The sequence below is a fragment of the Morus notabilis genome, unplaced genomic scaffold, assembly GCF_000414095.1.
Source record: "Morus notabilis unplaced genomic scaffold, ASM41409v2 Scaffold124, whole genome shotgun sequence".
Lineage (NCBI taxonomy): Eukaryota > Viridiplantae > Streptophyta > Magnoliopsida > Rosales > Moraceae > Morus > Morus notabilis.
The window spans coordinates 568,175-640,263 of record NW_010361697.1 but is presented as its reverse complement, the minus strand read 5'-3'; the positions used below and the strand labels follow the sequence as shown (position 1 = coordinate 640,263).

The 72,089-nt window shown below is 32.7% G+C and overlaps 5 protein-coding genes across 5 annotated transcripts in view; 4 read left to right on the top strand and 1 right to left on the bottom strand.

Annotated features, from left to right (window-relative positions):
- Positions 1-5,657: 5,657 nt before the first annotated feature.
- Positions 5,658-8,384, bottom strand: LOC21405429 (vacuolar protein-sorting-associated protein 37 homolog 1). Its single transcript, XM_010100550.2, has 7 exons — positions 8,235-8,384; positions 7,290-7,514; positions 6,999-7,086; positions 6,638-6,677; positions 6,487-6,533; positions 6,264-6,384; positions 5,658-5,935 (listed from the first exon to the last, which is right to left on the bottom strand). Exons 1-7 carry the CDS (start codon positions 8,246-8,248, stop codon positions 5,772-5,774), a joined length of 699 nt encoding a protein of 232 aa, XP_010098852.2. The 5' UTR covers positions 8,249-8,384; the 3' UTR covers positions 5,658-5,771.
- A 14,733-nt stretch (positions 8,385-23,117) lies between these two features.
- On the top strand, positions 23,118-24,806 carry LOC21405427. Its single transcript, XM_024167238.1, has 4 exons — positions 23,118-23,249; positions 23,352-23,548; positions 23,640-23,855; positions 24,306-24,806. The coding sequence occupies exons 2-4, from the start codon at positions 23,372-23,374 to the stop codon at positions 24,543-24,545; spliced, it is 633 nt and encodes a 210-aa protein (XP_024023006.1). The 5' UTR covers positions 23,118-23,249; positions 23,352-23,371; the 3' UTR covers positions 24,546-24,806.
- A 7,557-nt stretch (positions 24,807-32,363) lies between these two features.
- Positions 32,364-34,702, top strand: LOC21405425 (purine-uracil permease NCS1). The gene has a single exon (XM_010100546.2). The coding sequence runs from the start codon at positions 32,652-32,654 to the stop codon at positions 34,356-34,358; it is 1,707 nt and encodes a 568-aa protein (XP_010098848.2). The 5' UTR covers positions 32,364-32,651; the 3' UTR covers positions 34,359-34,702.
- Positions 34,703-58,190: 23,488 nt separating this feature from the next.
- Positions 58,191-60,788, top strand: LOC21405424 (protein DMR6-LIKE OXYGENASE 1). The gene is made up of 5 exons (XM_010100545.2): positions 58,191-58,254; positions 58,425-58,744; positions 59,020-59,270; positions 59,944-60,370; positions 60,515-60,788. The coding sequence occupies exons 2-5, from the start codon at positions 58,436-58,438 to the stop codon at positions 60,758-60,760; spliced, it is 1,233 nt and encodes a 410-aa protein (XP_010098847.1). The 5' UTR covers positions 58,191-58,254; positions 58,425-58,435; the 3' UTR covers positions 60,761-60,788.
- A 6,563-nt stretch (positions 60,789-67,351) lies between these two features.
- LOC21405423 (carotene epsilon-monooxygenase, chloroplastic) overlaps positions 67,352-72,089 on the top strand; it is a 4,871-nt gene continuing 133 nt past the window's right edge. The window contains exons 1-9 of the mRNA XM_024167234.1: positions 67,352-67,994; positions 68,794-69,090; positions 69,171-69,368; positions 69,487-69,588; positions 69,886-70,026; positions 70,313-70,420; positions 70,670-70,752; positions 70,861-71,023; positions 71,811-72,089. The exon at positions 71,811-72,089 is cut by the window's right edge and continues 133 nt beyond it. Of these exons, the coding sequence (XP_024023002.1) occupies positions 67,485-67,994; positions 68,794-69,090; positions 69,171-69,368; positions 69,487-69,588; positions 69,886-70,026; positions 70,313-70,420; positions 70,670-70,752; positions 70,861-71,023; positions 71,811-71,912 (1,704 nt within the window). The 5' untranslated portion in view covers positions 67,352-67,484 and the 3' untranslated portion in view covers positions 71,913-72,089. The remainder of the gene's footprint in view (positions 67,995-68,793; positions 69,091-69,170; positions 69,369-69,486; positions 69,589-69,885; positions 70,027-70,312; positions 70,421-70,669; positions 70,753-70,860; positions 71,024-71,810) is intronic.

The window sequence follows — 72,089 nt, the reverse complement described above, 5'->3', positions numbered from 1 at the left end:
TCCTTGAAGAAGATGGTGGATTCAAGCTTAAAAGATCATTCTTCCAACATAGTTCTTCTTTCTCCCTTTATTTCCTTGTTAGTTTTTTTTTAGATTTTATTTTTGGTTATGGATTCCTCTATGTTGAGCTAGAATATTATTGTAGGACTTGATGTAACTTTATTTGAACTATGTTTTAAATATTTTGCCAAATGTTAGTTTGATTTACACTTAATTCATTTGTGTTTCTCTATTTTTATTGCTCTAATTTCTATTTTCATGGATTAGAGATGTAGATATGTGGAATTAAACTCAGGAGAGTTACTTTCACATGTTAGAATTGAGAAAACACAACCTAAAGTTAGTTGAGTTCGGGAGGCCAATTAATTCAGATAATCAAAATTAGGTTGCTTAGTGGATGCTTAATTCAGTTAGGCTAATAAGGATATTGTTTAACTGAGTTTTGCATACTATTTTGCTTAGTACTCGAGAGAAGGAGTGAAATTACCTTTAAAAACCTTAGATTAATGAATTGAGTGGAATTGGTTAGCATTGACTTGATAGAATGAATATAGGAATAATAAGGTAAAGTTAAGTCCCTAGTACATTTGTGCATAGAAGTTTTCATATTTTATCTTGTTTTAGTATTTATATTTGTTCTAATTTTATTTTTATTTCATTAAGATTCAGTTGCCTAGATAAAATTAAGTTACGATAATTGACGTTAATTTAACACGTAATTCTTATAGAGACGGTACTCACTTATCTTAAACTATCAAAACTTGACATCCGGGCGAACATATGCAATTATCGACCTCCGGAGGAACAAGCACCGACTTACCAGTAGTGCAACTCTGATATTGCTGATGCTCCTATGAATGCTGCTGATCCATATAATCAACAATACTTGACGCCATCTGATGACGATTTTGATCAGTTTATACAATCCTTGGAGGCAGAAATTCCAACTCATGATGATCTTCATCGTCATAAGATTAGAAGATTATCATCATGCTGATATTTTGAAAGGTTTCCTCTGTTCCTTCTGAAAAAAGTTAGTTGGCAGCTGTTTTCTACAGAAAGAAACACAGAATGAGAGAGGTTTTGTTTGAGTGGATCTGGATTGTATCATGTACTTCTTTCTCCTGCCAAATTAGTTTCGCGATCTTTTTGTTGTTTGTGTAGGTATTGTTTCACTTAATATCGTCTTTAATGTTTATTGTCGTTTTTGGAGTTAATATATATATATATATATATATTTTTTTTAAAATCTTGTTAATGTCCAATTTTAGGTTAAAGTATTTTTCTGAACTTATTGTTTTCTTTTATTCTCGTTTCTTGGTGGATTTTCATGTTGTTATTTTAGTTCTTTTTGTTTTCTGCACCATTACTTTCCGTTTCCATGTATTTCCTGAATGGTGTCGTTTGTTGATGTTTGTCATTATAACTATGTCATTTTCTTTTTGTTGTCATTCTTCTTTTAATAAGAAAAAGAAGTCTTCCAATTTGTTCGTCCTTCCATGACAAGAAGAGTAAAAGGGGTTCAAACTCAAAGTTTTCTTCTTCTTTTTTTTAAAAAAAAAAAAAAACCACAAGAAGTCTATGCTGAAGAAGTGGTAAATAAAACAAGTAATCTAAGAAAGAAGGCAAACGACAATAAATCACAACTTGTAAAATAGTTGAGTCCTCTGCTTCTTACAATCCAGTATCTATGTAGTAGTGGTACACAAATCAATCCATGCTTTTCATCAACAGTTTTGTTGGATTTTGTTTTTTTGGGCAACAATCATTGTTGATGCCAAATAAGTTGTAAAGAAATCAGCCCAGACATGATTTCAGACATTGTATCTGGTCAATTAACAAATCAGGTCTAATTCATAGAGAACGAACAAGAGAAACACCTAAGATATGCCCGGACCAATCCAATAATAAAAACGGCTACAAATAGCCTTTGTATTTTAAGCCTCCTAATGATCATTTTTGAGCATCAAAGTTTATAACATCAACAAATAGAATGGTCTTCTTTCCATTATTTACTGGTGGTACAGTTTGGAGCCGTTCAAACTGTAGATCAAGCATAGAAATTTCTTGATTTAATTTCGACATACTGTGATATTACTATGAATATAGTTTTCGATGATATACACATATATAAAGGACATAAAGAAAAAAATTACTTATGAGAAAAAAAAATTTTAAAAATGATATGTTTTTTGGATCATATAACTTATTCACATTGTAATTGTTATGCCAGTGAACAAAAACATGATTTCAAATTTTAATGCGTTCTGTATATAAAAACATCAGAGCTAATTATTCATCGAGCTGATGATCACGTAGGAGTCCAGAAGCACCATACTTACATCAACAGATGCAACTTACGATAGTGAAAGAACATAACTTTTAATATGCGTGAAAGAATGAGCACTAGAATTCAATCCATTTTTTCTAGGGCCGGCAATTTTAGACACGACACGATAAAATGATACAAAAATGACACGAGATAAATGGGTTTGGACCGCACGATTATTAATTAGGTCGTTAACGGGCTGGCACGAATAATACGAAAATAAATGGGCTACATTCGTGCTAACCTGTTTAACACGCTTAACCCGTTTAGTTATACGGGCCATTATCGGGCCGATACAGCCTGGCCCAACCCGACCCGTTTATTAAGCCCATATATATGTGTGTGTGTAAATTTTCTAGAAAGAAACTCTCTTCTATTATTTTCAGACTAGTAAAAAATAAGAATAAATAAGCTAAGAAAGAAACCTTATCTTCTTAAAATAAAATATCATAATTAAAGATAAATCTAACTTAAGAAACCCTATCTCTAATGATAAACTATTTGTCCTCTCTCTCTCTCTCTATATATATATATATATTAGACAAAACCTCACTTCTGACTCAGTCTCTTGAAATTAATTTTAGTTTTTAGAGCGTAGTTGGACATTCAACCTTAAGGCTCAAAGAAGACATTTTCCTATATTTATTTTATGTTTTATGCACTTAAGCATTCAAATGTTTGGTTATGTTTTCAAACTTATTTAAATGTACTTGGCTATGTTTTCAAACTTCTTTGGATGATTAGTAATTGTTATGTTTTGAAACATATATACTTGATAATCTAGTAGTATCATATATATATGTGTGTTTGATATTTGAATATTTTAATGTGTGTTGGTTATTATGCATGATTTTATATTAAGTAGTCAATTAATATAGTTTTGAATACAATATAAAATTCCACTATTTTTGCTAGTTGGGTCATAAACGGGTCATAAATGTGTTTTTTTCGTGTTGGCCCGTCACGGCACGTTTAGTAATCGTGTTTGTGTGTTGTGTCGTGTTAACCGTGTTATTAGCGTTTCGTGTTTGTGTTTGCATTTCTGACACGTTTATTAATCGTGTCGTGTTCGTGTTCACTATAATCGTATCGTGTCGTAATCGTGCCGGCCCGAGCACGACACACAAACACGAATTGCCAGTCTTAATTTTTTCCATCCTGATGTCGTCTTTAGAGTTCGATGTCGTTTTATGATGATGTTGCCCTTTTTTTTGTCGTTGTTCTTAAATTTGCCGTCGTTTCTTCAATTTACTGTCATCCTCTTATATGTGGTATTGTTTCTCCTGGCCATTTATCCTACTCTCTCTTCCTTACGATCTCTTTGGCGTTTGGTGGCCTGTGAGAAAGATTTAAAGGCAGCCAACGGTTGAATTGCCAGATGTTTTTTGATTGAATGAACTTTCAGTAGAGAACCAGACCTCTTTTCAATTAAATTAATTAACTTCTGTAACAAATTTTAGCCAAAAAAATAAAAATAAAAAGAAAAGAAAAGAAAGAACACGGTTAATACATTTCATGTAGAAACAATAAAGTAAAAACAACTGAAAAAAATTGTTGAGTATTTTCCTTAATGTAAGTGCCAACACATATTATAGAGGCATCTTTTTGTTGTCAATGTGTGCTGACCAAATTATTTTCATCTTTTTTTGTTTTGTTTTTGTTTTTGTTTTGTTTTTGTAGTTGTTTCACTTAATATTTTCTTTTATGTTTAATGTCGCTTTTCAAGTTAATGATTTCTTCTTGTTAATGTCCAATTTAAGGTTAATGTCGTTTTCTTAACATATTGTCCTCTGTCATGTTTATGCCATTTTCTTTCTATTCTCGCTTCTTCAGTGGATTTTCATGTTTATTTTTTAGTTCTTCTCGTTTTCTGTATCATTACTCCTAATTATTTTCTTGTATTTTTTTTCTTTTTTAAATATTTTTTAGAACTGACCCGGATTGTTCTGCATATTTATTTCTTTAGTATTTGAGAAATTCTTTTGTTTAAAAGTGCTTACAGTGATTAACTTTTGCTTCTTGAAAATTTAGGGATTTCAGCTTTTGGGGCAAATTACACTACACTTACCACCCGGAAACATGTTTACTTGGAACGATGTGGGATTTTTTTAGGATATATCCTTAATATTTATTTTTCAATCGTAAATCTTTGTTCATAATCCTAAAAAAGAAAAAAAAATATTGATAATTGACATAGGTCCCTGGTCTCCTATATTTATCGCTTTAGGTTTTTGTTTATTTTGTTCAAAGATTACAACAAATTAATTGTTATTTTAGTATAATTTACTTTTAGTAGTTGTTCTGTTCCATTAGGACTCTAATTTATTTAGCTAGAGTTAGGTTTGAAATTTGAATAGCATAACACTCGTATATTATTGGATATTTGATGATTGATTCGATTAGCACCTTTTTCCTTAATTAGAGTTTAATTTGAACTACGAATCCTAATGAGGATTTTTTTTAAAGGCTCCGAATCCTAATGCTTTTAGTCTTTGATGATCGGTCTATATAAATAGGATTTTATGTTTCTAAATTCCAAAAAAAAATCAGAAAGTTTTTATTCTTATTTTTTTATTTTTATTCTTTTGTATGAGATGCTGGAGAGAGAGTGGATATCCTCAGCAAACCGAGGATTTTTTTTTTTCTACCAAATAAAAAAAAAAAGTCCTTGGTTTGCTGACGGTCTCCAACTCTCTCTTCCTCCTCTCCGATCTTGTGTTCACTGAAGATGGCTTCGGAGAGAATTACATGACATTGTATATATGTTACATATTTTCTTGTATTTTTTTCTCAGAAGAAAAAATATTTTCTTTGATTTTGGGAAACGTGACTCAGTCCTTTTGTTGTTGTTGTTGTTGTTGTTGTTGTTGTTTTTTTTTTTTTTTTTTTTTTTTTTTTTTTTTTTTTTTTTTTAAGACATTTACCACCCGAAACCAAGTTTTGGGGCAAAGATTGCACTTATTATTATTTTCTCTATGCCTCTCTGTCTTTTATGAAGTTTCAGTACCTTCAGAGCTTGTCTGTTTAAATATTTCTCTCTCATATCTCATATAGATAAGAGTCTGGAGATAATTTTGATATTGATATTGGTGATGTAGAAGCAGCGTAATAAAATTAAGGAAAATAATAACTCTTTCTAAGATCCATTAATTTACTTAAAAATTAATATATGAATTTAATGATTATGGTAATCCACATAAATACTTAACAAGTTCCACCTGATTAGCATAATTTACTTGCATAACGTTATTAGTTATGTTCTTTCCGAAAGCCGTTATATTATTTGTCAAAACTGTGATTATAACACAAAATTTCTATACCGTATTAATTTGACAGAAACAGACCACAAGAAATATAACATATTCATTTCCGTTCAATGTTTCGAAACAAGAAGCAAACCCCAAGATATTCAAAAGCACGAGCTTTTCAATTACAATCAGTTTTAAGTAACCATATTCGTTCTAGCTGCAATATGAATGAGAGCTCTCTTGTGGTAAGTGGTACGTAGCTTTCTGTGTTTCTGCACAAAAGTTCCAAGGTCGATTTCCCTTTCAAGCAGCTGCTCGTGCAGTTTTTCAGATTCTTCGTCGGCCTCGTTCATCGCACCTGCAACAGGAAAACAATGTTTTAGAAATCTTACCAAATCAATCATGATTGAATTATAAGTTCATAACTAATAGCAAGAGTAGCAAACACCAACACCAACACCAACTCCGTAAGATAAGATTATTTTCTTAAGAAAATAATTATTATAGAAGAAAGGAGCAAAAACTTCCATGTCGCAGCTCAGCAACCTTGAAATAGTCAAACATATAGTCTACTTTACAACTACAAAACACCGTAAAGATCAATGTTACTAATTCTTTTTGTTCTCGAATCTTGAATCTTAAGCCTAATCACACATTATAGAGCTTTTAACTATCATGCCGCGTACCGTGAAGCCTTTGGAAAAGGGAAGCGGGGGAACAGAGCTTTAAAGTTTCTTCCTTTTGCCTCTCAAGCTCATTCAATTTCTCCTGAGCGGCGGCCAATTCAGTTGTTCTGATAATTCTGCACTGTGACCACAAAAATGGGAGAAAAGATTTCCACAATCAGTAGTACAAACCACCTGGTTCTCAAGCTCCATAAAAGAAGGCGGGATAGGAATGAAGATTTACCTGGTTTCTGAGCTCCATAATGCGCGGTTCCTTTTCCAAGTTTTCTCCTGTTCAATTTTGAAAATTATTGTCATCTGTTTTCTGTGCATAAAATTGACTGTAGTCGGATAAAAAAAAAACATTTTCACAACAGGTGAAACCAAAAACTCACTTGCTAGCTGCAGAGTTTCCTTTCGGAGTTCATCTCTTAACTGACGACGGTCAATAAGAAAAACAAAGAGAGAGTCAAAACATGTGTAAATCCAAATGACATAAAAGCAAAAGAAAAGAAAATGGGCCACCGTATCATACTCAGGCACCAACTTTCTGGCTACTAGTAATATGGTTTCACAAAGAAATTAATGAAACAAATAATCAAAGCTGACTTTTACTATGTCGGAACTTGGAATTGGCAGAAACAATACTTGCATAACTATTTAAGGTTATAGGTAATGAATCATGGATTGTTGAACAGAAACTAGTAAAGTCTACTTTTAAAGTTTCTAAGAAGTGAAACAGCAAAGAAAACTTACATTGTTTTGAATTTTGACCTGATCAAGGGACAACAAAAACTGATGGTAAGCATCCTTGTCGGACAAGAGCTTTCGCAACTCATCAACACTAGACAAAGAAAACCAAGAGAATGACATATATCAATTAACATTGGGCACTTACATATATCAATTAACATTGGGCACTTCCAGACAACAAAATAAAACCTTTCAAGCATCCAGATTCATCGGTAGTTTTGATTTCCAATTCAAGAGACTAAATAATACAAGTACAATTTAAAAGCATGATCATTTTCATGAAAAGTAACTTACCTTTTATCCTTTAGAACAGCAATAATACCGGCTGCTTCAGTAGGCGAAACATGTGCCGGAGACTGCGGCCTTTCAAAAGGCCTTTGCGAACTGAAGCTGCCAGAAGATGAGGTGGTTCTAGGTGTTTCAGGGCGAGATGAGCTCGGGGAGCTAACAACGGAGGAAGGATACCACGACTGTGAAGCACTATCTTGTTGAGGCTGAGCTTGTTGATCCTGTGAACCCCTGCAAGTAAACATTCTTTTTAGGGATCTCCCGAGACTTGAACCAAAACTCAATATGAAACAACTTACACACCCACTAAACACCAATTGAGCTAGCCTCAATACACAAAAAATAAAATTAATAAAAAAAAAGCCCCAAACCAAAAACAGAAACAAGATTCAGAAACCTAAAGCTTGCAATTTGCAACTCTCAAGCATCTAATGTAGCAACAGAACCATTCGGGAAAAAGAAAATCTAACAAAGAAACGGAATTCGTAAAAAATTTACTCTGTTATTAAGAAACGAAAGAACCATTTCAATTTATCAAATCTTTCGAGGCTCAAAAGAATGATAAAACTGGTCTATGATAAGAGAATTGATATGAAGCAAAACAAGATATCCCATTAACAGAAAGAAATTCAAAAAATTTTCTATCATAAAAAATTCAGTACCAAAAATACCAATCCGTCTCTTGAAAACCGTAATCACCGAGCAATAGAAGAATATCAGACACCGGTTGTAAGAACTCATACTCAAACTTTACAAAAAAATTACCGAAATAATTCAAAATTTCTCCAATTTTATCAGCTCTGTTGATATCAATGAACGAAATGAATCAAATCCCTAACGTGCTTCTTTCGCAACAAAATTCGATAAATTCAATCAGAACATCGAAATGAAAGCAATTTTCCGACGATCGAATCAAACCCTAAGGTAAAAGTAAGAGAAGAAAACAAGTACCAGAATCTGAACATGCTTGAAGAGCTTGTGGACCGTCCGGTGAGTTCACCTGGTCAAAGAACCGAAATCTGGAAATCGAAGGAAATTAACACCGCCAAGCAAAAGGAAGGAAAGGAAAGGGAAGGAAACGAAGGACGAAAGAAATTTTCAAATGCTTTCTCCACGAAGTAATAAATAATTATGTTTTTTTTCTTTTTGTTTCTCTGCGATTAGGTTTGTGCTTTGAGTACGGTTACTGTTTATTTTAGGACACGTGGCGCTTACTATTAGTCACGCATACAGTGCGGTACACGCAAAGAAGGACTAAAGTAAGGTTTCGTGTTTATATCGATTTGTTTATTAATTGTATCGATTTAAATATTAAAAGTATCAAAAATATCAATTTAAAGATAACTCATTTATTGATCGTATTATATAATTCATTTAAATTAATATATTAAATAAATAACTAATATAATAATGACTTATTTAATACAGTCATAATATGTTTAACATATTTATTGATTAATTTGTATTTTTTTTAAATAAATCAATTTGACCTATAAATATTAAAATTCACATTATTTGTATTTAATACGTCATATAACTTGCATATTATATCATATATATTATATTGCAGATGACACATATAGTTAATCGTGTGAGTGTCAATTCGTGTTAGGAGGTCAACCCTAACCCAACCCATTTATTAATCGTGTCAATCCAATTATGACCCAAACACATTTATAACAAACTCAAACCCGCTAATTTCGTGCGAGTTTCGAGTCGTATCGTCGTGTCGCTACCCGGATTGCAAGCCCTAGACTAAAGGAACTCCGCAAATGCAACGAAAAAGGCTAGAGGATGACATTTTCGTCAAGGAATTTATGAACCCGTTTGTTTTGGTTGTGTACGTGAGAGAAAAATTATGTAACAAAAAAATTGAATTTAAATTTATGTGAGAGAAAATATTATAGTAATATAACTTGAGTCATGACTTAAGTGGTGCAAATGAATACATCATTAAACTTAAATCATTAATTTTATAACAATGTTTTCTTTTTCAAAAAAAGAATTATACTTTTGGGTATATCTTTAAAACGGATCTATATTACATTTTTCTTAGGGTTAATGATTTAATAACTTGGACTTTTTTTTAAGGAAAAAAAAATATTTTGGACTTGAGAACTTGGAAGATAGTGGAGAGAATTAGGATGAAGAGCTTCACTTAGAAAAATAATAATCGCTTTTTTACTTTTTATTGGGATTGAAATTCATAGTAATAGAGTAAATTAAGGTCAAATAATTTTTTGAGATTTCGGCATAAATAACCTTTTTTTTAAGAATGTTTTTTTCATAAATGATTGGAGTTTTATAAAATTGTAAAAATGATCGTTTTTAATTAATTTAGTGGTCAATTACTGATAGACTCAATGGTCAATCACTGATAGACTCAGCAGTAAATCACTGATTGACTCGATTATTCTTTATTATTAATCAACATTAGTTAATAATTAACTAAAATTAAGTTTTAATTTATCAATTTTAATCAACAAATTACATGTTTATTAATGATAAACCATTAACAAATTAATAGTGAATCGGCAATCACTGATTAACCGCGGATCAATCATTGATAGACTGTGGTCCATCGGTCAATCACCGATTGACTCATGTAAACATAGCGACCATTTTTGTAAAATAAAAAAAGTTCAGCCATTTATAAAAAAAGGTAGTTAAAAAAAGCCACCCAACCCAATTTTCCTATTTTTTGAGGAGTCCTACTACTCTCATAATTTTCTGACTAATAAATTACCAGAGAGATTTTTGTAATGTTACATACCGTAAAAAATAAAAAATAGTAATTATAGTTACTACCGAGTATGGATGATATTTGGATTATGCTATAATTCAAGTTGAAAAGTAGGGGAAAATGTCAATGTATTGTAAGAATAACAAAAATCACAGAAGTAATGGTAATTACTCTTATTATCAGCCATTATAATGATAGTTTATAGAATAATTAGCACCATTATTCTTCTTACTATAACTATTGTGACACTTTTCGTTTACTGAATTTTTCTTAGTATATTGCTTTTTTAAACTTTGAGTTTTTTAGCATTTATAGTCTTTAAGATTGAAATTAACGAGTGACTTGTGAAATTTTACATAAATAATCACATCATTAATCGCATAACAATATAAATCATTTATGATAATAGTTACATCAAATATAAAATATTATTTTAGTGTTCCTTTGTTCCAACATATATATAATCAATTTTCCCTAAAACGAATATACAATTAATTTACACAAAAATAATTACTTGTTTACTCTGTTGTTTATTTATTTATTTTTATTAGTCTTACACTCCTCTTTAATTATTCTCCACTTTGGCACTCTCATCTTGCTTTCTAGTTCCCCATTACAATATTGAGCAATATTATTAGGCACCAATAGTATTTAACACCACTCACTAATAGAATGTGGCTCCTGTAGCATGGTGGTTGTTCGCCTGCAAGTGTACGGTATCAAGTTTTAATAATATATGGTGAGTGAGTATCGTTTCCACAGAGATTGGGTATTTAATTACCGCTAAGTACCGTTATTATCGTAACTCAACTTTATCTAGGCAATCAAACAATAAAATAAATGAAAAAACTAGAACAAATATAAGTACAAAACAAAATAAAATATGTGAACTTTTATGCACATATGTACTAGGGACTTGACTTCAGCTTATCATTCCTATGTTCATTCTATTAAGCCAATACTAGCCAATTCCACTCAATTCATTAATCAAGGGACCTAATCTAAAATCGCTACCTCTCCCAAGTGTCAAACGAAGTCATATGCATGAATACCTGAATCAATATTCCTATCTAACTCGTTTACTCATTCACTCTTCACAACAATCGAAATCCTAGTTGATAATCAAGATCTTCATCACCTCCCGATCTCATAATATTCTAGACTCTCAACGAGATTTTCTAAGTGTTGATCTCCTCCTGGACTCACAACAACCTAGACTATGTTTCCCAACTCAGGACTATGAAATCAATCTCTCCCAAGCGTCAAAATCACAATCTAAATTATCTAACTCATTGGCCACATAAATTAGAAACATTAAGCATGGAGAAACATAAATAAATTAAAATGAAATTTAACTAACAATTGACAAGATAATGAAAACACGGTTCAAATAAAGCTACATCAAGCCCTAGAATATGACATCTAGCTCAACATAGAGGAATCCATAACCAAAATAACAAATTCAAGAACAAAAACTAAAAAACTATAAAGAAAAAGGAGAATGAAGAGAAAACTCTTGTGGAGATGAACTTCAAGTCTTCAAATCATCAATAATCTCTCCTAAACATTCTTTAAGAATCTCCAACTCCAAGCTTCTCTTTCTAGGAATTTTTGTGCCTCTCATCCTTTCAAGTTGGGAACTAGGGTTTCTTTTGCTTAAATATACTCAAACATGGAGAAAATCTCAGCCAAACTCATCCAAAGGTTCAAAATTGGCCATCTATATTGGTCAAGGGCTGAAAAATGGCCCAAAGTTTGTCTACAACACGCAGGGGGCGTAGTCGCGTGCCTCGGTGACGCGCCCGTGCAGGTGGTTCTGCCTAAGAGGGCCCTTATGCGGCCATGAGTGCCTTTTGCTCTAATTTTTACTCCAAAATGCCACTGAGTCCCATTTTATTATTTTTCCTACCAAATAACAACAAAAACATATTAAACTAACAAAAAAGCTTGAAGACTCACAAATATTTGAACTTAAAAATACTTAATTTGTCCGTAAATAACCTCCTCATCAGTGGTGCTGAGTATCGATAGTGCCTCTAAGCATTTTTCTTCAATATCTCTCCAAAATGTTGTTGATTTGTTGTGGGCCTACAAGCACCTTTTTCGATAACTTAGCTCGAGGTGGGCCTTCATTATAAGCCCAATTGAAAGCCTTTTACTCAGTTGGGTTCGATTTCAAAGATGCAAGCAATTAGCCCATAGATTCTCCAAACCTTTTTTATTAAGAGAAAATAAAAAATTACATCATTAAAATAACACTATTTTATTTATGTCATTGTTGTAAATTTATCTCATACCACTAATAACCTGTAAGTTATCTTTTCATAACTTGCAGGTTATTTTTCGTAACCTACATATTATTTTTTATAATGGCATTAAAATTTTGTGGTGTGACCGTTGGGAATTGTGTCTCAAAAGCATAAGATGTAATATGATATTTATTATTTATTTTATAAAAGAGTTTATTCATTATTTTATGTGCATATAATATTGACTATTTTATGAATATCATTGAAAATTTCTTGATTATTTATGTGGCCTTAAATATTGTATATAAGTGTTATACGTGAGAGGATAATATTTAAGGATAAAACTCAAAATGATGTTCGTAATGATTTTAATTAAAGTTTGGAATCTTTAATTAAAACATTACTAATACATGTCATTGTCATTAAGAAAGGAACGGTGTTATCCGTACTATTAATATGACGATATATTGAATGAGTGTATTACACATAATGAGATTATGTGAAATCAGGACATAGACACAATATGAATTTTCAGATAATTAGTTAAGTATAGAAATTCTAATTGAGTATATCGATAGCCATATATAGAAGGATCTTAATCCTAAGTTATTAGCAGACTTTTATTTATAGATTTGTGTCTTTTGATTTACTCAGTACAGATTCTGAGATGTTGGCTATGTTTGGAGTTGTTTTTGTTTTTGTTTTTCATGTTTTTTGAGAAAGAAAAATGAAAACGGGAGAAAAATGACGTTTGACACATTTAAAGACAAAAAACAGAAATGAAAACAATTTTTTAATTTAGTGTAAAATGGGAGAAAAATGAAAAATGACTTTTAGTCGTTTTTCATTTTTTGTTTCCGTTTTCTCCTCTCTCGAGTAGAGAGAGAGAGACATTAATGGATTTTTTATACTGAAAACAATTTCTTGATAAAACTACCAAATACATTTTTAAAAATGAGTTCTGTCTGAGATTGAAAACGTTTTCATTTCTATTTTCATACAAAAAGTAGAATCATTTTAGAACGAGTTCCAAACGCACCTGTTGAATCCTATTCCTTGTATTTTGGAGACATGATGAAGTGATAGCTTGAAATGTTAACACACGAGATGGAATCCATTCCTTCTTGGGAAAGAAGCAGATAAATAATTCTCTTGAGGATTGCATATGTACTTGGACTAGTAGGAGGTCCGATTCATGAATTTGTTTTATGAATCACTGTCCATTAGAGAATTAATGGTACTCAAGGATAAAGATGTAATTAGAGAGGTTAACAGATTTCGCATAGTTCTAATTATGAATTACTTATGGAGGATTGATCTATATATAATGACTATATCAAATTGACACTTCACAATTTAGAAATAAATTATATCTATAATTACGAGAGTGCAATTCTAAGTTTATAGTGAAGTAACTTTTGGAATTAATAGAATTAATTAATTATTAATTTTATTAGAGTTCAGAATTATAAGTCTATGAGTCCTCGAGTCGTCCTTGTAATCCTACAAGACACTAAGGGAAAAATAGAAATTTTAGTATTATGAAATTCTAAATAAAGCGCTCAAGAATAAGTAATTGAGAATTAATTATAAATTAAATAATGTGATTATTTAAATTTTAATTTTTAATACACACATGTGGAGGAGTTCACATAGTGTACGCACCTAGCACTGTGAGAATCCCTTTGGGATTCAGTCAAAATTTCTCTCCTTCCCTATATGTAATTTGCTCCAATCATAAAGGAATATCCTTGTGGTGGCCGGCCCCTGTGGATAAGAGAGAGAGGCGATTTTGTTTCCAAAATAAAATAGAAGTGATAGATAATTATCAAGTTTTATCTTAGAGATAAAGTTTACAGTTCTTTTGGGAGTCTGACAGCTACTTTATAAATATCAGATTGCTGAAATTGGAGAACATAATTTTTGCTATCCCTAGCATATAGTGGTTGGTTTTATAATAGAGTGAGGAAAAGGAAATTTTTCTCTCTAATTCCATGTCGTGCATGTGTTGTTGTTCGTCAAAAACTTGAGTGTTTAAGTGCTAATCCCGTTTGTTTTAGGTGTGCCCATATACACGTCTTTGTAGATTCAAAGAATTGACTTTGAAGATTCGGGTATTCTAAATAATCTTGGATTCGGGTATTCTAAACAATCTTGGAGCGAGGAACGTTCGAGGTCGAAGAACTCAAGTTATAGATCTAATCGTTCGCTAGGTAAATTTATTCATAAATTAATTTGATTAATTTATTTGTGCATAAATTAATCTATAGAGTATCTCAAAGGTTTATTAAAAATTTTATCATACATGATCCACAGCCAACAGTGGCATAAACAATAGAGTTAGAAAAAATAATGGTTAAACTTTGAAAAAGACCCTTTATTTTTGGTATTATGATTTGAAGGTTTCAATCTGTCCAAAAAGGGAGGAAAAAATGTACTATGAGTCGGATCTTGACATAGTGAACCACCAGTTTTAGCTTTTTTTTTTTTTTTATAAAAGTAGTTTTAGCTTAGAGGTGTCAAAAATGCAGTACATGGTCGGGCTTGGACCAGGCCTGAGAAGAGACCCTCAGGCCCAGCCCTGACCTCGACCCTTGTCTTTTAGGGAGTAGCCCGGCCCTATAGGGTCTTCGTACGAGCTGGCCCATTAGGGCCTTTAGTAAGCCAACCCAGCAGGGCCGACCTATTTTAAAATTTATTTTTTATCATTTTTTAATATTTTCATATTTAATTAAAAAAAACAAATAAGTAATATCATATGCCCTAAAAAAGTAATTTTTATTGAAATAATATTAATCATTATAAGAAAATAACTGTCGTGAAAGAAAAAAGAGTGAAGTAAATATAAAATACAAGGATAATTAAATTATATTGTGACCGAATTGCTTCACGAGCCTGGGCCTTTCACCAGCATGCATGAGCCCTTTACGGGTTAGTGCTGTGCCCATACTACGGGCTTGATAGATGAGGCCTAGTCCTGACCTTTCTAGCATGTTGGGCCAGCCTGGCCAGCAACACTACAAGGCTAGGCCAGACCGTCCATGCCGTTTATGGACGGTCCGGTCTAATTGACATCTCTATTTTAGCTTTTTAAACTTATACAATTCTGATATACATGTTTCAAAAAAAAAAATAATAAGTGGAGGAAAAAGAAGGCAATAGAAAATTTTGCAAGATCCAATATCTAGCTAGATATTAGTTAGATGGAGCCTGGAAGATTTATAAGGTGAAGTGCATTATTAATACGGAGAGTGTCGTGTTAAAGCTGATAATGAGTACTTCCATATGTGGTGTGGCGGTTTAGACGTAATGACACAAAACTAAAGCGAAAAATAATAATAAAAAAAAAAAACATTGTACTAATTATCGGTCTGAATTTAAGTTGTTGAAATATTCCCTCTAGATTATATGTACACGTATTAAAACATGATTTATCATGCATTCATTACTTGAATCCAATCATGTAACTAGTCTAACAAAAAAAAAAAAAAAAAAAGAAAGGAAGGAAACAAGTTTTTCAATGTATAATGAAAGCAAAAGCTATTCATGGCTCCTCATAATTTGTTCACGAAAGAGCTTCATGTCCAATCGGTTTGCAAGAAACCGTGCATCCTCCAAACCTTATTTGTCCTTGAAAGTTTGTTTGTCTTTTTTTGTTTTTTTTGTTTTTTTTGTTTTTCCTCAATTCTCAGTCTAACTAATTATGTTATGTTACATTATTTGATGAATTTAATATAAAAAAAAACATTTTAAAATTTTAAAATGATTATATATAATGTGTTGATTAAATATTATTTAGGATATTAAAATTGAATAGTTGATTTGAGTTGGGATAACTACTATGTAACTGTTGAACTACCCTTATACACTGTAATTACAATAATTAATATGGTTGAACGTATCTAAATTGGAGAGAATATATAATTGGTTGGTTTGATTTGACTATTTAACAGAAGGCATCATAGGACCACTTTATTTTATTTTATTTTATTTTATTTTTCTTTGCTATGAGCCTATAAATACATATATAAATATAGGACCACTTGTCTTGACCTTTTCGTCCACAAACAGACACATTGATACAGCACTTAATAACATTTTTGGGCAAGAAATTGGAGCGGACAACTCCCTTTGAAAAAGAGTAAAAAAAACAAAGAAGTTGTTTTCTTATGGAAACCGACAACACTGCAAATTTCCAAAATGAAAAATAGACATTTTTTCTCACCTATCAAAAGGTGGGGTTTTGCTTTCTCTAACCTTTAGAATATGAATTAATAGTCATTTTGTAGAAAAAGAAAAAAAGAAAGAAAAGAAAAGAAAAGGCTTCCTTAATTTGGGGAAGGAATAATATTGTAGTTGCTCATTGCACTTGTAAGAAACCTCCAAGAGAAATGTTGTAGTAGCACATCATGGGGCTTTTCCATTTTACACGTGTCATTAGTATAATACTGAATTTTTGACTCAGATAATATAGCTAATTTCTGGTGTTGTAAATGTTGTCTTGTTCACATCATTTAATGAAGAAGTACAAAAAAAATTGAGTTAAGAAAAATATTAAATTTTAAAATGATGTGGTATCATCTGGTTGGTTAAATATTATAAATATGAGAAAATGGTTGAACTTATTCTTAGAGTGCATTAGTCTGGATTTTAGCTCACTCTTCTTGATTAATACCCTTTGTTGGAAAAAATGGCTTATTAAGCCATTTTAAAGGCCCATTTTGAGGCCCATGTTTGAAAGGGGCCCAATAGGTTTTGAGACGGGTCTCGATGGATTTGCGTTCTTCGTCACGAGGAGATCGAAATCAAGTATTCATACACTCAAAATGGATTTTGGGTGAATGAGAAATTGATGGTCTAAGTATGGTACTTGGAATGACATATGTAGAAGGAAAATTGCAACCTGCGGACCGAAAACCCCGCTCCATGCGAGCTTACTTTTGTGATTTTATTTTTGCTCTAGCCAAGACCTTCCAGCTTCCGTTTGGCATAAAACAATGATGGTTAAAGACCATAATGAGACCTTAATGGTGATCAATGGAGGCAAAACCAAATCAAGCTTTCATGGCTTTGGTTTTCCATCATCAAAAGCTGAATTACTAGCCAGAATGTGGCCAGATTCACCATGGGAAATCAAAAAACGTTTTGGCTGGTTTTAATCACCATTATTCCGGGAATAAATCTGGGTTATTACACCATAATGTCTTGGTGTAACACCCATATTTTGGAGCCTATATAAAGGCCAAAACTCCACATGATAGGCACACACTTCCTCACAATTCTCTTCTCCTTTTTTGGTTCTCTCTCTCTCTTGGTTTGTTCCGGATTTCCTTGAGTAGTTCTTGTAGTTCGGTTTTGGTGATAGAGGGAAGATCAAGTTCTAGTTCGCCGGACGGTTCCGAAAGTGCATCGAGCTGCCGTCGTTGTCGTTGTATCCTGGGAGACGGACGTCCAACGTAACCTCAAGCACACGCCGGAGGGGACGAATCTGTTTTAAGGACAACGTGGTTCACGTGCCTCGACATTCATACAATTCCGTTTTCCGAATTCCATAGAAAGGTTTATTTCGGGTTGTAACAATTTTCATTATTTTGTTATTCCTTTATTTCCTTGTTCTTCTTTGTATTTTCTATTATATTGTCTAACACCCTTTGACTAATATAGTATCTAACTAAAAAGGATATTAATCAAGAGTAAGAGATAAAAATATAAACTCATGCACTTTAAAAAAATATTTGTCTCATCTTCTCTAATAAAATTGGACAAATAATTCTACAAATTTGAGTACAAATGTTATGAGAATAATAATTGGGCTAATTTCTTGGTTTTGACTTTAGATCATGAGAATTCCTAAAACTCGTGTGACAATATGCTACATTAAATGACCATAAAGTTTCACTAAACTTGAATTGATGCATCTATGTCTTACGCATAATGAGAATAACAAATTAATATGCCTCAAGCCCTCACTTGGAAGCTGGAAAAGAATACTGAGAATTTGAGGTAAAGAGAAAATAAAAGATAAAATAAATAAAAATTCCACCGACACTCCATATTACAAATGCAACGTTCTACTCAATAAGTCAATATCAAATATTCAACCAAAATTGATTCTTTTGTTTTGTTTTTTTTGTTACGAATGTCAAACATAAATTCTCTATAAATTACATTTGATTCTATGGAGTATATATGGAGATCCTTGGAGATTAAAATTCAAAAGACATGAGCTAATCCTCAAACAGTCAAACTTAAGTAAAAGTGGAGTTCATTATTTCCTAAGATAACAAATTATTTCAATAGTATGAGATTTGTACATAACTAATTTCTTCAAGTCAAAACTAAATGTGAGGAGATAGGTCGAGTTTTATAAGAGTAAACGTGTAATTTCAGTACTATTGGCGATTTGCGACCTTTAGAATTTTTATTTGTAATGTGTTTCAAGTTTATTTATTGTGTTTGATCTGAATTTCTGATCTTATTGTGTTTGATGTGAATTCTCTAATCTAATTCGTTTACACTATGAGTGTTAAATTTTAAGGCGCTTATAATGATGCATGACCTAAAAATTAAAACTCTAGTTTTATTTGGAATAAAATCATGAAAGGGACATATTCATTTTCGAAATGTTATGAACAATTTCTAATATCTTAATGGATTGAATGAATCGGATAATTTATTATTTTCTGTTGAATAATGAGAGAGATTTTTTTTTCTTCATATTTTGTACATGCTCTTTTATGACAAGTGTGGCTATAAATAGGTAGATAATCAGGACATAAACAAGTGATATACATATATACATGAAATTTCAGTCAAAATTTCTCTCTCCCTACTACTCGTTTATCGAGTCATGGATTTTTGTGATTGTTCGAGTATTACTTCGTAATAACCACAAACAACATGAGCAATCAAGGATGTGATTATGATCGTATTCAAGAGGATCGTGATTAAGATTATAAAGATCATGTTCGTGGCTATAGAGTATCGTGAGGCTATCTATAACGATTCTTAAACTGGTTTCGAATTGGAGATCCGATACGACACTATCGTAGACACTTAATTCATTCAATATATTCTCCTATCAAACAACTATAGATTCTAAAGTTCTTCTACTGTTTCTTTACCCCTCTCTTCTTTTACTTTTCCCTCCTACCAAAGAAGCTTTTAGATGGAAAATGATGTCATTTATAAGCATGTATCTTCTCCCAATAATATTGGAAAGAATCAGTTTAAGAATTGACTTAATCGAAAAGGCTAGTAATAATGACAAATTATGGAATTTCTAGGCTAAACAAACCTATCATTAACTTGTTCAAGTGACAAGTGACATGGGATACCCTTAATGTTGAACGTGATCAAGAATCTGGCTCCTAAAGATAACACGAGCTCATTATGCATGTGTATTAGATTACATATAGAGTGGCACATAATTTTGCGCAGCAAATTCAGGAAAATAAAGAGAGAAGAGTATTATGTTTAATAATAAGTAATCCCCCACGTTGCCAGCCCTGGCTTCGAGTACTCTACTATTTAATATACACTATTTATATATCGACGAGTTTTTAGTGATCATCTTTTTATTAGTAGTTATTATTAAATATAAAAAGTTAATGACATGACGTTGTCATCATTTTTAAGTTAACTATCTAATTTATTACGACTGTTGGATTAATATCTTATAACTAAAACTACGCATGTATATATTTATGTGTGTATATATTTGTGAGAGAAATACTATTGGAAAAAATCCATGTGATCTAATTGAACTCTACTTTTTGCTACTTCAAGAAACACGAAGGACCACAAAACTGAGCCAAAGATCCAGCACAAATTAAGTACATGCGTCATAAGACTCATAAACAAAGTACGTAAAAAGCAAAGCAATTTTTTCCCCCTAATGACAAACCCCCTAAGGTTGTCTTGGCGCCAAATGACTCTTTTTTCTTTCAAAAAAAAAAAAAAGGAAAAAGAAAATGGTACATTGGTAGGCACTTTTATATTAATGGGAGAAATAGGAAAATATGCCAAGACTTGAAATGAATTAAAATTAATAAGTCAATAATTTACATAAGTTAATAAATAGGCCAAATTACTATTTTCGTCCATAACTTGTCTGGTTATAAACCATAAATTGACAAGTTATTGTCCATAATTGTCTATAACTTGTCTGGCTATGAACCATAACTTGACAAATTTGTCCATAACTTATCTAGTTATGAACCATAACTTGACAAGTTATTGCCTATTAATTTTTATAACTAAAAATTGACCTATATACTTTGTTAAACTTTTCATATTGGCCTATTTTCTACTATTTCCCTATATTAATTTATATTTAAATTAGTAAATGAAAATTTGCCTCTTGACGTTTTGTGTGGAGTTTCATAAGCTTTAGAAAGTGTTCAATATTTTAGCCGAGGATATGCATCGGTTTCACATATATCATATCATTCAACTTTATTCATATGTCTAACTTAATCAGTGTAATTGATCAAGTTTCTTTTTCTCTCTCTCCTCATTTATTTTGTCCTAATATTAACCTTTCACATATTTTTAGCTTTGTCTAGACTTCTGGCATTTTTTTTTTTTTTTTTAAGTATTGCTGGAGCCACCTGGATTGGAGAATTAAGAGCTTTAAAGATATCTACCCTAATTTTGGCTAATAAATACATTAATTTTTTAGTAGAATTCCACATTTAATTGATATTTCTCCTAATTAGATCTTTAAATGAAAGATCTGGGACCTGCTATCCGATAAGATTGATGGTTTTCTCTTGTGGAAAAAGCAGTCCCATATGCTACCTAATTAACCAATAAAAGGTTTAAAATATGGGAATCTTAAGAACTATTTTAAATACTCCCTATAACGCATTGTTTCATATATATGAAAGGGAAAGAAAAATAAAAATAAAAAATTGTAATAATTAGTTTAACTTAGTATTTTGTTTACCTCTCTCTTCACCTTAAATACAATTTTCTTTTTAATATTAAGTGGTATGGAGTATGGTCATATAGATATTTGGTGGAATGCAATTCAGTTGATAATCATTCCGGCAAAATAATAATAATAATAATAATAATAATAATAATAATAATAATAATATCAATAACCTTAATGAGGTTTCGTATAAAATCACAAATTATCAGATTTTTTTTTTATGAGGAAAATAATTTTAAAGTTTTCATTATTAAAAAATGAGAAAATTCAAAGATATATATACATGTGATGTCTTAAAAGTTGCAACTTTGTGACTAAAACTCTTTTCCTTTCTTGCCAAGTAAATTACACTTAAGATTTCTATATATATTGTTTGGTTATTTTTTGCAATACATATTAATGGGGGCTCTACCAAGGCAAATCCGATGCCAGAAGTGAGAAGTATATGTTTAGTAGTTCTTTAATTGCAATGATGGATTCCATTTCAATACCAAAGTAGTACTGCCGGCCACATAACCAAATTTATTTGTAATCATATGATTAAATTATTAATATGTTATACATATAATTTAATAATAATGCTATAACTACGTCTCTTCTTTTTAAGTGCTTAGAATAAAATCCCTTCCGACACATGACATGCTGCCTAAAATTATGCAGATGGAGCCTTTCATGACCAAGCTAAAACGTCAACTATGTAGTTTTTATATGTATATCTTTAATACACCAATGAGATTATTGGTTTCAAATTTGCTAGTTGGCTAACAAAGAGCTTAACCTTTTATTTTACTATTATTATAATTATTATTATATTTTAACGTGTTTGTATTAAAGGGACGAAGATAGAATATTTTTTTACTAACTTATGACGGAAAGTTAATCCTCCCTTTTTTTTTTCCTTTTGATTGGGGTATTCTAGACATCCATTTCGCTTGATGAATAAAGAATTAAAACATGTTTACGTCAAAAATGGATATCTGAAAATGACATTAATGCAATAATGTATTCGAATTATGTTCAAGTTGCTTTCAATGGTTTTTCGTATTTGTTTAGATATTTCAACAAAACAAATAAATATTTGAATGTGAAAAAAATACAAGAAAATATCACCAAAAACGAAGTTACCAAACTCGAAAACATAATTCCCTAATTACAAAATTACACATTTCTATTTCTCTTGAAAATGATTTTTTGGGGCCCCAAACTAAAAAAGGTTCTTATCATCTTATGAAAGTTTACTCGTACCATTTACGGAGATTTTTTCTTAAGTAACCAATTCCCAACTATATAATTTATACATAATTTTTTTTTCCCTTTTTCTCTTTTTTCTCAAAAGGAAAAAAAGAAAAGAAACCAACTAGTATTGCCATCAATTTTCACTAATTGCTTCGTCAGCAACAGGAAACTAACCCAAAATGTGGCTTTCCCATTAATTTTGCATGCTTCCACCGTTGATCTCTGCCACGTGGACCATTCTTTGCAACGTGGCATTGATCCAAAACCCATATGGCTTTGTGAAGAGAGAGAAACTAAACAAGTAATAAAAAATCTCGGCTTATTATCATGCGTAACCAAGTGGGCTACCTCGAGAGAGAGAAAGAGAGAGTACGTAAGAGACGCAAAGAAGATCCAAAAGTAGCGTAAGCGCCAAACCCACCAATCCCCATCTAGCCGAATCCGATGGCCGACGATTCTCTCCAGCCACCACATTCAATCTCATTCGTTGAATTAATCTCTGTTTACTATTAGGCCTCGAATTCGTACATTAATTTAGTTTTTATCAACTCTTGTTTGTTCCCTAGTCTAAGCGTTGTTTTCTTGTTGAATTCTAAGTTGCTTGCAGGTCGTTTACTCTCTCTCTCATCTCTCTTTCTCTCTTTCTCTCTTTCTCTCTCTACATTTTCTTCTCCAATTCTCTTTCTCTTTGTACGTCATTACCAAGTGCTGAATCCAAAGCATATCTATCTGGGCAGAGGAGAAAAAAAATAAAGAAAAAAGAAAAAAAAACTTACCATTTTTTCTTCTTCTCCTGAATGGTAATGTCACACCACATTAATCTCTTTAATATTTGTACCCTTTTTTTTTTTTCGTTTGGTTCTCAAATAATGATCATCTAATATTTTGCTTGTGTGGGTCAGATAATTATCAGGACAAGAAAATGCCGGTGCCACCGTGGCTAGAGCCATTGTTAACGACGTCGTTTTTCTCGGTCTGCCGGACTCACGGTGACGCCGCCCGGAGCGAGCGCAACATGTTCTGCCTAGATTGCCCCAACGGCGACGCCTTTTGCTTCTATTGCCGTTCATCTAAACACCAAGATCACCAAGTCATTCAGGTAAATTAATATTAAAGTAAATAACCTTATAATTACCACATTATGATTCTAAATATCTTCTCTAATCGCCGACATTATGCTGGCATTGTAGATTAGGAGATCTTCGTACCATGATGTTGTGAGAGTTTCCGAGATTCAGAAAGTGTTGGACATAAGTGGAGTTCAAACGTATGTGATAAACAGTGCAAGGGTTTTGTTCCTCAACGAGCGGCCGCAGCCCAAGACCGGTAAGGGCGTCGCCCACATTTGTGAAATCTGTGGGAGAAGCTTGTTGGACCCCTTCCGCTTCTGTTCACTGGGTTGTAAGGGTTATTTTTTTTTTTTTTTTTTTTTTTTTTTTTTTTTTTTTTTTTTTTTGGGTGTATTCACAAAAATATATATTTACATTGTTATATATGTTTGTAATTAAGTTTTCATAATTTCTTCAATGTTGTTAACCATATAATCAATGTACATTACTAACATATGGTTTGCAAACACACCATATGGTCATAGCCCATCACGCACACATCACCATCAACATCATTGTAACCCACCACCTAAATATAAAAAATATTTTTTTTTTTTTTTTTTTTTTTTTTTTTTTTTTTTTTTTTGCCCACCACATTATAATGTCATGTATGTGTGTTAGAATTATGGTCATTCTTCAATTTCTTGTTCTTCTTATGTGTTTTTATGGTGATGGGTTTTGTTTGGATTGACTTTGGACATTATTGATTAGATATATAGTTTTTTTTTGGTCGTTTTTTATATGTAGCTTGTGGCAATAAAGAGAAATGGTGATGCAAGCTTTGCCTTGGAGGCAAAGAATGAGGAAGAATTAGTGCGGATGAGAAGACTAGAAGGGATATCGTCAACGAGAGGGACATTGTTAAGAGAAGAAGAAGAATTGCGTGAAGGCTCACGACAAGACATATACCCGCCCACGCCTTCTCCACCTCCTTCAAGTGCAAGAAGAAGAAAAGGCATTCCTCATAGAGCTCCATTTGGGTCCTAGAATTATTCATTCCTTTGGAGCTAAAAAAGAAGAGGAAAAAAAATGGTTCTTTTTTCAACCCAAGAGGAAAAAAAAAAAAAAAAAGGGAAAGGAAAAAAAAAATGAAGGAAAAAAAAAACTCCACTATTTGGGTGTCTATGTCTAAAAAAGCATGCCAAGAAACAAAAGGGTATGGAAGAAAGTTCTTCCTTTTAGGTTTTGGGTCCCATACAACAAATTCTCTCTTGTGAAAGATGCAATAATGCAGAATTGTTATTGACAATTGCAAGGTGTACATGTCATTAAGAAATTAAAAAGCAAGTCTTTGTGGATTCCGTTTTATTTGTTTTCAAGGGCCCACCAACCACATGGGCCGTTTACATAAAGGAGCAATGCAACTTTTCTTTTGTTTATTACAACTGATGGGGCAAATCAACTTTCCATGATAGACTCGCCGTTTTTGTAGGAGTAAGTAAGTGAATTATTTGGTTGATTTTGCTTTTACTTTTCATGCAATTTTGGCCATATTTTCCATGAGAAATGGTTAGAATTAGACGCGGGTTATTTTCTTTTATAAAACACTAAAAAATTAAAGTATTTCACGAATAGTATTGATTTTGTAATTATCAATACCACGTCAAATAATTATTTGTATATTTTATAATGTCTTTTGAATCACAACAATAACTTTTGGTAATTATTAACTTGCCAATAATATAAAAATCAAAATTAGTGTTGTTTCATAGAACATTTTATTTATTTATGCTATGTAGAAAATTAACATAGAAGGCTAGAAAAGGAATTTATAGCACATATTTTTTTTTTATTCTTTTTAGCATTTATATTTAACTTAACGTGGAAAAAGAGAGAGATGAAATATTTCTTTCTTGTAGCACCTTTTCCGATTTAAACTATAGGAAGTCATAACAAGTGGGTAGAATTGATGTAGATTGATGGGTACTATATTGGTGCCACATAACGCCTATTAGGTAATTTAAGTAAAGAAGTAGGTGTTTATATATGTTCAAATATATTATTAAAGAATTTACTAAAAAAAAAAAACATTTAATTAAAGATGACAAATAAACTTCTCTAGACCAGAATCCATTATTAGAAGTCATTCACTTTGAGAGAAAAGTAATAATAAAGAAACCAATTAATTCGTGCAAACATACTAAACATCAATTGGTCAATTAAAGGGATAAAAAAAAGGGTAAATTACTACCCAAACTAAATGTATTGTCGCTAACTTCATTGAAGAAACAAACCAAAAATAAGTTGACCGTAAATTTTTTTTTTTAATTAATCCTGTGTTAGTACCACTTAATTCATGGATGTCAAGTTATTCCACGAAATATCTCGATCTACAAATATTAGGTTAGATTCCGAGCAATCTATAAATAGAAACTGATTAGGAAGGTTCTTACGACGTTGTTATATGTTTCTTTCTTTCGTATGCGACTTTTTCACAACAAAATTCTTAATTAGCACGTAAAAGGAACATGATTGAATTACACGTGAATGCGAGATATTAAATAATAGCATGCACATGAATATTAGTATTGCGAGTTAAGGCCAATAAATTGCAATTAGTGAGGTGGTAATTCGACATCCATTTTTAATATTAAGGTTTAGAATTCAAATTATCCAATTTAAGCTCAAAATTAAACACCCCAAATGGGAAATAAATATGGCCAATAAGTATGAACTTTGCTAATGGTCTAATTCTCATTATTAATTAATTGGTTACTTTTAACAAAAAGCATGGCTTGCATTATTTGTTCAAGTTTCGTTCATTTGTTATACTTTTCTTGATTTGATCATCAGTCTGAAGGATCATACATTTTGAGCTCTGACGGATAAGATTTTTTTCATACTCTATTATACATAGAGAATTCTATTATTTCTTGGAGGGAGAAAAAAAAAAAAACAATGTATTTTTGGCTACCAATTAATTAAGACTCAAAAGCCGCGCAACTCATTATAACATTATTTTTTAAAATATTCAGTCTTTTGCTTTTAAACTTGTTCTATTCTCTTTGGAATGCTTGAATAATTCAGTCTAAAGAAATGAACCATTCAAAAGATTTTCAAGTCCAAGCTGATGGGATTAAAATATGTTTTCATAAAGGAACCCGCGTAAGTGCTAATTAAATTAGATTTTCGTAACCCAAAACTTTATTCCTTTTCCTTCTTTAATTTCTCATGGATTAAGTTACTTTTTATTATAATGCAATTTCGAAATTACAGTACACTTATTAAAAACTTCAACTTTTTGCTGAATATATATATATATATATATATATATATATATTTGGCTATTTCTTCCACGGCAAAAGCTAGCCTTCTTAGAGAAATTAGTTGAAGTGATTTGCTCAAATTGCATTTTTAATTTGAACATTATTGTCGTATTGCAACACGGTTACATCATTTGTGGGATGTTTTCCAAAATCATTTATCTGTCCATTATCCACCTTAGACATCATATGTTTTGAAAAATATACGAAGATCTAGCTTGAACTAACTCTGCCAAACTTGAACTATAAAGTCAACGCCGTATGATGCTTGTTTCTTCCTATTTGTTTATATTTAATAATAGTGTCTACGAAATTTATGCTTTGATAATAAGTCTTACCCAATATCAATAAATGCATATATCCAACATCATGTTTAATGTTAGAAAACTTTCTCTTTCTCATTCTTGATGGACACTTTTTTTTTTTTTTTTTTTAACTTCAATTCTTGAAAGGCTATTATGCATGTTAAATATACTTGTGACGGGCCATTCCATGAAATGCATAATAACACAAAAATAATGTGAAAAAAAAAAGCACAGATCTGTGTTTACTTTAAAAACAAACATATTATGTAAAGTAGCATAAAGATGGGCAATATTTGTGTATAATATATAAATATATGTTCATTGTTATAAAGATTACAACTTTATGGTAATGCTCAACACATCATAATATGAAAAAGGCAAAATGAGTAGCATAAATAAATAATTTTTAAAAAATAAAAAAAATCTAATATTATGTAAAGAAGATAGATTTCAAATTATTCTTTTTAAAATTAGTATTTTAGATGATGGGTAATTACTTTTTTGATAAAACATACAGAAGCATAACATACAATATTCATAGACATAGATCGATCGCAAGAGTATTCAATATTTAGAGATAGGTGATAAAGAAGAAGAAGATCGGCATACATTTCGGCAAAGCAATTCAATTCGTAAATCTACATTACAAATTGAAGAAGAAGAAGAAAAAAAAAAAAGAATAAAGAAGAAAAGATTCTTAAAATCCAATTTTATTTAACACCGATATACCATCGCTAAACTAATGATTTTGAAGACTTCCAACTTTAGGTCAATTATGATATGAGATGTAATAATATGGGATAGGTAAGCACATGCATAGTGTTGGATATATTAAATAGAAACTTATATTAATTTATTTAGTGGTTATGTAACATAACTTATGTTAAATATTTACTCAGTCTGGTGCCGTCTGAACTTTATTTTATTATCTCCACCCATTTGTGGTACAACTAATTTCAGAGAATGTCACGTGATCCAAATTGCCTTAAAAAAAAAAAAATTAACATTGCACGATTGAGAGGAAAATATGTAAATGAAAGAAGGGAAATTTGTTCTGTCAGTTAACTTTCTAAAAGAAATCATCATAATCAAGTTATAAAATCAAATCACGTACTAGCTAAAGCCTGCTCAAAAAAAAAAAAATAAAAAAACCAACACAAAAAAATTTAGCAAGGATCAGTGGAATCTGATCCGTTACCCATATTGCTAATGCTATTATCTCTTCCCATCCGCAGCTGCGAAAACGACATCATTGATACCGATGACATCCAGTCAAACCGATCCGTGTACGATCTGCTCTGTCTAAGACACTTTTTCGAAGAAGAAGGAAAATAGACTTTATGATCATCATGATAATTTTTTCTTTGTAATATATCAACAAGGACATGAGATTGATCCATGGAGAAAGACCTCTTCAACCCCAAAACGACACGCCTTGGCTTCGCTTGTTCAACGTGACTAGGCAGATCCAAAGGCAGATGATCATCAAAACGACACCGTTCTTCATGATCAAGTACTCTAATTTCACGATCATCGTGATTGTCGTGATCTTCGGCGGACAAGGGCACTTTGGGAATCACGATGGGAAAAACGGGTGATCGGCAAACTGGGCAATTGGTGTGCGACGACAACCACTCGTCCACACATTGCACGTGAAACGTATGTCCACAGTTAGGCAACAGCCGAACGACAACATTTTCCTCAAACTCCCCAAACAAATGGCACACTCGCTTTGGTCAACGCGAAATGGTTGACCAGTGCTCTTTTGGGAGGAGTAATGGAGGGTTGGGATTATGTTGAGGATTTTCTTGTCCAACCCTTGATTGTGTCGTTTTTCTTCATGAACCAAAGATCCATCAAATATCACTCTTCTCATGTGCCTTTCGGTGTTGAGGAAAAACCTTACTATTATGAAGTGGTATAATAGTATTGCTACGGCAGTGATGACTATGCCGGTTCCGGAGATTACAAGAGGAGTGAAGACTGAGTTTATGAGATTTGGAGGCACTTTTCTGCTTTCCATTGCCTTGATTTATTCTATTTTCTGTTTTTTTTTTTAAAGAGAAATTGGAAAGTGGGGTTTTTATATAATTAGAAGAGATTATTTAGGGAAAAAGAGCATGTGAATAAAATGTGAGAGAAATTTGGGGGAACGGTTTGATTTTGGAAGAATGGGTTGTTTGTTCCAATAAAAATTGGGGGGCCGTGTTGAATTGATACATACATATATATATATATATATATACATATGGCTTTGAGGGATTCAAATCTATGAGAGTAAACGTGGCAATATATATATGAATATGGCTAGCTAGGTAGATTTGCTTGTGTGGGTTAAATTTTGGCAAGTGTATAAGTTGGTGATTATGTCTATGGTGTGTATATATAGTATAGGAGTTTAGTTCATTTAAAAAAAATTATTTTTTGGTGAATATTTGACAAGGTGTATAGATTTGGAAATTTTAAGCATTTGAGGGGTCATTTTTGTCTTTTACATATTGGTTTTGGTGGATGTTGGAAGAGTTAGAGGGACAGGTGAAATTTAGGTTATGGGCAATTATCTAAAAAAAGCAAGAATTTTGACTTGGCACGGTGGAAACTTCCTCATACGGTGTGTTTGCCCCTAAAGAACCATGTAAGACAATACGAACGAATGAATTAGAAAGAAGGAAACTTCTTGTGTAAGGAATATGGTTTTCTTTATTTTAACCGCTTCACGATGTGTCTCACTTTTGGGCTTTAGATTTAATTCACTCACAAAATGTTGTCATTGTATTGCCTCTAACGTGACATGTTTAGATTTAAACCACTCTCAAAATGTTGTCATTATATTGCCTTTAACGTGCCATATAAGCACCCACACTACCTGCCAGGTGGCATTGTCCTATCATCCCTAGATCAATTCCTATTCTCTACTGTGGGGTTGAAGTTATGTCTATGACTGTCTTATGATTTTAGGTAACATTTGATTTATAGATTCAGAATTATGATTCATGATTTTAAATTTTGAAATTTAAATTTTTTGTGAGAGAAAAACACTGTAAAGAATCATAAATTATGATTCAGAACTAAAAACAGATACATGAAACAAACATCCCCTTAGACTCATTGAATTTTAGTTGATAAAATATGAACAAGTTCTGTTTTATTGGCAATGGGGTTATAATTGACTGTTGTTCTGAGATGTGAAGACACCAATGATCTAAATAGTGCCGAAGTGTTAAAGTATAAAACTATTGTTGGCCCACCTCCTAATAGCTTAAGCTTTTGGGATGGATTGGTAAACTAACATGGTATTAGAGCGGGAGGTCCTGAGTTCAAACCCTCGTAATTTCACTCTTTATCCCTATTTAAATTGTCATCACGTGTTGGGTCTTTATATATCTCGGGCTTAAATATTCACGTGTTAGGTTTTTCAATTAATTTACCCACACGATTGCCCATTGTCCAGCCCACACGTGAGGATGAGTGTTAAAGTATAAAACTACTGTTGGCCCATCTCCTAATAGCTTAAACTTTTGAGATAGATTGGTAAACTAATACGAAAGCACTCAAATTAAAAATAAATTTTCTCTGTCTAGTCTAGCCTATAGACTATTATCAATATGGTTTAATTTTCTTTATCCAATGCCAACTTTTGCTCATCTGTTTGCTAGATTTTTTTTTCTTGGAAAAATAAACTCAAACCAATAATTAAAGTTCTCATTTGTAGGATTTTGTTCCTTTTCCAAGATGCTGTTTATAACTTATCGTTATTATTCTTACGAAATCAGTTCGGTGTCCAGTATCCTCTAATATATTGTATCATCTTAAGTAGTCTAAACAGATCTAAATCTCAATTAATGTGTTTGTACCTAATTCAGAGAAAACTAACTGGTAGTTAAGACTTAAGCGTGAAGATGGATTCTTCCAAACAAACGCACATGGGGTGGAGCATTAGAGAAAATAATTGGTGACCTATATATATATATATGATTCTATAATATTTAATATTTAATTGAGCAAACGCCATTTCTGAACGATCATATCAAAAGATAGTGCTGTTTCCCAAGCTGATATTGTTTTTACTGTCGTTTTTATAAATTTTTATGGACGAAGTCGTTATCAAAGGAGTTATCGTTGTTTTGTTTTTCAAATCTATTTAAAGTCGAGCCACTGTCGGTTTTTCATTTTTTATGAGACGTTTGTTTTTTATATTCGTTCCTGATTCTGAATCATGATTCATGGTTCTCTATAGTGTTTTTCTCTAACAAAAAACATACGTAAAACGAGAATGATTCTGAATACATAAATCAAATATCATCTTAATGTTTTGCCCTTCTCTGAAATTGCGTTGTTATCCAAGTCAATGTGTCGTTTTTGAAAGCTACGACACAGAATATGCACATGGTGTGAAGTAGCACACAAATGATTGGTAGTTAGCTGAAGCCCCACATCTAATAATTCATCACGCAAAATACACATTTATTTAAACCGCCAAATCTCGAATCGTATACTCATTTTCATTCCCAAGATCAAATATAATCAAGTCTGGATATTATATCACACATTTTGCTATGCAAGTAACCCAAAAACTTTAAAGAAAGGAAAAATGAAAAGAGAGAGAGAGAAACGAAAATTATAGTGTAGGTTATGAAAAATTTACTTTCATTGAGATTCGTAACAGATTTAAACCATGACTACATCAAAGTCATATTAAATTAAGAAAAGTTAGATGATTTAACAGAACTTAATATTTTTCACTATGCCGTAGATATTTTCTTAATGAGCAAATTCTACAATAGAGTGCCCCTACCATATAAGAATATTGGTCGGTACAATTTAATCATACGATACTTATAAAATATAGGTAACGGTGTCGTTTATGAAATCTTTAAAATCTTATTCAATTTTTTAACAAGAGTTTCTCTAATATACAATTTTATTGGTAATGTTAACTTCTAACTGTTAAATCAAATTAAAATCACATTAAATAAAATAAATATACAAAACAAATAATTTTAATACAATTTTAATAACTAAAAACATAAAATTATTAATAATTTATTTTTTCTAGTCCTTCCACTTTTAGGGCCCGTTCAGTTCGCTGATTCGAGTTTTTAATTCGAGTTAATATGTGACTTTACGTGAGAGCTTTTTACTGTAGTAAAAAAGTTAGATGTGACTGTTTCTGAGAGCTTTTTACTGTAACAAAATTTAAATTCTAAACTCGAATCAGTGAAATAAACAAGGCCTTAATATGATCAATAGCTTATTTACTATTTAGAACCCCGAGCTATATATATATATATATATATAAAATTACATAGTCCCGAAAACAAAAATTCAAAAATAAGAAGTCAAAAGATCCCGTGAGCTCAAAGGTGTGATTCTTCTTCATCCACGCGCAGCGGTGGGGGAAATGACAATTACGTCCTCTTAGTCTTAACCACACACTTCCCATCTCAACATACAGAGAGATACCTTGGAATCAATCCAATTTTCCATACATGCCCATCTGAAAGCTATTATTCCAAACAAAAAATATGATCTCCAAATTATGTTTTAGCTTCCATCACCATCTCCATCCCCACCTCTCTTCCTTTTCTTCTTCAACGGCCATCAAAACCCCAAGATTACTGCCTTTTTCTCTCTCTATCGCTTCTTCTTTATCATCACCAAGTACCAAGTTATCAACCACCAAGAGCAAACGCTCCCTTTTGACTCCAATATGCATGGCTTCTTCATCAACGACATCGGAGAATTATTCCTACCAACTCGATCCGAGCCTCACAAACGACGATCTCAAGCCAACGACAGATTCTCAGCGGTCGTTTTCGGGGTGGGAGATGGCAAGTCTTTGGGTGGGACTTGTCGTTGGAGTCCCCTCCTATTACTTGGCCGGTAGCCTCGTTGAACTTGGCATGGCTTGGTGGCAAGGAATAGCCACGGTCGTTTGTGCCAATCTCATCCTTTTATTCCCACTGGTCCTCACCGGTCACCCGGGGACTCGGTATGGCATACCTTTCCCGGTCTTGGCCCGATCCTCTTTCGGTATCCGCGGTGCTCATGTCCCGACTCTTCTAAGAGCCCTTGTGGGCTGTGGTTGGTACGGAATCGAGACTTGGATCGGTGGTGAGGCCATTTTCCTTCTCTTGCCAAATTCCATAAAAAACTCTTCTTCTCTTTCCATGACTTTACCATGGTTAGGCACATCCCCACTTGAGTTTGGTTGTTTTATTTTGTTTTGGGTTGCCCAATTGGCCATTGTTTGGAAAGGGATTGATGGGATAAGAGAACTAGAGAAGTACTCAGCTCCAATCCTCATCTTACTCACTTCTTGTCTTTTGATTTGGGCTTATGTTAAGGCCGGTGGTTTTGGTCACATGCTTTCTTTGTCTTCAAGGCTCTCTTCATCCGAGTTTTGGTCTCATTTTTTCCCTTCACTCACCGCCAATATAAGCTTTTGGGCCCCTCTTGCTCTCAACATTCCTGATTTCACTAGATATGCAAAGAGCCAAAAGGACCAAATTGTGGGCCAAGTCGGGCTTCCGATATACATGGGCCTATTCACATTTGTGGGCCTTGCCGTGACCTCCTCAACAAAGGTCATTTTTGGGAGTGTCGTTTCTAATCCAATTCAACTCCTTGAACAAATTGGTGGTGGCCTAACGACAATGATCTTAGCCATTTTTGGGATTAGTCTTGCCACTATTACCACCAACATTGCAGCCAATGTTGTGGCCCCGGCTAATGCTCTGGTCAACCTTAGCCCTTCCAAGTTCACATTTAGAAGAGGAGCAATTCTCACGGCTTTGCTTGGGATTGCATTTCAGCCTTGGAGGCTTCTTAAATCAAGTGAGAGCTTTGTTTACACTTGGTTAGTGGGCTATTCTGCTTTGTTGGGCCCAATTGGAGGTATACTTCTGGCTGACTACTATCTTATCAAAGGCACAAAATTAAGTCTAAAGGACTTGTACTCAATGAGTCCAAATGGGGCTTATTACTACTCACGAGGCTATAATTTGGCCGCTCTATTTGCGTTGGTCATTGGGATTTTGCCGGTTGTTCCGGGATTCTTGCAAAAAGTTGGGATTCTTTCTTCGGTTTCGGACACATTTGTGGTCATCTACAACAATGCTTGGTTTTTCAGCTTTTTCACTGCGGGTTTTCTCTATTGGCTTATCTCATGCCTTGTGGCAAAGAACAAGAACCCCCTAGATGAAGAACCCCTTTTGCCGACAGGAAATTAGTTGTCTTTTTTTTTTTTTTTTGGGGTTCTCAGTTTGAAGCAACACAAAATAAATATACTTGGTTTAGAATTTGTAAAGAAAATTTTTCAATATGCTTTCTATAGTTCTGTCGTTTATACTCCACAAACGATTTAAATTTCAAGAAACGACATTACATTTTTCCATTTAGTTGTCGTTTCAATCGAACGACATGTATTTTTTTTTATAAAGGATATTAAGTTAAGTAGTGAACATTCATCATTTTTGTCGTCTACAGTAGTTTACTGTCCAACGGCACAAGATGACGAGACGTTTACTTTTCAAGACAAACGACACTGATGAAATGATGCATTGTATTCGTAAAAGACGACATGTGATATCTTTATCATACAAACGACATGAAGTGTATCCCGAATTATCTCTTCTTCCGTAATGCGACATATCATTTAGGAAAAATACCATTTTTTTTCTTTGGCTAATCAAGGAAAAATACCATTTTACTAATTTGTAGTTTAACACTTTATCACATTGGTTTCATTGTGTTCGGAATATTTTAATTGAAGTACGATGTTATTTACGAAAATATGATTACGATACCTTAATCTACTTAATTTTGTTTGAAAAGGACAATTTGCATCATGGCACGGGAAACGACCGTAAAATTACAGGATCAAATGCCTTTCGTTTTGTACTTTCTTGTCATCCACTTGAAAACAACATTTCAACGTGTCGTTGGCAACAATAAATGACGTGTCGTTTACGTCTTTTGCAAAAGTCTCACACAATTTCCATGCAACTTTCAATTTTTTTTTTTCTTTTTGTTTTTAATCATTTTCAGTACCATTACCTAATATGAAAAAGAAAACGATAATAATAAAACAGTAACAATAAGTGACAAATTAATTACTTAAATTTATTAGTAAAGAAAGTACTACGTCCAATAATACTTTAGTTAATAAGATATATAACACTGATTCCTTTCAAATATATATAACAATAACAAGGGTAGCAAAAAGTCATGATATAATGATCAATAACTAATTTTTAACAACAACAAATTAATATAATATAATATTATATAGAAGCATGATCATATAACGATCAATAACTAATTTATAACAACAATAGAAAGTGAGAGCTAATTATATGTATAATATATACCTCCACTATGCATTTAACTAATTTTTTATTATAGGATATAGCAGGACAGCAAAGTTTACACAACATAATTAATACAACATACATTCGAAACAACACAGAAAACAAATTGCAAATAGGAAAATTTAATTAGTGCAAATTTAACTAAATTAACCAAACAAGAAATCTGGACGTCGTTGTAAAATGATATCTCTAAGACGATCGTGTATATACCAAAGAAAGAAAAACATAGATATACTACTTTAATCTCTTAATGCTGTCTTTTTCAGCGGAGTTTCAGCTTAATAATTACGCAGGTCTCGTTAAATTTATTTATTTAAATTTTTAATTTAAATTGAGATATAATTTTATATAAGAATTTTTTACTATAATAAAAAAATTAAATGTAATTTTTTATAAAAAATTTTAATTATAATAAAATTAAAATTAAAAATTTAAATCGATAAAATAAATAAGACGATAAAAATTTTGAAGCTTTAATTTCTGCGGTATCTCCGAGCCATTTGTGCCTCCAAAAACAGGAATAGATAAACTTATTTCTGTGTATCAATTAGTTGTTTCCATGATGACAGATCAATTGTCTATCTTTTGTCTTTTCGATATATACAGACATATATATACATATATATATATATATATATATATATATATCATGAAATGGCTAATAATTGTGTCGGATGGGTCGGTGTACGTGCTCATGCATATTATTAATCCGACCAGCAAAACAACTGGCGGCTCTCAAAGAGAAAACTCTTCTCAATCAGCCTAGCAAGCTAGCTAGGAATCAGTAGTCTTTCATGACCTGATACCTATATATAAATTATTCAAAATCATATAGAATAAGTTTTTGTTTTTTCTTAATAAGCTTTTTTGCTGTCTCACATGCCCAATAATGCACTCGGCACCGAGTGGTTGTATATATTTGTCACCTACACGTCATCGTGACAAGGCGGATATTATTAGAACATAAAATGATCATAATTTATCAAAATCGTATATATGCATGCAAGGGATTTAAAAAAAGGGCATTATTATTATTTATCTAATTAAATTTATGCCCCGTTCACTTCGCGAATTTGAGTTTTCAATTCGAGCTGAGATGTGACATTTTTTAAGAACTTTTTACTGTAGTAGAAAAAGTTAGTTGTGACATTTTCTGAGAGCTTTTTACTGTAAAAACCTAAAACTGAAAACTCGAATCGGTGAAATGAACGAGGCCTTAGAAGTTTATTTGCGATTATTTCCAATTTTCTTTCTTGTGATACAAAAATACTATCTGATCTAGGCTTCGTTCACTTCGCGGATTCGAGTTTTTAATTCAAACTGAAATGTGACATTTTGTGAGAACTTTTCACTGTAGCAGAAAAAATTAGATGTGATATTTTCTGAGAGCATTTTACTGTAAAAACTTAGAACTGAAAATTCGAATCGGTGAAATGAACGAGCCCTAAATTATTCTTAATTATCATAGTCCATATAGGCTCTCTCCTCCTTTATCCTTTTTCTCTCTGATCTTTTCATCTAAAATTTCGGTGTTCTTTCCACAGGAATTAATGGAGAGAATTTCAAGAGTTGATAGAATTTTTATTTTAAATTGTAACACATGTCCATTTAGATCTTGAATTATAATGATCAAGGTCTCGATTTAATTTTGATTTCGTATATGTTATTTTAGTGTTTTTGTATGTTTCTTTGATCAGATTTACAACTTTCTGAAAGTCGTATTTGGATGATTTTAGACGGACGAAAACTAATAACAACATATTTCTTATTTTATCAGGCAGAAGAACCTGATAGAAAATATCTTTACATTTAAAATATTTCTCAAAATTTAGGAAATATTTATGTTGGATCATCAAGAATTAACAGATTAATAAGCGAAAACATACCTGAATCCATGACAATAAATTACTCTCTAGAACCGTGTGGTTTATCTTTCAAATCAATACATTTTCCTAGAGAATCTTTTAATTTTCTCTATATTTTCTCTCTGATGATGGGATGTCAGAAAAGAATAGAATGATATGTGCAATCTGGGTACATAACTACTATATATAAATAACTTTCATGCTACCTTTTAGTATTTATATTTTAGCTCAACATAAAAATAGAAATTACCATTAAGTCTCTACACATTAAAAGCTATTAGATATATTAAAGCTAGGGGTGGTAATTCGTGTTAACGGGTCGTGTTCGTGTCGTGTTGAACCCCTCAGTTGACACGAATAGGTCTGACATGAACACGACCCGTTTATTAATCGCGTCAAAATACAAAACTCAAACACGACCTGTTTATTAGCGGGTTGACACGACACAACACGATTAACCAGTTTATTAAACAAGTCGACAACCCGTTGATTACCTGCCAACACGTATATGAAACAAGTCATAAACGTGTGTGTCAACCCGTTAATTACCTGCCAACACGTTTATGAAACAAGTGATTAATAGGTCGTGTTAACTTATTTTTGAACTTATTTCAGAACCTATTTCTGAACATGTTTCTCATCTTGTTTAACATGATGTAGATATATTACATAATCTAAGTTTAAAATTAAAACAAACACATGAAAGTCTCTCACAAATTAAAAAACAAACACATAAAAGTCTCACAAATTAGAAAACAAACATACATGATTAATAATTAAACATTTAAATAATTTGTTGCAGTGGGGGGACTCCAAGTACATCATTACGTTAAGGAGAAGTTGATCTCTGTGAGAAAGGCTCCTATTCTTTCAATGAAAAGTTGAAGATATCTTGTGTAAGATCCTCCACCTCTTCATTGAAATCTACACGAAAACAAATATATATAGATACAAGTTAGTTCAAAATCAATATAGGAAATATACATAATTTAAATAAGTTTGAAACCACCTTTGTCTCTTTATTTTGCTCTTTCAGCCGCCTCAATAGCATGCGATCTCTCCACATCCTCCTCTCAAGCTCGTCAACATCCATCTCTTCATCGCTGTAATCCTCCTCTATTGTTGCGTCTGGCTCATGCTCTAAAGCGTCCTCCGCTTCTCGTGGAGGAGCAGAAAGAAACTCAAAATTACCAAAAAATCCCAACTCTTAAAAAATCCCCATTGAAAACCCACCCAAAGGGAAGGCCAATCTGTGTGTGTGGATCAACTCATCAATCTTTATGTCTAGAACCAAGTTCCAACCTTTGCTCAAATATATCAGTTGAAAAGTTTTAAGAGCTCAACCCCCAAATGGTTGATCAGATCTGATCTTTGCAATGTGCATAAATTAAAAGACAACTTCAGTCACTTTTACATCCGCAAATATTACACCAGTTAAATTGGATAGTAATTAAGACCATGATTCAATGTAAAACAAACCGACAAGAAAACTCATAAAAGTTATTAATTACACAAACAGAAAAATAAAGGAAAGAACAAAATAGCAAAACGATTCAGTTGAGGAAAAAGACTAAAAAATGGCATAAAATCAACAAATTGATACCTCCTAAAGAAAAACAAGGATCGTCAATTGTACACATAAAGAAAAATAGAAAAAATACATAAACTTCGCCCAAAAAAAGGTATTATCCAATGGATTAACTCTAAACACGATCAAGTCACAGTTCACATGCATGAATTAACTCTAAAGTAGATAAACAATTATAAACCTTGATTCATTCTAACCAGTTGACTCTCCATAAAATTAACTTTCAACGATTTACATATCGCTTCCTCACATACTCTTGCTAGAATCACATGTGCAATTCTTTCAGTGTAAAATGTTTCAACACAAAGGTTCAACAAGCTCATAAAATCACTGCAACACTACTTCCCCGCAATGTCTATGAAAAGCAAGATATTTATTGAATTACAAATCCATGATCCCAAACAAACTCACTTTAATCACGTGGACTGAAAAATCAGCTCACACCAACACAATAACCAACCAAAATAAAAGAAGCTAAGTTCGTCCTTGATTTTGTAAGACCACGCTCAATGTTTCTAATCAACTTCAAACAGAGTTAAAAAGTTCATAATTTCACATTTAGCATATTCCAATTACTCTTTAAGGCTGAATCCGTTCCCCAAGCAAACCATAGCTCAAATCAAATCAGCAAAATAAAAAAAAAAGGGACAGGGGAAATACTTGTCGAAGGCCGAATCCATTCCCCAAGCAAAGAATCTGCTCCCCGAGGCTGAGGAAAGAGTGGAGAGTCGAGAGAGAATGAGGCGGAGAGGAAAGAAGAAGAAGAAGAAGAAGAATAAGAAGCGGCGAGGGTAGGTGAGGGCGAGGGTGGGTGGGTCTAGACTGAGAGAAGCGGTGGTCCTCCGGTGGACTGAGAGCTCAGACGGTGGTCCTCCGGTGGACTAAGAACTCAGGCGGTGGAGAGGAGAGTTGAAAGAGAGTGGAAGTCGAAGGAGAGGATAGTCGAGAGACAGAGGGTTGGACTTTGGAATGTTGAGCTTGGGCGGCTGCGACTTGTGAGATTAGGAAGTAGGAACTTATAAATGCTGAAACATTTTTAACCTAGGTAATAAACGGGTAACAAACGAGTTATATAATCGTGTTACCCAAATATGACACGTTTAATAAACGGGTTATCACGGGTCAATTGCAGGTTGGCGGGTCAACCTGAAAATGACACATTATTTATTCGTGTTTTGCGGGTTTGACCTGATTTTGACCTAAATCTATTTATGATAAACCCAAACTCGCTAATTTCGTGCAGGTTTCAAGTCGTGTCGTCATGTCACTACCTGAATTGCCAGCCCTAGTTAAAGCCTAAATTATCCAAACCTTAGCTGGTCATTTTTAAATGGGCTTAACCTTATATGACAGTCTGCAACACATAATTATTCACATATAAACCCGATGTTGGATTAAGGATCCAACAATCTCTGGTGTCGTTGCAAGATCTTTATGTCTAATACAAAAGAGGTGTCACCAAGATCTTTCATCTTAAATTGTTAGCTAAAAATCTCTTAGTTTCATGCAATAAGCATATATCGTTGTTAATAAGCCAAATGTTATCGACATATAAAACCAAGAAAATATACTTGCTCCTACATAACTTATGGTATATGCAATCATCGACCAAATTCATCTCAAAACTGAACGCGATGATCACTTGATGGAACTTGAAATACCATTGTCGAGATGCTTGATGGATTTCTTAAGTTTACAAACCATATTCTTTGGGTCTCCCGACACAAAAGTTTCTGGTTGCACCATATAGATCGTCTCATCAATGTTACCATTGAGAAACGTTGTCTTTACATCCATCTGATGTAACTCAAGATTGAAATGCGCCACTAATGGCATTATAGTCTTGAAAGAATCTTTCAAAGAAACGGGAGAGAAAGACTCTTTATAGTCGATGTCTTCTTTCTGTGTAAAGCCCTTGGCGACAAGAGGAGTCTTGTACCTCTCCACATTGCCTTTCGAATCCCTCTTGGTCTTAAATATCCATTTGCAACCAATAGGTTTCACACCTTCTGGCAATGGGACAACATCCCCCACATCATTGTCCTTCATCGACTTAATCTCTTCATTCATGGCATCAATCCACTTCTGAGAGTTAGAACTTTTCATAGCTTGACGGAAGTTGATCGGATCATCTTCCATCACTCCAATGTCAACCTCATGTTATTGGAGAAATACATTTTAGTCATCTGGCACTACATTTCTCCTTGCTCTAGTGGATCTCCTTAATGACATAAGTTCTTGAGGTGGTAAAGTTTGTTCTTCTGGAATAATGTCTTAAATGAGAGGTTCTCCGACATTATTTTGATCTATTGTGTCTTGAACAAAGTCAGGAACGGAATCCTGATCAATGGCAATAGCATCTATGGGAATATCAACATATTCCTCTTCAAAGACAAAGTCCCTAACTGTATCTCCTCCCATAAACTCGACATCCTTAAAGAACTGGGCATTTCCCGACTCGAAAATCGACTCAGTCGTGGGATCATAAAACTTGTACCCCCTGGATCCTTCAGAGTATCCAATAAAATAGCAACTCACAGTTCTTGAGTCCACTTTCCTTTCATTAGGCCTATAAGGCCTTGCCTCAGCTGGACATTCCCAAATGTGTAGGTGCTTTAAACTAGGCTTCTTGCCCGTTCAAAGTTCATAAGGGATTTTGGCAGTCGCTTTAGTTAGAACCCTGTAAAGGATATATGTTACAGTCTTAAGCACTTCTCCCTCTAGTGATTTTGGTGAGGTGGAATGACAAATCATACTCCTCACCATGTCTTTAAGCGTCTTGTTTCAGCAACACCATTCATAGTGGGAGAACCCAGCATAGTGTATAGCGGGACGATACCACATGCCTCTAGGAACTTAGCAAACGGTCCTGGATGTTATTCACTTGAACCATCATATCTACCATAGTACTTACCACCACGGTCAGATCTGACGATTTTGATCCTTTTGCTGAATTGGTTCTTAACTTCATTTTTATAATTTTTGAACACATCCAGTGACTGTGACTTTCATAAATGAGAGATATATATATATATAGCGATATCTAGAATAATCGTCTATGAACGTTATAAAAAATTATTGACCATTCCAACCTACCGTAGGGAATGATCCACAAATGTCCGTATGTATAAGTTCTAAGACGTCCAAAGTCCTGTTGGCTTCAAATATCCTTTTATTGGTTTGTTTCCCCTTTATACAGTTAACACAAACATTAAAATCTATAAAATCTAAGGGGTTTAGAATATCGTCTAGCACAAGTCTCTCTATTCTCCATATGGAGATATGACCTAATCTCTTGTGCCATGACGCAACTAAATCCTCACTGGTTAATTTTCTCTTTATACCTCGTGTACTTAATTGCAGGGATTCGTTAAATGAAGCAATTGCATCAATCAAATAAAGATTATCATCACCTGACAAATAACCGGAACCAACCAATTTTAAATCATGAAACAAACTAAATTTTCCATTCCCAAATGAACAAGAATAACCAGATTTGTCCAAAGCAGAAATAGAAATCAAATTTCATCTAAAAGTGTTAGGAATGGTGTCCTAGAAGCATGATATGTACTAGGAGATTTATTATTTATTTAATAAAAGAGCTTATTCATTATTTTTTGTGCACATATTAACAAATATTTTAAGAATATCAGTGTAAATTCCATGATTATTTATGTGACCTTAAACATTGTATATAAGTATTATATGCGAGAGGATAATATTTAAGGATAATAATCAGAATAATGTTCATAATGAATTTATTTAAAGTTCAGAATCTTTATTTAAAACATTATTGATACATGTAATTCCCATTTAGAATGGAACGGTGTTATCCCTATTATTAATATGGTGAGATATTGAATGAGTGTATTTTGTATAATGAGATTCCTGAGTTCTTAATATACTCCTATTTATGGATGTGTGTCTTTTGATTAACTCGGTACGGATTCTGAGATCATGAATCTTATTTCTAGTATTTTGGAGACATGATGAAGTAGGTAGCCAAAAATGTTATTATACGAGATGAAATACATCCCTTCTTGAGAAAGAAGTAAATAAATAATTCTCTTGAGGGTTGATTCGGTACTTGGACTAGTAGAAGCTCTGATTCATGAATTTGTTTTATGAATTACGGTCAATTAGAGAATCAATGGTACTCAAGGAGAAATATGTAATTAGAGAGGTTAACGGATTTTACCTAGCTCTAATTATGAATTATTTATGGAAGATTGATCTATATCCAGTGACTATATCAAATAGATACTTCACAGTTTAGAAGTAATTTATGTCTATAATTATGAGAGTGCAATTCTAAGTTTATAGTGGAGTAACTATTAGAATTAATTAATTAATTAAAATATTTAATTAATTAGTAATTTTATTGGAGCTTGAAAGTATAGGTCTATGAGTCCCCGCATCATCCTTGTAATTCTACAAGACACTTAAAGGTAAAATGAGAATTTTAGAATTATGAAATTCTAAAATAAAAACACTCAAGGATAATTAATTGAAAATTAATTATAAATTAAATAATGTGATTATTTAAGTATAAGTTTAAATTTGAATTTTGACACACATTTGAAGGTGTTCACATAGTGTAAACACACAATACAGTGTGAATCCCTTAGGGATTCAAATTGCATGCTCTCATAGTTATCCAATTAACTTATTTGATAAGTTGTTCAATTTGAAATTCAAATTGATTTAAGTTTGGCTTAAATTGAAATTTGAATTTAAGTTAAAAATTAAATTCCCTAGTCTTTATCTGTAAAATTGCGCCTACCACAATGAGGATATCCCTTAGTGGTGGCCGACCCTATTGGATAAGGGAGAGAGGATTTTGATTCAAAATCAAATTTGAAGTGGGAGATAATTAACAAGCTTTATCTTGGAGATAAAGATAAGACTCATTCCAGAAGTCTGATTGTTACTGTATAAAATAAGAGATTGTAAAAAATTATGAGATACAATTTTTGCTCTCCTTTACTATAGTAGCCAAATTTTATAGAGTGAGGAAGAAGGAAATTTTCTCCAAAAATTTCACATCGTCCATGCGTTGGTGTTCGTAAATATCTTGAGTGTTCTTGCTAATCCCGTTTTATTTTAGTTGTGTCCACATACACGTCTTCGTAGATTCAAGGAATTGATGAGGGATTTGGGTTTTCTAAATTAGCATTGGAGCAAGGAACGTTTGAGGTCAAAAAACACAAGTTATGATCTTGATCGGTTGCTTGGTATAATTCCTAACCCGATTCTTGGTAAATAAATTAATATGATTAATTTATTCTTGCATAAATTAATATAATCTATAGAGTATCTCAAAGGTGTTATTAAAATTTTTGTTATACACGATCTGCTACTCACACGCTTCCGCATCCGAAATCGTTTTGGAAGCCAACAAAAAGACGGTACAATAAATGTCTCATTAAGATCCAAATAAAATCCAGTCTTTAATAATAGTCTAAATTTTCCTATTGCCTCAACTTAAACCGTCTAGCCATCACCCACTTATATGTATCTTTTACCATCACTTAGCTTCGGCAACTCAGGCAACCCTGCATAGACATAATGATGTGTGTTGTTACACCAGAATCTATCTACCATATGTATCTAGGTTTAAATTAACCTCATACAAACCAAATGAAGAAACATACCTTTCTTAGCACACTATGCATGGTAGTTGGTGCAATGCTTCTTCTTATACCCTTAAGCTCCACAGAAGAAATAAACAGTACCTTTCGGTTGATCTAATTTCTTTTAATGTTTCTTTTGAGGTGTCGTGTATGCATCTTCCTTCTACCTTTTATTTCCCTTGTCCTGGTTCTTAAAGGTTAAGGCCAGATGAGCACTCTTTGCCTTATCTTGCTTCAGCCTTTTCTCTTTCTAATAGTTGTCGCTCACCTTAAATTGGCTAAACTATGTCGGAAGAGATATCAGAACCAGATGCACTAGAAAATCCTCAGAGAGTTCTAGCTTAAATACTTTTAATCTGTAAGCAAGATGAGACATCTCCATAATGTACTTCCTGATATTGCCTTTGCTTTTGTACCTCATTGAACTTAGGCTTGTCAAGTGCGTACCTATTTCAACCCTTTCGTTCTTGATTAACCTCTTTTCAATGTCTAGAAGGAACTCCTTAGCCGTAGTAATCTTTTCAGACATTGTGCGCTTGAATGCATCCGAAATGGCATTCTTCATGATCATCATACACATGCGATTTGATTTCTCTCACCTTTCCATATCCCTCTTTTCATCAGAGGTACTCTTATCCGTAAGAGGTGCTAGAGAATCAACCCTTAACGCTAGGTCGAGATCCATGACTCTGAGAACTATCAAAAGGTTATCTCGCTATGGCTTGAAGTTAGTGCCATTTAGCATAAGAATAAAGTTAATGTTGGCAGTAATATTAGCATAAGTGTTTGTAGCTAAATCAAGATAACAACAAACAAACAAAACAAGCTCATGTAAGTCTCAAAACAAAAAATAGCAGTAAAATTCTAATGAAGGTAAACCTCATCTCAAGATACCAGACACTCCATTAATAATTTATCTTTGGACAAAAATATTAACTTGTAAATGATATCTTGGTGTAGTAATCAAACACTAATAATAAGAACATGTCGAACAATAAATCTTCCTTCAGGTCAACTTATTGTTCACTTGTAAAATTGACTAATCATCACGCATTGATTACCATAAGTGCCCATGCAATTCTGTTAAATATCGTCATTCCTTTGGGCCGGTCAATATTCACTTAAGTTACATGCACACAACCGTTTATATTTCAAAATAAATTAATGTCCACAAGAGATGTCACTTTTGCGACAAGTTGTTTTAATTAATTCATCTCAAAAAATATATAAAAACGTACCAATATTCAAATTTAAGATTTCACCAAAATTGACCAAAAAAAGGAGGTCAAAGTCAAAGTCAAGTATTGACTTGGTCAAGGATGGACTAGGTCGGGTCAACGAAACTCGGATCCTGAACCCGCCCTTTTAGCTTCTTTGTGTAATTGGCCCAACTGTGCATGTGTCATCCCAAAGGGCCCAAAGGCCTTAAATTTTTTTTTATTATTGTAGCTGCGAACCAAAGCCCGCAGCTACCTCTTCAGTTACATGCCCAATTGGGCCCGTGGTTTTTCCATATAGCTATGGGTTGAAGCCTAGAGTCTGCAACCCTAGGGGCCGTAACATTCTGTAACGACCCTGAAGCTTGCGGCCGTTGACAGGCAGCTGTCTATACATCTGTGGCTCTTCGTCACGGGCGCATCAGGCCGCATTGGTTTTTCCGTAGCATCGGCGGCGGCAAAGGCTGCCCTCGGCCACAATAGTGATTTTTTTTCTTTTTCTTTGGCGGTCCTACCGCGGCCTCACGGTCGCGTCCGGATTTCACTGTGTCGGGGGCAGAAAGGTTGTCGCCGGTCCTCTTTTCTTTTATGAATTTGTGTCTTTTGATTAACTCGGTACGGATTCTAAGATCATGAATCTTATTTCTTGTATTTTGGAGACATGATGAAGTAGGTAGCCAGAAATATTATTATACGAGATGAAATACATTCCTTCTTGAGAAAGAAGTAAATAAATAATTCTCTTGAGGGTTGATTCGGTACTTGGACCAGAAGAAGCTCTGGTTCATGAATTTGTTTTATGAATTATGGTCCATTAGAGAATCAATGGTACTCAAAGATAATGATGTAATTAGAAGGGTTAACGGATTTCACCTAGCTCTAATTATGAATTATTTATGGAGGATTGATCTATATCCAGTGAGTATATCAAATGGACACTTCACAGTTTAGAAGTAATTTATGTCTATAATTATGAGAGTGCAATTCTAAGTTTTTAGTTGAGTAACTATTAGAATTAATTAATTAATTAAAGTGTTTAATTAATTAGTAATTTTATTGGAGCTCGAAAGTATAGGTCTATGAGTCCCCGTATTATCCTTGTAATTCTACAAGACACTTAAGGGTAAAATGAGAATTTTAGAATTATGAAATTCTAAAATAAAAACACTCAAGGATAATTAATTGAAAATTAATTATAAATTAAATAATGTGATTATTTAAGTATAAGTTTAAATTTGAATTTTGACACATATTTGAAGGTGTTCACATAGTGTAAACACACAGTACAGTGTGAATCCCTTGGGGATTCAAATTGCATGCTCTCATAGTTATCTAATTAACTTATTTGATAAGTTGTTCAATTTGAAATTCAAATTGATTTAAGTTTGGCTTAAATTGAAATTTGAATATAAGTTAAAAGTTGAACTGCAGGATAAAATCTTTCACTAGTCTTTATCTGTAAAGTTGCACCTACCATAAGGAGGATATACCTTAGTGGTGGCCGACCCTATTGGATAAAGGAGAGAGGATTTTGTTTCAAAATCAAATTTGAAGTGGGAGATAATTAACAAGCTTTTATCTTGAAGATAAAGATAAGACTCATTCCAAGAGTCTGATTTTTACTCTATAAAATAAGAGATTGTAGAAAATTATGAGATACAATTTTTGCTCTCCCTTACTATAGTTGCCAAATTTTATAGAGTGAGGAAGAAGGAAATTTTCTCCAAAAATTTCATGTCGTGCATGTGTTGGTGTTCGTGAAAATCTTGAGTGTTCTTGCTAATCCCGTTTTGTTTTAGTTGTGTCCACATACACGTCTTTGTAGATTCAAGAAATTGATGAGGGATTCGGGTTTTCTAAATTAGCATTGGAGCAAGGAACGTTTGAGGTCAAAGAACACAAGTTATGATCTTGATCGGTTGCTTGGTATAATTCCTAACCCGGTTCTTGGTAAATAAATTAATCATCTATAGAGTATCTCAAAAGTTTTATAAAAATTTTTGTTATACACGATCTGCTACTCACACGCTTCCGCATCCAAAATCGTTTTGGAAACCAACAAAATGACGGTACAATCAATGTCTCATTAAGATCCAAATAAAATCCAATCTTTAATAATAATCTAAATTTTCCTATTGCCTCAACTTGAACTGTCTAGCCATCGCCCACTTATATGTATCTTTTACCATCACTTAGCTTCGGCAACTCAGGCAACCCTACATAGACACAATGATGTGAGTTATTGCACCAGAATCTATCTACCACGTGTATCTAAGTGCTGAAGTTAAATTAACCTCATAATAAACCAAATGAAGAAACATACCTTTCTTAGCACGTCATGCATGGTAGTTGGTGCAATGCTTCTTCTTATGCCCTTCAGCTCCACAGAAGAAATAACCAGTACCTGTCGGTTGATCTAATTTCTTTTGATGTTTCTTTTGAGGTGTCGTGTATGCATCTTCCTTCTACCTTTTATTTCCCTTGTCCTTGTTCTTAGAGGTTAAGGTCAAATGAACACTCTCTGCCTTATCTTGCTTCAGCCTTTTCTCTTTCTAAACACAGTGTGAGATGAGCTCGTTTAGAGACCAAGTCTCTTTCTAACAGTTGTAGCTCACCTTAAATTGCCTAAACTATGTTGGAAGAGATATCAGAACCAGATGCACTAGCAAATCCTCTGAGAGTTCTAGCTTAAATACTTTTAACCTGTAAGCAAGATAAAACATCTCCATGATGTACTTCCTAATATTGCCTTTGCTTTTGTACCTCATTGAAATTAGGCTTGTCAAGTGCGTACCTATTTCAACCCTTTCGTTCTTGATAAACCTCTTTTCAATGTCTGGAAGGAACTCCTTAGCCGTAGTAATCTTTTCAGACATTATGCTCCTAAATGCTTCCGGAATGGCATTCTTTATGATCATCATACACATGCGATTTGATTTCTCTCACCTTTCCATATCCCTCTTTTCATCAGAGGTACTCTTATCCGTAAGAGGTGCTGGAGAATCAACCCTTAACGCTAGGTCGAGATCTATGACTCTGAGAACTATCAAAAGGTTCTCTCGCCATAGCTTGAAGTTAGTGCCATTTAGCATATGAATAGAGTTAATGTTGGCAGTTATATTAGTATGAGTGTTTGTAGCTAAATCTAGATAACAACAAACAAACAAATCAAGCTCACGTAAGTCTCAAAATAAAAAATAGACATAAAATTCTAATGAAGGTAAACCTCATATCAAGATTCCAGTCACTCCATTAATAATTTGTCTTTGGACAAAAATATTAACTTGTAAGTGATATCTTGGTGTTGTAATCAAACACTAATAATAAGAACATGTCGAACAATAAATCTTCCTTTAGGCCAACTTATTGTTCACTTGTAAAATTGAATAATCATCATGCATTTATTACCATAAGTGCCCATGCAATTCTGTTAAATATCGTCATTCCTTTAGGCCGGTCAATATTCACATAAGTTGCATGCACACAACCGTTTATATTTCAAAATAAATTAATGTCCACAATAGTGGTCACTTTTGTGACATGTTGTTTTAATTAATTCATCTTAAAATATATATAAAAACATACCAATATTCAAATTTAAAATTTCACCAAAATTAACCAAAAAAAGGAGGTCAAAGTCAGCTGTTGACTTGGTCAATGATGGACTGGGTCGGGTCAACAAAACTCAGATCCTGAACCCGCCCTTTTAGCTTCTTTGTGTCACTGGCCCAACTGGGCATGTGTCATCCCAAAAGGCCCGAAGGCCTTAAATTTTTTTTTTATTATTGTAGCTGCGAGCTAAAGCCCGCAGCTACCTCTTCAGCTACATGCCCAATTGGGCCCGTGGTTTTTTCCTTATAGCTCTGGGCTGAAGCCTAGAGTCTGCAACCTTAGGGGCCGCAACATTCTGTAGCAACCCTGAAGCTTGCGGCCGTTGACAGGCAGCTGTTTGTACATCCGCGGCTCTTCGTCGCGGGCGCATCAGGCCGCATTGGTTTTTCCATAGTGTCAGCGGCTGCAGAGGCTGCCCCCGACCACAGTACTAATTTTTTTTCTTTTTCTTTGGCGGTCCCACCGCGGCCTCACGGTCGCGTCCGGATATCACTGTGTCGGCGGCAGAAAGGTTGTCACCGGTCCTCTTTTCTTTTCTTTTTTTAACCGAAAAGAAAAAAAAATAGAATACATCCACCAAAAAAACATCTAAAAATTATTCTCAATGATTCAACATGCAAAGGCTCTGATACTACTTGATAAAAAATATCTTTAGAGTTAAAACATCTCTCAAAATCTAGGAAATATTCATGTTGGATCACCAAGAATCAACATATTAATAAGCGAAATGTACCTGAATCCATGATAATAAATTACTCTGCGTGCGGTTTGTGTTTCATATCAGCACGTTTTTTTAGAGAAACATTTAATTTTCTCTCTTCTCTCTCTCTCTGATGATGGGATGTCAGAAAAGAATATAATGATATGTGCGATTTGGGACCATAACCATTATATATAGATAACTTTCCCGTTATCTTTTGATATTTTTATTTTAGTCCAACATAAAAATAGAAATTACCCTTAAGTCTCTACACATTAAAGACTAACACCCTATTAGATACATTAAAGCTCAAATTACCCAAATCTTAGCAGATCATTTTTAAACAGACTTAACCTTATATGACAATTTACAATAGATAATTATATAAGTCAAATGTTGAATTAAGGATCCAACAGAACCTACACACAGGGTTTATTATAGAGCCCCACTTATAATATCTTTTGTGAGGTTATGTGCACACCAATTGAAAAAGTGAACGTTGGATTCCTTTTTATGCCTTAGTTTTTGTTATATCGATCGATCTTCGTATTTTTATCCGATCTATAGTTGCAATAGTTGCTTCAGTTGAAAAAAAAAAAAACATATATATATATATATATATATATTAGGAATTATCTCTAATTTGATACTAAATTAGAGCGGCACATATATATATTTTTTAAAAATATATATATTTTCTTTTAAAATATTTATAATGTGAAAGACACTTATAATTTATTTAAACACATGTATATATATATATATATTTTAAAAATATATATATATATATATATTAACAGAAAAATATACATATTAAAATATATATATATATATATATATGTGCCGCCGATTTGAGACTTTACTTATATTATTTAACGTATAAACTACTATATATCTGTGACTCTAGCGCTATAGCCTGTGACAACTTTGATGGCTATATAGAATACAATTGACTGTTACTTTTTCATTTTGTTAATTTAATTGTCAGAATCTAATAACAGCCATTTCATGAAAATGAAGAATGTCTTATTCACGTGGTATTAAATATATATTCATGTGATCACATGAAATATTAGAGCTAGATAGTACCTTTAAAATAAACTTATATCTCTGAATCATTCATAAATACCCCCAAAAGAATTCTAATAATATAATTGAAAAAACAGCCTAGTTTAATGGCATATTGCTTAATCGCTCAGCTTATACAGTAAGATTTGAAGTGGGAAAAAATATTAAGTTTTATATTATATTCTATATGTTTCATAACATCGATATAAATATATATAGGATTCAGATATACATAAACGACCAATCCACAACTTGATTAGAAAATCATACAACACTTGAAAGTCGATATATTTATAGCTGAAAAATAAAAGTCAAAATAATTTAAATAATAAAGGAGAGAGACCTGCGAGATGTGAACTACGAAAAGGATTAAAAAAGGGTGCATTACGTGTACAAAAACATTCAATATTGAGGAGCTGACGTGGAGCATATAACCATGCAACGAACTAGGAGCAAAGGACAAAATAAGAAAAAAAAAAACAAAAATTCAACTGATGCAACTTGGAACCACCCTAACCGCATACAAATTGGGGTCACCTTTTAATTTTAGGGTTGTGACTTGGGTTGACTTAGAGATCTGAAGGATTTGTCTTTTGGTCACCCGTGGTAGAAAATAGAATATTTTAAAGGCCAGATCATTCGAGGAATTCGATAGGAAAGAGAGACACCTTTTGAACTTTTCAAAAAGAATATTACTTGAGTTATTAAGTGGATATTTGGTTCATAAATTCAGAATTATAATTTAAAATTATTATTAATTTATGTATATTTTTTATGAGAGAAAATATTATAGTGAATCACGAATCATGATTCAAATCATAGCATGAATAGACCAACCAAACGCATTTTAACTCTAATTCTAATTCTACATTAACTCTGATTTTAATTCTTGTACTAATTTATGAGTAGTCATTTTATTTATCGATAAGTGTTTGAAAGGTTTCTAATTAGTGAATAATAAAAAGTTGCATCTATTAATAAAAAAAGGATATTTACCGTTTTATACCTTGTGTTTTTGGTTTATTTAAAAATTATATTTTTAATTTTTAATCTCATCAAATATATACTTTTAAATTAAATTTAATACTAAAATTTATAGTTTTCTACAATCAATCCTCGATTTTAACTTTTAGAATACCTAAAATATCCTTAAATAAAAACATAAAAAAGGGAAAAAAACTTTAAACTCACAATTTTGATCTCTAAAATATGTAAAATACCATTCAAATGGGTTTTTTTGTGTTATTAATTTTTAATTATCATAATATTAGAAAGTTTTAGTATTTTTTCCCCTTTTTTTAAGGATAGTTTAGTCATTTTAAAAGTCAAAATCAATTATTGACCGAGAAAATGTATAGATTTGTATATTAAATCTAATTTGAAGATATACATTTGATCAGATAAAAAACTGAAGGTATAGGGTGCGTTTGGAATCCGTTCTAAAATGATTTTTTTTCTGTATAAAAATGGAAATGAAAACATTTTCATTCTCAGGTAAGAATCATTTCTGAAAATGTGTTTGGTAATTTATTCAGAAATTGTTTTCAGCATAAGAAAAAACTGAAAATGCATTTGGTTTTACATTTTTGAAAACATGTAATAGTATTTGAAATAATATATTAAATAATTAATAAACTCCCCAATCAATACATTAATAATTAATATAATATATACGACACAAATCCAATAAAACGAGACTTGCCAAGTCCCCATATACTCCAGCCACAGATTCCCAAGATGACAAACGACACAAACAAAGACCTTTCGCAACCTCATTCCTCTTGTTCTCCTCCTGCCACTGTCACAGCTCCTCTCCCTCGCCCACTTCCCCCTCTCCCTCCTCCGCTCCTCTACCGTCACCGACAACCCATCCTTCCTCTCCACCACATCCGTCCTCCTTGACAGCTCCACCAGCCGCCACATGTCTTACTCTCTTTTTCTCTCCCAAATCCGCTCCCTCTCCCTCTCCCTCCTTCGCTCCTCCGCCGCAGCCGACCACCCATCCTTCCTCTCCACCACATCCGTCCTCATCGACAGCTCCACCGGCCGCCGCATGTCCTACTCTCTTTTTCTCTGCCAAATTCGTTCCCTCGCCCTCTCTCTCCTCCGCTCTCTTTCTATCTCTAAACACCACTCCACCACTGCCTTTCTCCTCTGCCCCACTGAGAATGATATGGGGAGAGGGAGGAGGCTGATGCCTTGCACGATTCCACCGACAACCCAGCCCTTAGAACAATGGAGACCAGAGATGAGGGAGACCGTCGAAGAGGGGGAGTAGAGGAAAGAAAGTTAAAATGAAAATGGGAAAATGAGACCAAGGAAGAGATTGACACGGAAAAAAATGAAAATGAGAAAATGAAAACAAACTTAAATCGTTTTCAGAATTTCTGCATTTTTGGGAGAGGGTCAGAAAACATTTTCATTTTTATTTTTTGTACGATGCGGCACCAAATAATGTCCTTAAACTATTTTCGTTTTTTGGTCCTCGAAAAAACGTGAAAAACATTTTTGAAAACGGAAACAAACACACCCATAGATTTTAAATAAACCTAAAACACATTGTATGAAAATATAAATATCCCATGAAAGAATGATAACTTATAACTAGTACAATAACTTAGATTAGAGTTTATGTCCTTAGTCGTATTCTATAAAAAAAAAATCCAAACAATATATGTGTAATCAATATGTATCTTATTATTAGTCAAAACAAAAGATCATTGATATTTTATTAGTACCATTGCTATCTTATAAACATAAATTAATTACTTGGTTTTTTTCTAATATTGATGGGCTCTCACCTAATCTTACAACTAATAACGCCAAGCAATTAGAAATGGCTAAGTCCAAAGATAAAGCATGCACTTCAAGTGTGTGTGTATATGGTCTATATATATATATATATATATATATATATATATGGGTCCATCTAAATTCAATTGGAAGTTGGTTGGTTGCTTCTGTAACCCTATAGGGAAACTTCATTTAATATATCTTATGATTTTACATGCATACGCACGTTTCAAAAAGCATATTATATATGTATGTAAACTACAATTATGTAAAACAAAAACTTAGAGGTCAACAGCTGTAATGCATGCATGGATAAGCTTTTTTCTTTTTCGTTAGATCGGAATTTCTCTTATCACATGCACAATGTAAGTGGAGAGCCCCATGGTCAATGTTGTTTTCCTTTCGGATTCAGATTTTTTTTTTTTTTTTTGTGGGTCCAATTTTAATGTAGTCTCATTTTCTCCACTAATTAGTGCTTCCAACATACATCCCACATCGTGACCCTGTGTTAATCTTTCAAATTAATATACTCGGTAACTAATTTCTTAAATTGATGTAGAAAATGAGATAGACAAAAATTTCTATTCTTTTCTTTCTTACATTTTAGCTTTTGTTAATTTATTTTTAGGCGCATTTATGGTGAAAAATGCTAGTTTGTCGATCCATTAACAGAAACTATTTTTTGACTTTTGAATTAGTTTTTTAACATTTTGAGCTGAGATAGGAGCATTCTTGTATTGCATGTTGTGAATTTTTAATAAGAGATCAAATTGTTAAAACTAATTTAATAATTAAAAACAACAATTCTTATCGCGGTAGAACAAAAATGCATGTCTTATCACGAAGGTTGCATTTCATTTTCTGTTTTTTCTAGCAAGGTTTATTGTTATTAGGTATATATCGATCAATTTTCAGCTGAAAATGTTATGAATATAGTGATTTTTAGCAGAATATTAGGTTTGGCCGCTTGGCTTCCACACATACATGTGTGTGTAAGAATCAGACTATAAGCTGACATGGCAAACTCTATATTATTATGATCTACACACTAATATTATAATTAAACTTCACTATATATATGCATAGCATTTGCTTCCACATGGCACCATTTAGCACGTATATATTACTTATTGGTACCTCATAAGAGTGTGTGTATATATGCATATACATATATATATATATATATATATATATATATATTGTGTGGTATTAAATATTGAACCAATTGAATGATCGATACTCAACTAGAACCCACCAAAATGTCAACTAGCTAGCTAGCTAGAATATAGCTAGCTAGCTAGAATATAGAAGGTAGACTATGACTAGTATTTAGCTAGGTTTGAAAATGCATATTTAAGCTATAAGCCATGCTAGGATAGGTATAATATTTTTAATTATAGAGTTGAGGATCTAATTATCTACAGTACGGAGAATGATTAAGTTAAAGAATTCTTTCATTCTGATTCGGCTATATTCATTCCTTTTTCCCCTTTTGCCCATGGCCTTAATATACAAAAGTTTTAACTTTACAAGATGGGAAAGGAGATAAATATAGGTTTAGATTTTTACCACTTAATTTTTATTTTTGATTAATATTATTTTAGTTAAATAATTATATCAATTAAAAATATATTAATTAAAAGTAAGAGATAAATATTTAAATGTATGCACTCTAAAAGTAAATTCAGTAATTTTCTCTTACAAAAGGATTTTTTTATTTAGGGGAAGGACACACGCAAGAATGATTCAAAGTATAATCAATCTAACTTATTTCAAAACAAGACGATAATACCCTTTAAATCCTTTGAGAGACATAAAAATTTTATGCTGAATGCTATTGTATATGAAATATCAATTTGCTTTAAGCATAAAAGAAGAACCAAATCTACTTTGGTTCTGAGTGGATTACATATCTAATTGAGTAATTACGTATACAATTAGGGGTATCATTTTAAAAGACAAGCATATCCTGATTCGACATAATCTAACAAATGTCGAATAATTAACTATCAAAACAGCCAGTCAAAAACGGTGTGTGAAAAAATGAATGGCCGTAAATGTGATATGACTCAAACTTTATCAACTCTATATCTAGACAAGATCAAGAATAATATTGTTTATTTGGATGTACTTACCAGATCACTTATATAGTGGCAAAGCACTATATATTATACAGACATGCGTACACATTAATTACATTTACTAGATGAGTGTTTTAGCTTTAATACGTAATGTCAGATTAAATTAATGGCTCTTACAATATTTTGAGTTTTTTTTTTTTAAATACAATCGATTGGGTTAAATGGCGGCTGTTACAATCGCTAAATTATATATAGTCCTATAGTAGAACTTTACGATCTTTTTTTTTTTTTTTTTTTGTTATTAGAGTGTAAGTATAGTATATACTTTAGATCTCATCACCAAACCAAGTAAACTATAAAGCAAGAAATTTCTTCATTAGCATTTCTACAACTATATTAACATATATAAGAACTGATTTCCCTAGAAAGTAACACTTGGGCTGTGTTAGGGTGTCAGGACACGATTTATGTGCGTTTGGAGCAAGGATCCGTGCCATGATTTGGATCATAGTTCGTGGTTCGCTACAGTTTTTCTCTCACAAAAAACACACCTAAACCGAGAATAATTCTGAATCATTATTCTAAATTTATAAACCAAACATCCCCAACTTGATACATTATTTATACGCATCGTGCCGATACGTAAGTCCCTATATATTGACCAATACCCTTATACGCCGTGGCATGCCTTATATGCTAATTATAATCCGCCATTGAACTAATTATCAATTTTAATATTAGTTTTTATTATTTGATCTTTTAAGACAAAAATTCAAATACAAATAAGAAAAATAATATGGGAGTTCTTAAAAATAACACTAGATCAAACAATTAATACAAAGAATTGAACATTTTTTCATCATTACATCTCAAGTGATTCAATATTTTATATTCTTTGTCCTTTTGAACAAAAGTGTATATAATTGCCAAGTGTTGTATTGTCTTTGTGTGTTATGTTGATTCGTGCTTGGCACAACGTGTTTAACGCTTAAAGCTTAGCACGACCATGCAATTAGATTAGCATGCCGTGTCATGCTTGATTGTGTGTTGTGAGGAAAATAGAAAGGAAGGGAGAACGTTATTAATATTATTATTATGTTCCGCATGTATTCTTCTCTACACATTTAAAGAGAACAAATTTTAAAGGATTTGAAATCCTTTACTCAATTCATTTCCTGCTCATTTCTCTCCCATCAGACAACCGTAAGTCTCAAATCTTTTCACTAATTCCCCCTTTCCTCTTCTATTTTTCCCTCCTACCAAACTAAATACCTACTAAAAGTAGAATTATCTAAGGGTCTATTTAGTTCACTGATTTGAGTTTTTAATTCGAGTTAAGATGTGACTTTATGTGAGAATTTTTTACTGTAGCTAAAAAGTTAGATGTGACTGTTTCTGAGAGCTTTTTACTGTAACAAAACTCGAATCGGTGAAATGAACGGGGCCTAAAACACTTAATAATAGGTTTGTAATATCAAATGGTCATATATATTATACTCCTATAGTGAGTATAGTCCGCAAATCTCTTGACACAATTTAGAAAATTTTGATTACAAAAGTATCCACCCCCAGTAATAGAATTTAAAAACAAACAAAAGAAAATCTACTTCCTTTCCACCAGGATCAAAATAGAAACACAGCTGGGCTGGGAATTGAAATGAATAAAAATTGTTTTGAGACCAAAGAAATTAGGAAAGTTAGGCTGAGCTGCATGCCAAAAGTCAGCCACTTCATCCTACCATATTCAAATATTTCAATATCATTATTTTTGCGTTTATTACATGTTTTCAAATTTCAGTAATATTAATGCAAGGAAAGAGAGATCAAAGAAAACCCCACCACCAAAAGAGTTGGTCCTAGGAAAGAGGACAAAGCAATATTACAGTTGAACCCACAAAAAAAAAAAAAAAAAAAAAAAAAAAAGAGTTTTTGAGTGGAAATGGTAATCTTGTCCCTACCAGCCCGTGAGCTGACTGAATTAATCCTTGTCAACGGTTTCAAAATAGCCAGTTCTCCGGATTCACAAAACCGATCCCGGTTTTCTCAAAAACTTGCCACTGTTTTTATTAAAACCCCTTAATAACTTTCCACTATATATATCCCCCTCCACAGAAACCTTTTTCTCAACTATCCCCCAACTTGCTCATTTTCATTCCCTTTAAATTCTCCACAATCCCTTTTATTATTCTTTTCTTTAAGGTAAAGTATATCAGAACAACAACAACAACAACAACATGAAATATCTTTCCCTTCTTCTTTTGTCTATCAAAAGCTTTAATTTGACTTATGCCGTACAACAACTTGTTGAATAGTTACATATGTATATATATATATAATTTCATTTCATGTTTTTCTTGCTTCTTTCGCAGGTTTGATTTCCATGTCTCCAACAATGGTAATGACTACTCGTGATTTTGAAAGCCAGGTGCCAGCCTCCCCCTACCAGAAAGGAGTACAACACTTGTACGAAAGGGGCGTGAGTAAAGTACCTGACAAGTACATTTTGCCTCTTCAAGATCGACCCAACAATGTTAATGTTGCACTCAAAAATGAAGCAAGAATCGCCAAGAGTACTAACAATAATCTAAAGCTGCCCATCATAGATTTTGCCGAGTTGCAAAGCCCCAATAGGAGGCCACAAGTCCTCGAGTCCTTAGCCAATGCTTGTGAACAATATGGATTCTTTCAGGTATATATATCCCGTTTATTTCCCGATTTTGAACACAATTCAAATCTTTTTATAAGTAGATAAACATATAACTCACACACTACACTCATCAATGTTTGAACCCTGGTCAGACACCCATACACGGCCTGTTTATTTCGCAGTTTTGAACACGATTCAAACAGTTTTAGTACGGTATTTTTCTCACAAAAATTTAAATTTTTACACCTATTTTAGTGATTTTGATCCTAATATCTTGGAGACTTATCGATGAAAATTGCGATCTTGTGTTAATGAAGTTGGTAAACCACGGCATTCCAAGTGATGTGATAGGCAACATGATAGACGTGAGCACAAGGTTTTTCGAGCTTCCATTTGAGGAGAGAGCAAAATACATGTCCTCGGATATGAAATCGCCTGTCAGATATGGAACAAGCTTCAACCAAAACAAGGACAAGGTCTTTTGTTGGAGGGACTTTCTCAAGCTAATTTGCAATCCCAGCTTGTCGGATGTCCTTTCTCATTGGCCTTCTTCTCCCGTGGACTTTAGGTGAGGGAGACTTATTAATTTATTGGTTCACCTCTAAATATTTATTTATTTATTTTTATTTATTTATTTTTTATTTCCATCCATCTTCTTGGAAGCCTGTTATTAGATATTGTGACCTCCAAATTAATGGCTGTCCTATGCTTGTGGGGATTAGCTAGCTAGCTAGTAGCTAGTTTTACTTCTACTTTTTTTTTTTTAATATTTAAGATCAATTAAACATATATATATATATAGTCAATAGTATTGAATGGTTTCTTATTTATCTTCATGCAATTGGTCATGAGAACGCGTTAGTTGTAGGTATACTTACTTTGAGTTACCTATAAGCTTTTTGTTTAAAGAGTCTTGAAAAATGCACAGATTAGGACTTTTGCTTTTTATTTTTAATTCATAACCTTTTTAGTTAAATAATTATATTAACAAAATGGTATTTATCAAGAATAAAGGGTAAAGATCTAGGCTCATACACTCTTAAAAAGTAAATTCTCCATTTTCTTTTTTTTTAAATATTAAAGATCTTTTTAATTATTTAGTACACTATTTTTGTGTCCAATAATTAAATTTCATTACAATTCCTGATAAATATTGGATTGGTTTCAAACAATTTGCTTGTTTTTATTCTGGTCAATGATTGGAGGACTTTATTTAATTGCTTTATTTTATTCTTAAACAGGAATTTGGCAGCTACCTACGCAAAAGAGACCAAATACTTGTTCCTAATGTTAATGGAGGCCATTGTGGATAGCTTGTTAGGGATTAATGTAGGAACCACAAAGGAACACAAGAAGACAAAAGATCAGGAATTGGAAGAAGACAAAAACAATAATAATAATAATAATAATAATAATAATAATAATAATTCCAATAACAATATTATGAAGAAATTCCAAGATGGAAGCCAGCTAATGGTTGTCAATTGCTATCCACCTTGTCCCCAACCTGATCTAACCCTAGGCATGCCTCCTCACTCCGACTATGGATTCCTCACTCTTCTCCTCCAAGACCAAGTTGAAGGTCTTCAAATTCAGTTCCAAGACAAGTGGGTCACCGTCGAACCGATCCCGGGTTCTTTCGTCATAAACGTCGGCGACCACCTTGAGGTAATTAATTAGTACTAAATTTAAACTTACAATTAATTCACTACTAATGTAACACTTAATTATGGTATACATCATATTATTATGTAATGTGTATTATAAGCTTTTTATGTAGTTGACTTTGGTTTTCTTGGAATTGGTGAACAGATATTTAGCAATGGGAGATACAAGAGTGTGTTACATAGGGTTCTAGTGAACTCAATGAGAGCTAGGATTTCAATTGCTTCGTTGCATAGTCTTTCCTTTGATTGCATGGTTTCGCCGTGGTCTAAACTCATCGATGAAACGAATCCAAGGCGTTACAAGGACACAGATTTTGCAAGCTTCTTGGAGTACATATCTTCCTGTGAGCCTAAGAGGAAAAACTTCCTAGAGACTAGGAAATTGACTTGAGGCAGTAGTGTGGAAAATAGAAATATTGGGGGAGAGTGGTGGAAAAAAAAAAAAAAAAAAAAAAAAAAAAAAAAAAAAAAAAAAAAAACAGGCAAGTGGAACGTTGACCTTTATAGTACAAAAAATGTAACAATTATTAATTAGTTGTGGGGTTATTTTTTAATGAGTCAAAGACTCTCTCAAGTCTAAAACCTCAGCTGCTCCCTAATACCTTGTTCTTACTTCTTAAAACGATAGCTTTGACAATTGGGTAATGAGAAATATTAACACCACTATTTTTGTCACTTTTTTTATCACTTTTTCCCTTTTAATTTAGCGCGTAACATGACAGTAAATGTGACGATTTTTGCACAGCGAAAATAAAAGAGTAGTAAGCTTTTGAGCTAAAAACTATATGAATTTTATTGAATAACTGAATGAATGATGAATGTTCCATAAAAAGCCACGGAGTACAAAATTTATAGATATTTTCTATTTGAATCCTAATAGAATTAAAACTAATAGTCAAGATAAATGATAATCCTCATCCTAAACACATTCAAATTTTAATACGATAAATCCAAAATAAAATTAAAATGTAATACTAAACTAAAAGATAAATCCTAAATAAAATAAAATCCATAATTAAATACCATCTTACATTAGAATGTAGAAAGTGACAAAAAGAATGACAAAAAGGTGACATTTAACATTATTCTTGTGTAATAAGGCCATTCCATAGTGAAGCAAAATATCTAGATTGCACTATTAATAGGTACAAAATGATATGAAAAGACTACAAACTTCTATAGTGTTTTTTTTTTTTTTTTTTTAAAGGACTTCTTGTAGTGTATTAGACCGTCTTTCCATACTTCGTTTTTTTTTTTTTTCCTTGACCAATTCACGTGGTAAATAACTTGAAGTTAAAAGTAATCAATCCGAGAAAAAAAAAACAAAAATGGCAATCAATTAATTACCACGCGTTAGACTATGCAAATTAATGATAATGGTAATTAAATGTACTTAAAAGAATATAAAGGCAAATTAAACTAGTTAAAACTAGCATTAAAGATCGTAAGTTTTGAATACCAATTCTCCTATGAGCGAATTGTCATCTTTTTTTTTTTTTTTTTTTTTTTTAACTTGAAATAGAGGAATTTGAACTCGACACAATATAGTGGAGTCAATATGTACGAAATTATCGCTAGATTACACCTGCAACCATGAATTGTCATCTTTTTATGTATGCAATATTTCAATGTTAATTCACATAAAAATTACTTAAATACCTATTAATAAAAAAAATGACAATTCACACGATACATATATGATGTACATAATATACATGTACAATATATATATATATGTAGAAGATGATTTTGACAAAAAAAAAAAAAAAAAACATGAATGCATTTTTTTTTTTTTTTTTGAGATGCACATGAATGTATATCAAATATATATGTACACAACAATGAAAATATATGATGCGCGTTGAATTATGAAACATACGGTATAATTATTCTTCATGATCATTTCTATTTGCTTGTTAAAACATTATTAATTATTTGTTTCGTCATTTTATATACAAACGACTTTCTTGAAAGGTATTTGTGAAGACAGTGAGAAAACTTCGAAAACTCAGAAAGCTTCAAATCCATGTGCTAGGTACGTACGGACAATCTATGTAAATTAAACTTGGTCCAATAAAATTTATTCTAATATAAAAGGTTTTAGACGAAGTCTAAGTCGACTATTTTTTAATTCAGTCACTAAGATGACCGCACTGCCTCTTACTTGGAAATTTCTAAAATTTAATTAGTTTGATATAGCAATTAACTAAAATAACAACAGTTGAGTCTCTTTTGTCTTTGAATTATAAATAAAATAAAGGGATATGTAAGTAACCAATTACTATGAAAGGATAAGTAAACGAAAAGAAAATACATGTAATTTCCAACTAATTGATGATGACATATAGGTGATTTAATTGAAATAAACATTTTATAAAAAGGGAGCTGAAAATCTTGTTTCTTAATAACAACTTAAGTAACTATCATTCCCTTTACCTGTCCTATAGGCTAGAATCATTATAAATAGTTGCATCAAGAGCTTTACTCTGGTAGGCCTTTCTTAACGTCAATTTTTAATCGTTGAATTTTGTCAAAAAATATACTGAACGAACAGTTTCTAACAGCTGAAAACATTTCGGTAGTTACTTTTTCAGTGCTTACTAGAGAAATTCTCTGGCATCGTTCATTTCACCGATTTGAGTTTTCAGTTTTAGGTTTCTATAGTAAAAAGTTCTCAGAAAATGTCGCAAAGCTCTCAAAAATGTCACATCTCAGCTCGAATTAAAAATTGAACGAGGTTTAATTAATTTGTTAGTTTCGACTTTTCAAGCAAAAAGTGTAGAAAAACGTTTTTCAAACTTCTTGGTGGGGACTAGGGGCTGCGAAGTCTAATGGCTTCAAAGAAAATCACATTTGAGTTTTGAATTTCAAGCCTAAGATTGAAGCCGCCCTAATCATCTAGTTGAGATATGTTGAATTTCTCTGTGGAAAATTTTGCTTCAGATGTATGTGGAAACATGTGCTTGACTTTGGAGTTAAAAGTCTATAATCAAGGCAGACCCGATCAATATTGACCAAAACGACCGTCGTTTGCCTTGTATTGACTGGCATTGTGATGTTTTCGATCACAGTCCACCCCAAAAGAAGGACAACCCGTCAGCGGCCCAATAAGATTTGCCCAGCCAGCCTCATGTTCCATTCAATCACAAAGGACTGCCATTTTTCTTGATTTTTTTTTTCCCTTCTTACTTTTGGCCTTTTAGAAAAGCAGCCTTCTAATGGAGATTTCTTTTTGTTTTATTATAGACAAGGGACAACATTATGGTAGTAATTTGGCAGCTGTGTATAATTCAAGAATTAAAAATATCTGGTGGCTAAATTCAACTTTTTTATGTGGGAGATCATGTTCATGTATCAAAATTGAGAAAAGTTAGCAAAAAAAGTCGCCCACATTTTGAAGGAAATGCTTTTTATTCATTTCCATTTGAAAGAAAAGGAAGTATGAGATTTGAAAATGTACACGCGAATTAAGTTCATGTACCACTTAAAAAAATAAAAAATAAAAAAAGGGGAAAGCCTGGAAATGATCATGCTAGGCATGCCTATAGAACTAATGAAAGGGTAATTTTTTTTTTTTTTTAAATGATACTTTTAATGAGTTAAGTATTTAAGGAGATAGAATATATAATTTTTTTTATGTAGTCTTATATTTTCTAATGGAATTCCTTTTATTAGGACATTTATGCGGAGAGTGCTCGGGAAATAGTAGAAAATATGTCAATATGAAAAGTTTAAGAAAGTATATAGGCTAATTTTTAGTTATATAAATTAATAGGCCATAACTTGTTAAGTTATGGTTCATAACCAGATAAGTTATGGACAAACTTGTCAAGTTATGGTTCATAACAAGACAAGTTATAGACAATAACTTGTCAAGTTATGGTTCATAACCAGACAAGTTATAGACGAAAATAGTAATTTGGCATATTTATTAACTTTTGTAAACTATTGACCTATTAATTTTAACGAAAATAGTAGAAAATAGGTCAATATGAAAAGCTTAAGGAAGTATATAGGTCAACTTTTAGTTATAGAAATTAATAGGCCATAACTTGTCAAGTTATGGTTCATAACCAGATAAGTTATGGACAAACTTGTCAGGTTATGGTTCATAGCCATATAAGTTATGGACAAAAACTGTGATTTATGGACAATAACTTGTCAAGTTATGGTTCATAACCAGACAAGTTATGGACGAAAACAATAATTTGGCCTATTTATTAACTTATGTAAACTATTAGCCTATTAATTTTAATTCATCTCAACTCTTAGCCTATTTCTCTCTTTCTCCATAATTTTAATTCATCTCAAGTCTTGATCTATTTCTCTCAAAGTGCTCTAAAAAGATGTGGCTTGGGCTAAGATGCAAAACTAATTGGGCTTGGGCCTTAGTTAGTGGGCATTGGGTGGGTTGAGTGAACGTAGTCTTAGGATTTTGAAAGAAAATAAAAGAGAGAATTATTCAACTTAAGATTGTATGAGAGTTGATTTTTATAGTCTTGGGATTTTGAAAGAAAATAACAGAGAGAATTATTCAACTTAAGATTGTATGAGAGTTGATTTTTATCTTTTATCTTTTATTAATATCTTTTTAACTAGTATAATTATATGATTAGAAGTATATTAATTAAGAATAAAAAATAAAATTTTAGACTCATGCATCTAAGTATTTATCTCCTTTCTTCTAAAAGAAAGTTAAGAAGAAAAACGAAATATTAACTGAAAAATTGGATGGTGCTCAAGCTGATATAGAAAAATCTTGGTTTCAGTCACCAATGGAGTATAAAAATCTTATGAGCACCGACTGATCAAGCAGTGTTGGGTGGTTCCATTTTTGCCAACAGACAACATCGGTTACTACTCTACAACGATTTCAGTTATGTCGCTAAGTTAAATTCAATTATTAGGTTTTGTTCGTTTTTGCAGATTTAAATTTTTAATTCGAGTTAAGATGTGAATTTTTTAAAAAATTTCACTGTAACAAAAAAAAATTAAATATGACATTTTTTGAGAACTTATAATTATAAAAATTTAAATTGAAAACTCGAATCGATAAAATGAATGAGACCTTAGTCTTTTTGTATATTCCTATCTTGGAATTAGAATTTTTACAACTCAAGTCCCCTTACCCAACCCAACCAACCCATTAGTATTAGATTTGGCAAATTGATTTTTGGGGATCTTGTGGACTAAATCTAGGATTTTGGACTCTTTAAGGCTGATTTTTGCATTTAATCTCATAAATTCAGTTAAAATGAAAATAAAGATAATATAAAATAGTTCAATAAACTAAATTACAACATCACAATCTATTGTAACAAGCTAACTTCAACCAAACTAGCGGGAAATTTCAAGGATCGTCGCGGGTTCCAAATTCTAATGGGATTCCTGCTGTACTAGTTAGTAAATGAAGGTCCCGTTTTTTTTTTGTTTATTTGAATTTAGAATTTAAATTTTACTACAGTAAAAATCTCTCAAAAATAGTCAAATTTAATTTTTTTATTACAGTAAAAAGCTCTCACACAACATCATATCTCAATTCGAATTAAAAACTCGAATTAACGAACTGAACGTGCCTGAATTGAATATCAATGGCTGTGACCCATCGGATAGAAGACCAAGAATTTCAGTACGTGTCATGCTTTGTCAGTTCTAAGAGCAGCTGGACACAATCTGAAAAATTACGGGGTTGTTCTTTTGGAGTGTAACTTGAGTGTAGTTTTTGAGTTGAATTTGAGTTATAACTTGAGTTGAAGTTAGAACTTGAATAAAGTTAAGTAAAATTGAATAAAGCTGAAACTTAAAAAAACATGAACTTAAAAAAATTTGAAACTTGAATTTTTTTTTTTTTTTTTTTTTTTTTTGACAAAAGAACATGCCGAACAGAATTCGGTCGGCCTTAACAATGGACCTAATATATGGGTAATGGACTGATCCGTTTGTCTGGATCCATATTTAGAACTGCATGCATTAATAAATAATAGATTTATAAAATTAAATTAATTAAATAACATATTTTAAAATTATTTAAAATAAATAATAATTTATTATGTAAATTTTTATTTATAATTAATAACAAATAATTTGCATAATAAAAAATCTTTATTTACATAAAAAAAAATCTTTTTATAGTAAAAATATTTTCATTAATTAGAACATTTATACAAAAAACACATATTTACTTTAAATAGTTTTAAAATTTATTATTTACTTCAATTATTTATCATAAATTTGTTATTGACTTTATTTTCTTAAATTTTTATTCTTTTCTTCTTTAAAATTATTCGACCAAGCACCTTTTAAGTCCCTGCTGGTCATGATAAAGGATAAGTAATCACCTCATTATTAGATAAAACGCTTTGCAACCAAAAAAAAAAGAGAGAGAGAAAATCATATCATTTTTTGTGATAAAGAGAAAATCATATCATTTACCATCACACAGCTTCATTGATTACATAGCTTTCTTTTAATTATCACAATTTTTTTTAGGGAGAAAGAGAGAAATATGTTAAAATTTGAGATTAATTAAAATTAATAGGTTAATAGTTTACATAAATTAATAAATATGTTAAATTATTATTTTTGTTCATAACTTGTCTGGTTATGAACCATAACTTGACAAGTTATTGTCCATAATTCATGATTTTTGTCCATAACTTATCTGGCTATGAACCATAACTTGATAAGTTTATTCATAACTTATCTGGTTATGAACCATACCTTGATAAGTTTATCCATAACTTATCTAGTTATGAATCATAACTTAACAAGTTATGACTTATTAATTTTTATAACTAAAAATTAGTCTATATACTTTTTTAAACTTTTTATATTGACATATTTTCTACTATTTCTGTTTTTTTTTTTTTTTAATGACGTTACCGCTCAAAAGCCTTACACGGTAGATTTAAAACATATATATATATAGTATTTTTTTATTAAAAAAAAGAAGAAAAGAAAAATAGTTATCTTTACCCAATCCACACACACGAGCACAGTTCCAACAAGACGGAGCTTGTTGGGTCACTTGAACAAACGACAATGGATAATGCAAGTAAAACACAGAGATCACAAAAACAGAGACTCTCTCTCTATCTCTCTCTCTCTCTCTACAAATGTCTCTCTCTCTCTCCTTCTCTTCTTCCCTCTCCATCCTCTCACCTCCACTCCTAAAACCCACCTCCATATTTGCCACCACAACTCCTCTCCACTCTCTCTCCGTCAAATCCTCCATTGACAAGGACCCCGCTTCCACTTCCAATCCCAAGCCCAACACCACAAAACCCAGCTCCTGGGTCAGCCCCGACTGGCTCACCTCGCTCACTCGGTCCCTAACCATCGGCAGAGACGAGGACTCGGGAATCCCCATAGCCAGCGCCAAGCTCGACGACGTCTCCGATCTTCTCGGCGGCGCTCTGTTCCTCCCGCTCTTCAAATGGATGAATGATTACGGACCCATTTACAGGCTCGCCGCTGGGCCCAGGAATTTCGTCGTCGTCAGCGACCCCGCCATTGCCAAGCATGTTTTGAGAAATTATGGCAAGTACGCCAAGGGCCTTGTTGCTGAGGTCTCTGAGTTTCTTTTCGGGTCGGGTTTCGCCATCGCAGAAGGCTCGCTTTGGACGGTAAAGATTCGGGGTTTTTTTTGTTTGGCTCCTCTTTTCAAGTAGTGAATGGATAGAGTGCCAGTACGAAATTAGTGTGTCAATGTTAAGTTTTAGCATTTGAGTAGGAAATATTCTTCACTTGAGTGTGCTTTTTGGCGGTAAATGTTGGCACAAATATGGCATATGCTAAGCTCCCGTTTATTTTATCGATTTGAGTTTAGAATTTAAATTTTACTAGCAGAAAGAATCCCATCTAATTTATTTATTACAATAAAAAATCCTCATATAAATCGCATCTAAACTCGAATTAATAACTCAAATTAGTAAACTAAACGAGTCCTAAATTTAGACACTTAATTGCTATTAATTAGTGTGTTACTGCGTTAGCTTTTTCCCTTAATCATTATGACGTTGCTATTTTCAAGTTATTTCAAAATTGTTAAATTTTTACTAGTTTCAAAGTTTAAAAATTACGACAAAATGTATATATGACCGGACGAATTAAAGATGTGTATGTCATTTTTATATGTTTTTAGTAGTACATATTCATTGGTATTTACATTAGCATACTTAATCTTTTGAGGTTTGAGGAAAAAGCTCAATTTTTTTTTTTTTTTTAGTGTAGCTAAACGAGACACATTTCTGTTGTGAATGTGATGCTTATTTTGCTGTTTTATAGATTGAATTGATTGTCTTGTGAGTTTTAGAAAAATGTTCAAAGATCCTTGCAGGCCAAAATATACCTTGTTGATGATATGATCCGCTTGATATTTCATTTACTCTCTTTATTTGAGCATGAATATCTGATTCATCATAGGCAAGGCGCAGGGCTGTGGTTCCATCTCTTCACAAGAAATACTTGTCCGTGATAGTCGACCGTGTGTTTTGCAAATGCGCTGAAAGGTTGGTGGAGAAGCTGCAAGCCAGTGCACAAGATGGCACTGCCGTGAACATGGAGGAAAACTTTTCTCAGTTGACGCTCGATGTTATCGGTCTCTCGTTATTCAACTACAATTTTGATTCTCTTGCTGCTAATAGCCCTATTATTGATGCGGTTTACACTGCATTGAAAGAGGCGGAGGCTCGTTCCACAGATATATTACCATATTGGAAGGTGACTACTCTAAATTCTCTTACAATTCTTTGTTTCCTTTTAGTGTTGATAATTAGGTTATACTTCTATTCTTGTGGCAGATTAAAGCTTTGTGTAAAATAATCCCTAGACAAGTAAAAGCTGAACAATCAGTTACAGTTATCAGGGAAACTGTTGAAGAACTTATTGCTAAGTGTAAAGAGATTGTTGAAGCTGAAGGTGAACGGATTGACGAGGAAGAGTACATAAATGACGCTGATCCCAGCATTCTTCGGTTCTTGCTTGCCAGTAGAGAAGAGGTCTTGCCGTGCTTTGACTTGAAATATAATTAACTCGTTTCTTCAATCTGAACTTTACCTGATGTTCAAAATCAATCTTTCACGTCTAGTTCTAACCTGAAGTCTCAATTTCTCTCAGGTTTCAAGTGTACAGTTACGCGATGACCTTTTGTCTATGTTAGTTGCTGGCCATGAAACGACGGGTTCGGTTTTGACTTGGACGGCGTATCTTCTAAGTAAGGTACCTTTACCATTTAGATGAGTCTTCTTCTGCAAGTAAATGAAGCTTGTATCTGATATTCATCTCTGTTTGATAGCTGATGCAGAAATAATATGTGAAACATGAATTTATATGGTGCATAAAGTCCTGAATATTTTTACCGAACTTTCTCTTGATTTGTACTTATATCAAATGCTGTATTTCTATCTACACCGCCCTCAAACCAGCGCCTTAAACCCTAAGTGACAGTTGGAATTGAAAAGAAACCCATTACTTACTTTGTTTTCTTAGTTTGTTTGTTTATTTATGTTGATTCAGGAGTCAAGCGCATTGTTGAAAGCTCAAGAAGAGGTTGATAGAGTTTTGCAGGGAAGATCTCCTTCTTATGAAGATGTAAAGGATCTAAAGTTCTTGACACGTTGCATAACCGAGTCGTTGCGTCTCTACCCACATCCTCCTGTATGTTTCAGTTCGTCCTTATTACAATACATATGACACTAATAAACAACAAAAAGTACTGTTTTTTTTTTTTTCGTTTTTTTTTTTGGTGAGCTTGTTGATGTGTGTGTTGGGGGGGTGGGGGGTTGGGGTTCGGGGTTCGGGGTTCGTACTCAAGACCTCAACTTGAGGTGGGTGCCGAATTACTGCTAGGCCAAGCCTAACAACCACAAGAATGAGTTCATTTAATGTCTCTCTGCCATGACCCACTTGTTTAATTCATGGTTTTGTTTTCCTCTCTATCTAGGTGTTGATAAGAAGAGCTCAAGTTGCTGACAAGCTACCTGGAAATTACAAGGTTAATGCCGGTCAAGATATTATGATATCAGTGTATAATATTCATCGTTCTTCAAAGGTATTCCCTTGTTGAGATGCTGAGAGTCATTAATTGCCGAATTTGGTGCCTTCAAGTTTAACAACTTTCCACCCTTGCAAGATTTGCGATGAACATGTTACAATTTATTCTAGTTTGGTTAGTTTATAATGAAGAGATGAAAACGAACAAAACAAAGAAGACAACGTCATTTTGTTCATTTTCATGCCCATTAAGAAAATTGTTCTTCGCAAATTTTTTTCCTTCAACTTCTACTTTTGGTTCTACAAGGTGTGGGAGAGAGCAGAAGAGTTTGTACCAGAAAGGTTTGACATGGAAGGTCCAGTGCCAAATGAATCAAATACAGATTTCAGGTATACATAGTTTATTCCTTGCCATAGATGCAGCAACAGATAATTATACTAATATGCTTCGTAATGCTTTCTAACTCTGGATTCTAATTAAGAAACTTATCTTCTTAGGTTCATTCCGTTCAGTGGAGGGCCTCGCAAATGTGTTGGCGATCAGTTCGCCCTGTTGGAGTCTATTGTTGCTCTAGCGATCTTTTTGCAGCACTTCACCTTCGAGCTCGTTCCAGATCAGAATATTGGCATGACTACCGGAGCTACAATACACACAACAAACGTAATGCTTTCCAATCCATACACAACTGTTTATTACATTACATTCCTTGCCCACAAAAACTAGATTACAACAGTTATCATGGGACAAAATCTAGTTAACTGAAAAAGGTTTACCATGTTTGCCTTCCTCATTTAGCTTTGGCATGAAAAGAATCTAACTACTCAGTCTGCTACACTTTGTTTGAAAAACGCGGGGGGTGAAGGGTTCAAGCTTCACACTATGTTTGGTAGGAAAGAAAAGTGAAAGGAAGACAAAAGGTGGAGAGATTTTGTGAGAGAAAATAGAAATGTAGGTTGTTTGGTAGTAGGGAAAAGATAAAGGAATAGAAAATAGAGTGGAAAATAATGCATGTGCGTCCCACCATTTTTACTCCCTCCACAAACGGAGAGATTTTAGGAGGGAAAACTTACAACACATAAAATAAGACATAATTACTTGTTGTATCCTTATTTTGAAGCTATATATTTATAAAGAGATTGGTAAAATAGTAATTACACAATTCATTTTTTCTCGTCCTATCATACCAAACAACCAAAAGGAAAGTTATTTTCTTTTCCATCACTCTCATTTTCTATCGCTTATATCTTTTCTCTCCATCCATTTCCATCACTCTCAGTGGACCTGAATATGGAATTATCACTAGGCTAAGCCTCGCAACTGTGAAACCCAACCGCAACAAACCTGTTTGTGGTCTTAGACATGAATTCTCTATTGTCATGAAATTTATTGGAATGTCAACTGACTGAGGATGAATATAAGCCGGTCTAACACTATGCTCTTGTTGCAGGGTTTGTACATGAAACTGAGCTCAAGGCCAACAAATCCTCAGTTGGTTCCTCCTCTCCATCTAGGTGAAACTGAGACAGAATTAGTATACCCCAAGTGTTGAAACAACATTAATTTTCTCAACTGAAAGCCGGAAAAAAAAAAAAAAAAAAGAAAAAAAAAAAAAAAAAAAAAAAAAAAAAAAAAAGAAAAGAAGTGAAAAGAAAGTAAGTTCTGGTAGTGTTCATTGCTCAATTTCATTTGCTTTATTGTTGTAATTCTTTTGATGGACAAGTTGACA

What these genes read in the sequence shown, in the direction of transcription:
- LOC21405429 (XM_010100550.2), bottom strand. An exon ending in GGAAACTCTGCAGCTAGCAA is followed by an intron (nt 6,534 to 6,637) that starts GTGAGTTTTTGG and finishes AAAATTGAACAG; the next exon opens with GAGAAAACTTGGAAAAGGAA. An exon ending in CCTTTTCCAAAGGCTTCACG is followed by an intron (nt 5,936 to 6,263) that starts GTACGCGGCATG and finishes TTCCTGTTGCAG; the next exon opens with GTGCGATGAACGAGGCCGAC.
- LOC21405427 (XM_024167238.1), top strand. Translation starts at nt 23,372, where the DNA reads ATGCCGGTGCCACCGTGGCTAGAGCCATTGTTAACGACGTCGTTTTTC. An exon ending in AAGATCACCAAGTCATTCAG is followed by an intron (nt 23,549 to 23,639) that starts GTAAATTAATAT and finishes CTGGCATTGTAG; the next exon opens with ATTAGGAGATCTTCGTACCA. An exon ending in TCTGTTCACTGGGTTGTAAG is followed by an intron (nt 23,856 to 24,305) that starts GGTTATTTTTTT and finishes TTTTATATGTAG; the next exon opens with CTTGTGGCAATAAAGAGAAA.
- LOC21405425 (XM_010100546.2), top strand. Translation starts at nt 32,652, where the DNA reads ATGATCTCCAAATTATGTTTTAGCTTCCATCACCATCTCCATCCCCAC.
- LOC21405424 (XM_010100545.2), top strand. Translation starts at nt 58,436, where the DNA reads ATGTCTCCAACAATGGTAATGACTACTCGTGATTTTGAAAGCCAGGTG. An exon ending in AACAATATGGATTCTTTCAG is followed by an intron (nt 58,745 to 59,019) that starts GTATATATATCC and finishes GTGTTAATGAAG; the next exon opens with TTGGTAAACCACGGCATTCC. An exon ending in ACGTCGGCGACCACCTTGAG is followed by an intron (nt 60,371 to 60,514) that starts GTAATTAATTAG and finishes ATTGGTGAACAG; the next exon opens with ATATTTAGCAATGGGAGATA.